We start from the raw sequence: 72,089 nt of genomic DNA, 5'->3' as shown, positions 1-72,089 counted from the left end.
CCATGTCACCACAACACCGCCCACCGTATTACAACATTGTAAACTCCATGCGGTGTTGTGTTGGAGGGGCGCTGGCGGCGGACCAAACGCCATGGACCCAGTTCCCTCCTGGACGACCACTGCAACCGCAAGGTAGGGTGATGGTCCGACAGGGGTGTTGAGTGTTGTGTGTGTGAATGGGTGTGTGTGTGTGTGTGTGTGTGAATGGAGGGGGTAGGGGTTTTTGTGTGCATTTGTGTGTATGTGTGCAGGTGGCTGTGTGCTTGTGTGAATTCCTGTATGCAGGGGGTGGAGGGGATGTTGTGGCCATGTGTGCCTGTGTGTGTGAATGAGTGAGTGTGGATGTGTGTGTGTATTGTATGTAAGTGTGGTGTGTGCGTGCGTGGATCGGGGGCTCAGTACGGGGATCGAGGGCGGGGGCTCAGTACGAGGATCGGGCTGGGGCTTAGTACAGGGATCGGGGGCATCACTGCTTAGGGCGTCGGGTGGTGGTGCCTCCTACATGGAGGGGGGAGTTGGGGAGTCCTGTTGTGGCAACAGGAATTAGTATTCCTGTCACCAGTATCCTTACCACCAGGAATTTCATGGAGGGCTGCTGTCAGGGAATCCCTGGTGGTAAGGATACTCATAATACCGCTAGGTGGACCGCTGGGTCAAAGGTGGCCAACCTTCAGTCAGGCAGTCCCACCCCCTTGGCGGTACAGGTGGTGAACTGGCTGCAATGTAGCCAGTACACTGCCGTGGTCATTATTTGGCGGTCCTGCACCGCCAACTTGTCAGCAGTCTGACTGCAACCGCAGGCATGGCGGGGCAGAGCCGCCAAGGTCATAATGACCACCACTGTTCTGTACACTTCATTGTCAATAAAACTGGGATGAACAGACTGGCTTTGTGGAGGGTGGCGGTGCAGTGTCAGTGACCTGCCCAAAGCATGCTTCATGGCACTGCCATTGGGTCATTTGTTGTGTACGACTCAGACACAAGACACACAAAATTATACTTGGTCCATAGAGCACAACCCTCATACCATGTTGATGGCGGCAGGTCGATTTGTTGTTGAGTTAGGGACATGGGTAGGTGTGTGATATTACCGTCAGTTGCATCCACGGCAGCATAGATTTTGGGCCTCCATCTATCATCATCAGCAGCAGGACATGAAGGATTGGGTCCATGGCAGCACAGGATGTGTTACACTGCCTACAGGTGAGTTCCTGCCTTTTATGACTCCACTTCCGCCAACTAGGACATGGTGGATGGACCACTATAGTCACGTCAGTGGAAGGCAACATCATAATCTGCCCAGTGGAAAAACTGGCACCGACTGCCTCATTGTCCTGTCTCTCAGCCATGCCGATATGCGCTGCCTGATCAGGCCCTAAATCACTTAGGTTAGAGCTAAACGCTACCAGCCCCTCTACATAACTTTAAAAATTAATTATTTGCTTTAATTTTTTTAACCCTATATTTTAATCCTGCATACATCTATACTATATTTTAGGGGTTAATACCCCAACCTCATCTACTATTTATGAAATATAATTTAAAAAATACTTTTTCATGGTAAACCCTTCTCAACCCCCAACTTTTACATAAAATAAATGTAAGCATTATTACTATTGTTCTTGAGGTAAACCCACCACTCCACTCTTTTCTTTCTGAAATTACTCAATACTTAACAAAATACTTACCTATACTTATCAAGTGTGTAAAAGGCAAGAGTAGTAAAGGCATGTATTGTAAAGGCAACTGCATAGTGAAATCTGTGCTTGGCAAACACTGTGGGGGTCATTCTAACCCTGGCGGTCGGTGATAAAGCGGCGGCCAACCCGCCAACAGGCCGGCGGTCCAAAAAATGGAATTCTGACCCTGGCGGGAACCGCCAACACAGCCCGCCACAATAACACTCCGACCGCCACGGCGGGACAGACAAACAGCGCGGCGGTCACCGCCAACAGGCAGGCGGCAGACAATGTACCGCCCACACTATCATAACTCACCAATCCGCCACCTTTTCCGGGGCGGGAGCCCCGCCGATAAAAACACGGCGGAAACAGACTACGAACGGGAAAACGCTCACCAAAACACACTCCACGAGTACGGAGGACAGCATGGAACCTGAATTAAACATCCTACCTGCTCTCGTCTACCTTCTCATCTACCACGAGTATGAACGCCGGCGAAGACGACAACGGTGAGTACTGCACCTACGACACACGGGAGGGGGGAGGAGGAAAGGTTACGGCCACACACATATGCGACCCCCACCCCCCCAAACAATGTACACACCAATGCAGAGCAACAATGCACAGTGACCCCCCCCAAACCCCCCTGAAAAATGCAAAGACATAATTAAATTGTGAAGAAAAATTTATATAAAAAATAGGCTCTGATAAATATAGGTCAACTATGCAAAATATCCATACCAAAATAATACTATATACACTGCCATGGAGAACCGAGGCAATTAGTCCTCTACATTAAAATTAAATAGAACAGTCCGTGGGCCACAGTGTAGTGACACAAGGGCAAAGCCCACACAGGAGACCTGAGCCCTTTGGAAAGAACACTGCAGGGGCATCTGATGAAAAAACTACAGGCACCTCAGGGGGAAGGGAAGGGGGGGCACCACAGCCACATGAGTCCACGACGCCAGATCCACAAAGGGGCCACCATGCCCATTTATGTATCCTGGGGAGTGCAAAGCCACAGTCTCTCAAGTCTCTACAGTGGGTGGCTTGCCCACTGTGCCATCCTGGGGAGTGCAAAGCCACAGTCTCTCAAGTCTCTACAGTGGGTGGCTTGCCCACTGTGCCATCCTGGGGAATGCAAAGCCACAGTCTCTCAAGTCTCTACAGTGGGTGGCTTGCCCACTGTGCCATCCTGGGGAGTGCAAAGCCACAGTCTCTCAAGTCTCTACAGTGGGTGGGCTGCCCACTGTGCCATCCTGGGGAGTGCAAAGCCACAGTCTCTCAAGTCTCTACAGTGGGTGGGCTGCCCACTGTGCCATCCTGGGGAGTGCAAAGCCACAGTCTCACAAGTCTCTACAGTGGGTGGGCTGCCCACTGTGCCATCCTGGGGAGTGCAAAGCCACAGTCTCACAAGTCTCTACAGTGGGTGGCTTGCCCACTGTGCCATCCTGGGGAGTGCAAAGCCACAGTCTCTCAAGTCTCTACAGTGGGTGGCTTGCCCACTGTGCCATCCTGGGGAGTGCAAAGCCACAGTCTCTCAAGTCTCTACAGTGGGTGGGCTGCCCACTGTGCCATCCTGGGGAGTGCAAAGCCACAGTCTCTCAAGTCTCTACAGTGGGTGGGCTGCCCACTGTGCCATCCTGGGGAGTGCAAAGCCACAGTCTCACAAGTCTCTACAGTGGGTGGGCTGCCCACTGTGCCATCCTGGGGAGTGCAAAGCCACAGTCTCTCAAGTCTCTACAGTGGGTGGGCTGCCCACTGTGCCATCCTGGGGAGTGCAAAGCCACAGTCCATCAGGTGGATGACAGTCTCCACTGGTCAAGGAGGAGGCATGGTGGGCACAGTGAACCATAAACAGTGCTTGACAGGAAGGGCACAGCGGAGCGGTGCTTGAGACGGCGGTGCCCAGCGGAGCGGTGCTTGAGACGGCGGTGCCCAGCGGAGCGGTGCTTTACAGGAAGGGCCCAGCGGAGCGGTGCTTGAGACGGCGGTGCCCAGCGGAGCGGTGCTTGACAGGAAGGGCCCAGCGGGGCGGTGCTTGAGACGGCGGTGCCCAGCGGAGCGGTGCTTGACAGGAAGGGCCCAGCGGAGCGGTGCTTGAGACGGCGGTGGCCAGCGGAGCGGTGCTTGACAGGAAGGGCCCAGCGGAGCGGTGCTTGAGACTGCGGTGGCCAGCGGAGCGGTGCTTGAGACGGCGGTGCCCAGCGGAGCGGTGCTTGACAGGAAGGGCCCAGCGGAGTGGTGCTTGAGACTGCGGTGGCCAGCGGAGCGGTGCTTGAGACGGAGGTGCCCAGCGGAGCGGTGCTTGACAGGAAGGGCCCAGCGGAGCGGTGCTTGAGACGGCGGTGCCCAGCGGAGCTTGACAGGAAGGGCCCAGCGGAGCGGTGCTTGAGACGGCGGTGGCCAGCGGAGCGGTGCTTGACAGGAAGGGCCCAGCGGAGCGGTGCTTGAGACTGCGGTGGCCAGCGGAGCGGTGCTTGAGACGGCGGTGCCCAGCGGAGCGGTGCTTGACAGGAAGGGCCCAGCGGAGCGGTGCTTGAGACTGCGGTGGCCAGCGGAGCGGTGCTTGAGACGGCGGTGGCCAGCGGAGCGGTGCTTGAGACGGCGGGGCCCTGTTCAGCGGTGCTCTTCTGCACGGCGGGGCCCTGTTCAGCGGTGCTCTTCTGCACGGTGGGGCCTCTTCAGCGGTGCCTATCTTCACGGCAGGGCCCTGTTCAGCGGTGCTCTTCTGCACGGCGGGCCCTCTTCAGCGGTGCCTATCTTCACGGCAGGGCCCTCTTCAGCGGTGCTCTTCTGCACGGCAGGGCCCTCTTCAGCGGTGCTCTTCTGCACGGCGGGGCCCTCTTCAGCGGTGCTCTTCTGCATGGCGGGGCCCTGTTCAGCGGTGCTCTTCTGCACGGCGGGGCCCTCTTCAGCGGTGCTCTTCTGCACGGCGGGGCCCTCTTCAGCTGTGCTCTTCTGCACGGCGGGGCCCTCTTCAGCTGTGCTCTTCTGCACGGCGGGGCCCTCTTCAGCGGTGCTCTTCTGCACGGCGGGGCCCTGTTCAGCGGTGCTCTTCTGCACGGCGGGGCCCTCTTCAGCGGTGCTCTTCTGCACGGCGGGGCCCTGTTCAGCGGTGCTCTTCTGCACGGCGGGGCCCTCTTCAGCAGTGCACATCCATTAGGTCAAGGGAGCCAGACCTGGGCTGGACTCCCTGCTCAGTCGCCCTCCGACCGTGATGTTTCTGGACCCTTCGGTGACGGAGTCCTGGGCCCTTTGGTGTCCTCCTTTACAGCTGGGATGTGGCATGTGGGGCCCACCTGCTCCGCGCTCCTGCTGGCTGACATCTCCACCCTGCTGCCCTTTCGCTCCTTAGATGGGGCTCTCGGGCCCTTGCCTCCCCTAGATGTTGTGGCTGGTGAAGTGGGCGAACTTTGCTCCTTGGGGGCAGCCGTGTCAGTCCTCGCACGGCGGCCCTTTTGTTTCCTGGTCCTCTTGCCGAGGGGGGGGCTGGATGTGTCCTTGCTGCTGATTGAGGTGTCACTGCTGGCAAAAGGTGGACTCCAGAACCCATGCACAACAGTGACACTCGAAGCTGGGCTGGTGGTGGCTGAGGTGCTCTTGGGACTCTTTGCAGGTGGAGGGGGTAGGTCATCGGAGGGAAAGAGGTTAAGATTAGCCAGGAAAACCTTTTTAGGGCCAAGGTAAAGGGTAGGAGAAGTGGTGATGGGAGTGGAGGAAGAGGATGTGGTTGTAGGAGAGTCAGGTGTGCTGTCATTGGGTGAAGGTGCTGGTGCTGTAGGATGTGGTGAGGTGGATGTCTGTTGGGTGGGTGTCTGCCTGCGTTTGTGTGTCTTGGAAGAGGGGGTGACAGACACAGTAGGAGAGGACACAGGGGACGTGTAAATGGCAGTGGGGGTGGTGACTGCACGCGTGCGGACTGTACAGGAGGGTGTGGTGGTGAGGGAAGCACTGGCTGATGTTGGTGTGCATGCAGGTGTGAGTGGAGACGTCACAGGGAGGGAGGAGGGAGACGGGGAGGAGGGGGACACAGGGGTGGTAGTGACTGTTGGAATGTCTGCATCTGGGTGTTGCTTGGGTGAGTGTTTGTGGGATCTGTGGTGCTTGTGTCTGGATGAGCTGCCCTTGGGTGTTGAGGTGTGTGCAGGCTGGTCAGATGGTGTGGATGAGATAGGCTGAGGAACAGGAGACAGAGACAGGGTGGAGGCAGTCAGAAGAGGGAGGCTGGAAACAGGGACAATGGCTGCCGTCAGTGCTGAGGCCAGAGCAGTGAACGATCGTTGATGGGCAGCCTGACCCGAATGAATGCCCTCCAGGTAGGCATTGCTCCGATGCACCTCCCTTTCTACCCCCTGGATGGCATTCAAAAGGGTAGTCTGCCCAACAATGAGCGTCCTCACAAGGTCAATGAGCTCCGCACTGAGGGCAGCAGGGGTGACAGGGGCAGGGGCTGAGGTGCCTGGGGCGAAGGAGACGCCCGCCTTCCTGGGCGAGCGGGCACGGAGCGTAGGCTGAGGGCCTGCAGGGAGGGCGGGGCTGGTGCGCTGGGTGGCGGCTGTACCTGTAGAGGCGGGGGGCACGGATGTTGCCGCCACTGCTAGGGAGCACCCATCCGAGGACGTGTCTGTGTCGCTGGTCTCACCACCGGTCCCCGTTGTGGTGCTCCCCTCGCCCTCCGGATCACTGGTGCCCTCGGTGTCTGTTCCTGGGCCCACCGGGGCCTTGTGACTTGCAGCTCCCTCGTGCTCCGATGCCAAATCTCCTCCGCCTGATGATGCTAATGCACACATGCACAAGAAGATGAAGAAGAAGGGTGGGGGGAGAAAAAAGAAGACCAGGTTGAGTGCATGCAATGTCAACACTGTTGGCGGAGAGGACAGACACAGGAGCCTCATGCACTAAGCCGCGCATTCGGGGTACACTACTCAGTACTTCTGACTAGGACAACAGGTCAAGAGACGACAAACGCGCACATGTGTGAGGCTGGACCATCAATAGCTGTACTTGTCACCCTACAGAGGTGGGGGCCGGGAGCACAGGGCCATGCCTAATGGAGAGGACTACACTACAGAAAGCGCCCTGGCCTAATGTCACCCACAACCCTCCTCCCCCACCCAGACGCCTCCACTGCGCAGAAAGATAGCAGAATGTGCTGATACTCACCCCCTTGTGTCTGCTGTGATGCTCTCAAGCGCCCATTCAAATCAGGGTAGGACACCGCCAGGATCCGGGACATCAGGGGGGTCAGGGTACGACTGGCACCCCTCCTAGGTTGGGAGGCCATCCCCAGCAGTGACTCGGCGGTCTTCCTGGTCCCGCGGCGGATGTCCTCCCACCTCTTGCGGCAGTGGGTGCCCCGTCTGACGTGGACCCCCAGGGCCCGGACTTCCTTGGCGATGGCACGCCAAATCTCGACTTTCTGATGGGCGCTGACCTATGTGACATGTACAGGGTGGGAAGGAAACATTCATCAATTTACTGCATGTTAGATGTGATTGGCCCCCCCTCCCCAAGCTTGCCATATGGCACATGCTCTCATCTGTCGTGCGTTGCACTCCTCATTCGCCCCCCACCCCACCAACTTACATCCACCCCACTCCACACAGGCATCGCCCATTCCATGTGCACCCGGTGTACTTACCTGTTGGTCTGGAGGACCGTAGAGTAACGCATACTGGGGGAGGACCCCATCCACGAGCTTCTCCAACTCTTCAGACGTGAAGGCAGGGGCCCTTTCCCCAGTCGCAGCAGCCATTGTCACTTCCAGACCGAGGTCACAGCAGCACTTGCAGTATAGGTCCTCTCCTGTGGATGATCAGGTCTCGAGTGATTAAGCAGATAGAAAATGGCGGTCACGCCCGCCGGCGGTGCGTACCGTGGCGGTGCGTACCGCGACTGCCGGCGCACCTCGTCATTGGCTCCTGAAACCCATAGGCTTCAATGTTAACCAATGCGGCTTCGTATAGCGGTCTTCGCCCGCCTACCGCCACGGTGTGCTCCGCCAGCGCATTGACCTCACATCCCATTGTCCCACTTCACAGGTCAGGCAGCCGCCATTTCAAGGGCCCACATGGCATAATTTCTACTGCGTCACACAGGCCTAGGCCTTGCATTGCCACACATACACGCCTTTCAATACATAGATAACCGTGTGCTATGCAAGCTGTGGTGAACGTACCAGTGATTAGCTTGACTCTGTGCTCCATGTTGTCATTCCTAGGCACCGTCCGCTGGGACTTGCGAGGAGAAGGATGAATCCTCGCGTGTACCGACCGCTGGTGGACCTGTCTACAATGGAAGAACGCCACATCATACTACGATACCGACTTGACCGTGCCACTATACATGAACTGTGTGCCCAGCTGGAGCCAGCCCTGATGTCCCCCATCCGCCAACCCACAGGAATTCCCCCTCTGGTGCAGGTGCTGTCAGTCCTCCATTTTCTTGCAAGTGGCTCATTCCAGACAACAGTGGCCATGGCATCTGGAATGTCTCAGCCCATGTTTTCAAAAGTTTTGTCTAGAGTGTTGTCTGCCCTGACGAAACACATGCGGAGTTACATTATATTCCCTGAGGAGGTTGATTTGGCCACTGTGAAGGGTGATTTTTATGCCCTTGGACATATTCCCAACATAATTGGTGCCATTGATGGGACCCATGTGGCCTTAGTCCCCCCAAAAGACGATGAGCAGGTGTACAGAAACAGGAAAAGTTACCATTCTATGAACGTCCAGGTGGTCTGTTTGGCTGACCAGTACATCTCCCATGTGAATGCCAAGTTCCCTGGTTCAGTGCATGACGCGTATGTGATGCGTAATAGCAGCATCCCTCATATGATGGAACAGCTACAGGGACAACGTGTGTGGCTAATAGGTGACTCTGGTTACCCCAACCTGCCTTGGCTATTGACCCCAGTGAGGAATCCCCGGACCAGGGCAGAGGAACGGTACAATGAGGCCTATTGGTGAACTAGGAGGATCATAGAAAGGACCTTTGGCGTCCTGAAGGCCAGGTTTAGGTGCCTGCATATGACAGGGGGATCCCTGATGTACTCACCAAAGAAGGTGTGCCAGATCATCGTGGCCTGCTGTATGCTTCACAATCTGGCATTGCGACGTCAGGTGCCTTTCCTGCAGGAGGATGGTCCAGATGGTGGTGTTGAAGCAGCTGTGGAGCCTGTGGAGAGTGAAGAGGAGGAAGACTCAGAGGACGACACAGACAACAGGGACAGAGTTATCCAACAGTATTTTCAGTAGCACACAGGTAAGAATCACCCACGCCATTTAACTTTTCCTGAAAGCCTCCTGCATCTCAACTTTGTCTATGACCCCCCAGTTCTTTTAAACTGATGTTTGATTTTCCCTTCCCTTTTCAGTGTTGTATGACCCACTGCGTGACTTCTGCTTGGTTAGCCCATGGACTAATGCTTATTGATCTCGGTATGTGTTCAGCACAAAGTTAACAGAACATAATTGATCTGTAATGTGTTATACATTTGTAAATAATACAGCCTGACTCCTGATTGATTTCAGTGCATTGAGTGATTTATTTATTGTGCTAGATAATGGTACATGATATTAACACGGTGATGGGTGGGGGTGGAGTAATGTCCATGGCAGAGTCCAGTTCTCAGTCTCACAGGTGCATTGTCCATATGCCTGTGGAAGGATGGAGCAGGGGCAGTTCAAGGTTGGACAGGGTGGCAATGTGGGACAGTGGGATGACTTCAGGGGGTATCTCATGCTGGCGGGGGTCTTGACATCCTACTCTGTCTTTTTTTTTATCTCAGGCTCCTCTTGGGGGGTGGTTGTTCTTCAGCAGGAGGTGGGGTTCTGGTGGCCTGTCGTTGTGGTGGGGCCTCCTGACCACTAGCGCCGGCGGAGATGGTAGGCTGTTCCTGGTCCGGGCTAGTGACAGGGGCCATGTGTGGTGCCACATGGTCCCGCAACGTGTCTTCTATCCGGTTGAGGGCCTGGACTATGCTCCCCATAGCGGTAGAGATGTTGGTGAGTTGATTGGTGAACCCCATGTACCGTTCCTCCTGCTGTGCCTGGATCTCCTGGAACCTGGCCAGTACCGTCGCCATCGTCTCTTGGGAGTGGTGGTAGGCTGCCATGATGGTGGTGAGGGCCTCTTGGAGAGTGGGTTCCCTGGGCCTCTCCTCCCCCCCTGTCGCACAGCAGCCCTCCGAGTTGCCCGGTTTCCCCCGGCCTCTGTCCCCTGGACGGTGTGCCCACTACCACTGCCCCCAGGTCCCTGTTGTTGTTGGGGTGGTGGGTTAGCCTGGTTGCCCTGTAGTGGCAGACACACCGCTGATTGACCTGTCCTAGAGACAGAGGCATGGGCCCGCTGGGTGGGAGCTGTGCTGTTGTTCCCAGAGGGGGTTGGGTCTGGTGTGGCCTGTGTCTGTGTGTGGGGAACCGACTGTCCAGAGGTCCCCGATGGTCCGGGCTAGTCATCAGGTTCCAGGTCGACAGAGCTGCTGTCATCACTGGGGGCCTCTTCCGGGGGGGGGATGAACATTTCTGGACCCTCCTGGCCGGTGTGTTGGCGTTCGGGTCCTGCATGGGGTAAGCGAGTATGGTTATTGTTTCTGTGTGTGCTATTGCGTGCGATCTATGGGTGCCCTTGTCCCCCAGTGCTGTCATTCCCTTGGGGGAGGTGTTGTGGGGGTGTTTGGGGGGGGGGGGTATGTGCAGTGGTCATGCTTAGGTGATGGGTGTCCATAGTTTGTGGTGGCATGCAGGGGTTGGTGTTGGGTGGGTTGTGCTGGAGAGACATTCACAGGGAGGATGTGTGATGGGGGTTGGGGGTGAGGGTGGGGGTGGGGGTTAGCATGCTGGGGGGGTGAAGTAGTTGAGATTGTATTTACCAGAGTCCATTCCTCCGTGTACTCCAGCGAGGCCATCAGGATGCAGGATGTTTAGTACCTCTTGCTCCCATGCTGTGAATTCGTGTGGAGTGGGTGGGGGTCCCCCGCCAGTCTTCTGCACTGCGATGTTGTGTCGCGAGACCATCGAGCGCACCTTTCCCCGTAAGTCGTTCCAGCGGTTGCGGATGTCGTCTCGATTTCTGGGATGCTGTCCCACCGCGTTGTCCCTGTCCACGATCCGCTGCCATAGCTCCGCCTTCCTGGCTATAGTGGTGTGCTGCACCTGTGAGCCGAAGAGCTGGGGTTCAACTCTTATGATTTCCTCCACCATGACCCGGAGTTCTTGGTCCGAAAACCGTGGGTGCCTTTGGGGTGCCATGGGGTGGTGTGGATGAGGTGTGGGGTGGTGTAAATGGTGATGAGTGTGTTGGTGTGTGGTGCTTTGTGCTTCTATGTGGTGTGTGTGATGGTGTAGTGTGCCTCTGTGTGATGTAGCTCTCTATTCTGTGATGTGTCTCTCTCTCCTTCGTCTCTGATCTTCGGTCGTAGGGGTTTGTGGGTGATGTGGGTGTGTGTTTTATAGTTGATTGGATGTGTGGGAGTGTTGTTTGTATGTGTGTCAGGTGTGTGTATTTCAAATTGTCGAATGTGGCAGTGTTTTGTATATGTGTGTGTATTTTGACCGCGGCGGTGTGTACTGCCAATGGAATACCGCGGTTGAAAGACCGCCGCGTGGATTGGTGGGTCAGAATGGCATGGGCGTGTTTGTGTTGGCGTGGCGGTGGAGGTTTGGTCATCTCCAGTTTTCCGCGGCCCGCTGATGAGGCGGCCTTCCCTGGATGTCGGGTTTTTGGCGGTTTCACAGATGGTGGTCAGAATGACCGTGGCGGTTTGCCGCGGCAGTAGAATGGCGGAGTTCTGACCGGCGGTATAGGCCTTTTACTGCCGAGGTCAGAATGACCCCCAGTGTAGTGAAGGTGGTTCCCCAAATAATGGCCTTGATTGTGGCCTTAGTAATAAAGGTTCACTTGTTGGGAGCTTTATCTTGATTATGGTTCCAGTACCAAGAAGGCTTAAGGCAGAGTATTTGTGATAAAAAAATACCTCACCTATCTAAGCTGTTTATTCCAATGACATTTCTGGTAATCATCTAAAGCAACTCCAGCAAATATAGAGAACAACAAGTGGAGTAATCCCACAACAAAAATATGAGGGTGTAGCATTTTTTCTTTGAATCATAAACAGTAAATTGAAGATGAGACATATTTAAAACATGCAGAAATATCGTACAAATATGTTATTTAGATGTCAAACTTTACATGAGGGCAATTAGTATTGTTTTATATATTATTATGAATTCTACCATACATATTCAACAGTATACACCAATATATACATCAATTTTATGGATACAGATTTGAAGATGCTAAATTTTAATAGCAGTAGAAAACGTGGGCAGAGTACTATCACGATAGTACAAGTCACAATTTTATGAAATGCTGTCAGTTGGTTGCACTCTGTGTTGCAGAAAATGGGTCATCACTGAATACTGCATGTATACTACTGTCTATCTAGAAGGATTACATGTTTTGTTTCTATAATACAACTAGGGGTACACTATACCAAGAGCAAATGCATTTTCCAAAAGGTATTCCCATTACAAACAACAAAATTCAGTTTTAAATGCATAGATCAAAACTTTTGAAAGTCACTGGTTGTAGTGGGTTGACAACACACATGTTCAAAACACACTTTCAGTTTCCTTTGCCACACTTATACTATATTTTGAAATAATATGTTCAAATCCATTGTCTCTAGAAGGGTTTCCTGTTTTAAATAACAGGTTAATGTGCATGCTGTAGTCCTGGAATATGATAGCTGCTTGATTTGTTATATAAATATGATATCTGGTATTTCTGGCCTGGCACATAGTTGGCCCAAAATAAGTTTCAATTTAAATTAAGTGTGAAAACTAGAACTAGAAATCTGAACTGTGGAAAACACATTTATCTTCTTTGGGGTTTACTCTGTTCCAATAAATATTAAGAACTTTGGACTAGAAGTATCAACATTAGGAATTGTGATTTCTAAGTTGCTATCCTGAACTAATGGCAATTTGGAAATCACAATTTCTAATGTATTATATTTTTACTTTTAAAATAACAATTCCCAGTGGGTCGCAAATTGACCTATGTCATGAATGCTAATGAGGTAGGTCTCAATTTACAGCTCACTAGGAATTGCAGTCGTCAAAGGGAAGGCAGCCTGCTTGGGTCAAAATACCACCATGTCTGTGATTGCTTTTAATAAAGCAATCTTTAAAAAACAAATCCTGCCCATGTTTATTAAAGTAAAACAGGATGTGTTTAAAAAAAGAAAAGAAAAGTAGAATTTTCCCTTTTAATAGTAGGCAGTTATTCGTGGGTTCACTGCCTGCTCAATCTTGCAAACAAGTGGTGCCTCTCATTTCAAAATATGCACTGTACAAGAGTAATGTGCTACATGAAAAAGTACAAAAACAACATCCTGGAATTAGCTAACATTATTTTACATTAAACTTCACATTTCATTGGCACCCATCCAAAACTGATAGCAAGGCTCTTATGCTCCCACACTGCTTCCCTGCACAAGGGCCCTGCTAAAGCTTTGTATCACATGATCACAAGCTAGACAGAGCTCTTACACTATCACACTGCTTCACCGCACCAAGAGCACTGCTAAAGCTCTGTATACTGTAACTCTAAAAAAGGCAAGACTTTTATTTCCTCTCTGTACCAGGGCCTTGTAAAAGCTCGGTATCATGATATCACAAGTTCGACAGAGATCTTGCACAAGGTTACTGCTTTGCTGTACTGGTGCGCTGAAGACCTGTATCTTGTAATCTTAACCCACACTTAACCTCAAACTATTTTACTGCACCAGGAGCACTGCTAAACTACACCCAGGTATCCCTCAGTAATAGCCTCTCATTGATTCGGGGCACAAATTATGGTTTATGGAGTACTGTGTGGGTTCTACATCGGCATCTTAGTATCTTTCCCTTGCTGGCTCTCACTTTAGTTGCTGCCCGTCACTTACCCTGGGTACAGACTGCACAGCAATGGCATTTTTAGACACAGGCCTCACCACTTGTCGTACTCTATCCCGTACCCCATTGCCACATAGACAATAATAGCTTATCTGCAACCCATTTGGGAGGCTTGGCTTTCACCATGTCTCACTTTAGTTAATCATCTGTGCCAGTAGAACAACGCGTTGATACTAGCCACTCCAGCAGAAAGTATGGGCCTTGCCTGAGCTCTGATGGCAACTGTTTACAAGTTCATTCTAAGAGGGAGTGTGGGTGCTACTGAAAGGTAGGAAATAGACCACACCACAGAGAATCATCATATTCTGCTGGCAAACACTAGTGACCCCAGAAGGGCAGAGAGTAAATTAGGGTATTCCGTGTATAGCCTGTCAATCAATGCAGCATGACTGTACCCCAGCAGGTGGCTCTATACCTATTCTGACATCTCAAAGACCATGAGCCTGCCTAAAACTCTTGGGCACAAGGGGACAACATGAGTCCTTCAATAGGTAAAGCAGCCCTGCTGCAGGCCAGCGACTCCATCAGTCAGACAGCACAATACGGTGTGCTCATGGTCTGGATGGCAGGCCTCCTATGCCGGGATCCTCACCAAGGGCTGCGGACACTGTGTGCAGCAAACCAATGACTTGGGCATGCAGGTCTGAATCAGGGCACTGCGGGCGCAGTCTGTAGTAAAAACTAGAGCCCAATGGATGCCAAAGAACACTGTAGGAGGTGTGCCATGTGTGCAGTCTCTTTTTTGTGATAAGTGCCAAAGTTCCTCCAGTAGTTTCCAGAAGACACCTCAGGATGAGACACTCATTCACAGTGAACCTCTGGTCCCCACAGCCCCAGCACAGCGGTGGGATCCTTGAGGCCACATCTGCTGGCAGAGTGTAGCAAAGACTAGGATCTCGATCCACAAGGATTCTCCCTGTGTCACTGCTAAGGGGAGGACGCCCAGAGTCACTTAGGTCCACCTGTCGACAGCCCACGTGGCCACCATCTTAGTTCAGCCAAGGCAGGGCTCTGCTTGTGGTGTGCATCAATCCATTTGCTCAGAGTCAAGCAACAGCAGTCTATCACACAAGAGGTTATTTGCCCTTAAGAAGTCCTCCTGCCTTGGGCCAAACTCTGCACCATATAATCAATACACATATTTTTTTACTCACCAAGAGGAGCCATGAGGCAGGAGGGTCTGCTATGAGCCACCAGGGTTGACTTCCTATAAAAGTCAAAGTCAACATGAACCTTGCCAGTCCTGGAGCTTCTCTCATACTGTTTTCAGCATGAGAAAAGCGACAGGATTGGTTTGAGCGGGCTAACCCAGTGCTTCTTTTGAGGTCTGTGACTGCAATCCCTTGGCAGTGTAACACTGTTGTAATTTAGCAGCGATTAGATTAAGCATTAGTAGAAGACATCTTGTATTTAGCAACTATTGTGAACATTTCGCGGAATCCATTTTGTATTCATGGCAGCCATTTTCTCTGCCACATGCTGCCATGTGCTCGCCATGTGCTCTGTCCTACCTTCCTGTCAACTACTCTTGAAAATCTGTCTAGTGACAAGTTATATTTAGCATCTCCCACTTTGCACATGCCCAGTAAGGTCTGCAGCTGTTAGTAATTAGTAACCGACAGTAATGTGTCTGTCGCAGCCAAGTCGGAGTATTTCAGATCCAGACAATTCAGGAAACAAACCAAGACCAGCCCGCTCTTCCTTAGATAACTTTTAATAAGAACTAATAAGACATAATAAGAAATACACGTACATGGAGACTGAGCAGCCTAAATCCATCTCAAACAGTCTGCTCAGGGAAGTAATGCATGATCTTTTATAGCATTAAACCGCAGACACATTAACATATTTCATTGGTTCTTGATATTGACGTATGATTCATTTTTTTCTATATAGCACACATGATGCTCCATATAAGGGTTAGAATCATAGACAAGAAGCTTGCACAATGTCCTCTGAATCAAATGTCTTGTGATACATCTATATGTAGAGAAAGAGGAACCATAAGTGCATACGTTAGTACTTTTAGCAGTGAGGATTTCGCAAGCTAGCATGCAGTGGTGTCTTGTGATGGCCGTCAGTTTAGCAAGCCTTGCAACATAATGCGTTTCAAGCACAATAGACATTTCTTCAAGGCCTAGCTAATTCAACATTGTAAGGTGTTCAACAGAAACAGGCCTGTATTTTCATTGTGTATCACAGGGCCTACTAGGCCCAAATTGGATCCAGGAGGACGTGATTCCACATGTCTACTAGTCCTTGAAAACTGTTAGCCCCTCCTACCTGTCGACTGTGCATTTCCATATGACCTTATATGTATATAAGTCTTGCTTCTATAATTGTACCACGTCCTTTTATCCCCTGTGTGGGTATAAAAGGACCATGCTCTCTTAGTTCAGTGTGCTACTTCAAACATTACCGAAGGGTGCTGTTTGAACTGTAGTACCACCTCATGAGGTTTAATAAACTTTGTCTTTTATTTCAGTTTCTGTGCCAACTTCTTCCTATATCGTCTGAGGACTTTGTGCAGAGAAGGGCGAACCCCTTGCACTAGTAGGCCTTGCTGAGGCTTACTTCGACAAATTGGCGCCCGAACAGGGACTCATCGGCGACTCGGACGCCCGATGGATTGGTCACGACGAAGGATTGGGATCTCGCTGCGTACGATCAATGCCTGAGGAGACCCGAGTCTTGGCAACCACTGCGTTTTTCCCTTCTTTCTGATTTGACCATCCAGGTGGCGCCGGTCCTCGACTGAGATCCTTTTTGTTCATTCGTCGTGCAGTGACCATTTGGTCGATTTTAGAACTTGGCAGTTGGAACCTGGATGCCCTGTGATTGGTAAGAGCCATTTTACGGCACTTGCTGTGGGTTTTGATGCCTTTGTTTCACCACTTACTGTGGCTCTCTTGTTTTGGGTGACTAGACAATTTGTGTCCTTTGAATTGATATATAAATTGCAATTTATATAGGCAGGTAATGAGGAGAATTTTCTCCAATTTAATTTTGATTTGAACGGCACCTTAAGTGCTACTTTGATTATAATACTGCTTATTCTGCACTATTTTAGGCATGCCTGTTTTTAGCGCACTTCGTAGGATGTGTTGGTTTTGTAATGGTACCAATTTGAGACTGGAAGAATCGCCACCGGCACCCCCAGAGGGGACACCCAATAGAGATATGTATGTTAAACATGGTCTTTCTTCTATAATGTACAGCACATTATGGAATAAATACACTCGTGCGGATCCTGCATTACGTTGGCCTATGCATGGGTCATTTGATTTGCGAAAGATTGAGTGTGTGGAACAATGAATGTGTAAGCAAAGGTCTAGGCAAAATATGTTTGACTGTGTACGAATGTGGGAGAAAGAAGTGCGTGAACAAGTGAAGCATGAGCAAGCCTTGCTTGAGAAAGAGCAGCGTAAGAATGTATACGTGAAAGCATTGGAAATGAGAAAGAAAGAAATAAATTACTTAAGGGAGATAGAAGAGAAAGAACGTAAATTACAGGTAACTGGCCCTTACACCGTTCGGCAACCTATCTATTCTATCCTTAATAAACCGCACAATGATTTTTTGTTATTAGTTCGCTCTCCACCTCCATATCTCGTTCATTCTGCCCCTCATGAGTTAGCTGAGGTCTCCGGTAAGGAGCAACAGAAGATACGAGACAGTCGCTCTATGTTGCCTGCTGACTGTGCATCTGAGCTTAGATCTATTGCTCTTAAAGCAATTCGTAGCGTTGTCTCTGCTTCTGAACTTTTAGGATACATGAAAGGGTGGATGGAAAAGGAGCAGCTATATTTTACTGAGGCATTTGGCACAGAAGTTATTGAACTATTTCGGAAATATTCTGATGAGTTAGAGTCTGATGATGTAGCAGCTGATCATAAGCAAATGCGTGATGGTCTTTTTGTTTTCTCCCAGGTGGCTGATGCAATCAGGCGTTTGGTGAAATTATGTGTTGCGGCAGTCCGTTTGCAAGAGGAGAAAAGGACTGTGGACGTAGTTGCACGGACATCTCAGACTGGCGGGGTGCAAGCTTCCATCTTTGGAACAGATGAGACTATGATAGTTCACACGAAACCAATGCGGGAGGCCGCGCCTTTGTATGTTCCTCCTAAAGGATTGGGTACAAGTGATGATAAAACTTCTGTTGATGCTAAGGGTTATTTTATTTATAATTGGGTGTAAACTCCTTGGAATAGGGCAGATGTAATGGCACTTATAACAGCATTACCTGACCCGCTGAAAAATCCAGCCGCCTTTTATGAGGAAGTTGACGGAGCAATTAGTTCTTGTACTATGACTTTGGCTGACATTGATTTTTTTGGGGGATTTATATTACCACCAGATATGTGGAGAACTGTTCGTAAAATTGATGATTGTGTAGTTTTTAGGGCATCATGGAAAGAATTAGAACAGATGGACGGGGATAGGGAACCTACGAAAAAGCCGTATCAGTTGATTCTAGATCTTCCTGCAGCCATATTAGTTAAGTTAAAAATGATTATTCCCCCTAAAAAGATATATTGGACTGTTTTAGCGTCTTGTAAGCAAAAGGCAGATGAATCGGTCTCTGATTTCTTTACACGCTTTGAAGAAGCATTTCATGATTTTAGCGGCCAGTTATTGTCAGATGATATGGGCAGACATTTGTTCATCGATAAATATGTCGCAAATCTGTTACCAGGAATAGCTAGTAGTCTAAAAGCTAGTGAAAGTTCATGGACTACCTCTACTCCAGTTTCTCTTTTGACTATGGCTCAGTATTATGAACGTCAGGAATTAGAAGCAAAAGGTAGCGAGGATAAAAAGATTAAAGAATTAAAGACAAAGGTTATGTTGGCTCAAGCTTATGGTCCGCCTTTTAGAGGTAGTGATAGAGGTGGACGTGGGTCTTATGGTTCTTCTTACACTCGTTCGAATTTGTCTGTTGATCAGTGTGCATATTGTAAGAAATTTGGGCATTGGGCTGCCGATTGTCCAGCACTACGTGTTCAGCACTGTTCACGTGGTCGGGGACAAATGAGAAATCGCTCAGGCTATTCAGGGCCTAGAAGAAGCGCAAATGATCATGCTAGGGTTGATGCTAATGTACGAGGGCAGGATGGGTTTAACACTTTTGATAGACGGAACCAATACCAGATGTCTAACTATGTGCAGCCTGATTTCCAAGATTCTGCTTATGCATAGGATTGCCTAGGGTGGGGTAAGGAATCAGTTGACGTTCCAGTAGATCAGAGGGGTCCCTATGTTACAGCACATGTTTTGGTTTCTACTGATCAGTTTCTGGTTGATACAGGAGCTACTTGTAGCGCCTTGTCTAAACAATTGGTTCCAAGGGCTCCCCTGTCTGGCTTAACCATTACATCGATAGGTTTCGATGGAACACCTTCCCCTAGCCCATTGTCACAACCACTTGCATTCCATGTTGATAAATTTACTGCTCCATGTCCATTTTTGCTTTCTCCAAATACACCAGACAATATTGTGGGTCTTGATATGCTCAAGTATTTCAGGGCTACAATACGATGCTCTCCTGAAGGGGTGCGTGTTATTTTGAATGATAATCATCCTGTGATGGAAAGAGTTTGTCTTGTTAAAGAGGATATTGCATTAGCTTCACTTCCTAGTACTTTGTGGGCTACTTCAGATACTGATGTGGGACAAATAATTATTCCACCGGTACATATTAGTGTCAAGGAGGGAGCTGTATTGCCACGTTTGCCTCAATACAAAATTTCACAGGAGGGCGAAGAAGCACTCACACGAATTGTGCATGATCTTATTGCAGTTGGAGTTGTTGAGGAAGTTCTGTATAATGTTTGTAACAGTCCGATTCTTCCTGTTCTGGAAAAGGATATTGATACTAGGATTTTCCAATTCATTATTGATTTACGAGAAGTGAATAAGATTGTGGTACCACAATATCCTGTGGTATCTGACATCACAACACTTCTTACTTTGGTTCCCCCGTCAGCAACTACGTTCTCTGTGATAGACTTGAAGAATGCTTTCTTTTTGATCCCTATTCATCCTGACAGCCGATATTAGTTTGGTTTTACTTTGAATAAACAATCATTTAGATTTTGCAGAGTTCCTGAAGGCTATACTGAGAGTCCTAGTATTTATAGTCAAGCGTTAAAACGACAACTTGATTCTTTTGTTTTGCCTGAAGGTGTGGCTCTCATACAATATGTAGATGATATTTTGTTGGCAGCTGATACCCCTGAGCAATGTGAAAAGTGCACTTTGTCCTTACTTTCTTTTCTTGCTTCACACCATCATAAAGTGTCACGAAAGAAATTGCAATATTGTAGACCAAAGGTAACCTATTTAGGTCACCTTTTGTCTAAGGAGGGCCGTGCACTGACATCAGATCGTATTCAAGCAATTTTAGACACACCAGTACCCTCTACTCAGAAAGATGTTTGTGTATTCCTTGGTCTTACTTCTTTTTGTAGGCAATGGATATTAGGGTTTTCACACATTGTCAAACCTTTGCTAGCACTTTTGACTAAAGATACTCCAATGCCCCTCCCATGGACAGATGAATATGAGACTGCTTTCCGGCAGCTACGACAAGCCCTTTGTTCAGCACCAGTGTTAGGTACTCCAGATTACACAAAGCCTTTTGCACTTTACGTACATGAGAAAGATGGATGTGCATTGTCAGTTTTAGTACAGACACATGGCGATAAGCAGTGTCCCTGTGCATATTTTTCAGCAGTACTTGATCCTGTCGCTCGAGCGTTGCCTGGGTGTTTTCGTTCAGTTGCGGCAACAGCTGTGTCAATACGTCAGAGTGAAGGGATAGTTTTGTCACATAAGCTGTTGGTATTAGTACCCCATGCGGTTGATGCTCTTTTAAATCAAAGACGCAACATTTAACTAGCGCTCGCCTGACAGGATATGAATTGACATTGCTGGCTCCTCACATTACTCTGAAGAGATGTGCAACACTAAACCCAGCCACTTTGTTGCCATATCCGGTGACTCAGCCTCAGTCACAAGAAACACATGATTGTATATTCCTTACCGAAGAACAGACAAAGAGTCGTATTGATTTGCAAGATACGCCCCTTCCAGATGTAGACGGGGAATTGTTGGTTGATGGGTCTTGATTGAAGTTGCCAGACGGTACGACCTCAGCTGCATATGCAATCACCACAATACACACGGTAGTGGAGACAGCTCGTATACCGCAGAAGTCAGCTCAAGCAGCTGAACTAATAGCTTTGACACAAGCATGTGAGCTTAGTACTGACTTCTGTGTGAACATTTATACAGACAGCCGCTATGCTTTTGGAGTGGCTCATGATTTTGGTTTGCTTTGGAAGGAGAGAGGCTTTCTCACATCCCACGGAATGCAAATAATGCATGGAGAATTAGTGCATAACCTCTTGACTGCATTTACATATCCAAAGAAAATAGCTATTGTGAAATGTAGTGCACACAAGAGAGTGACCAATAAGAGAGGGCAAGGTAATGCACTTGCCGACCGCATAGCACATGAGACTGTGATGCAGCGAAGTACTACTTCTATGTATGTAGTGAAGTCACAAGCTGAACGTTGGCATAATGCTAGACAAGACGTATTACACATACAGAAATCTGCTTCTGTGAAAGAACGTGAGCAATGGTCTGAAGAAGGAGAATTGGATGATGAGGGCCGTTGGCGGAATAAGCAGATGGATAAATGGAAATTGCCTATAGCTTTTGTACAACCTATGGTTCAGATGGCACATGAGATGGCACATGTTGGAGCTTCAACAATAACGAGGTTGCTTATGCAAGTTTGGGAGCATCCTGAAATTTCCAGTACAGCTAAGAGAGTAGTACAGTCTTGTTTGATCTGTTTACAATACAATCCTGGAAAAGGGACACAAACTCCTGCGGGAGGGTTTGCTACACCAACTGCACCTTTCAAAGTTCTACAAATGGATAATATTCAGCTTTAACGCTGCAACAATTTAAAGTATGTCTTGGTGGTGGTATGTGCCTTCAGTAAATGGATAGAGGCGTACCCCACAAAGGATAATACTGACATTACCACAGCGAAGGTGCTTTTGAAAGAATTTTACCCTAGGTTTGGTGTTTGTAGACTTTTATAGAATGATAACAGACCTCATTTTGTTGGGGAAGTTCTTAAGTATGTCCTGAAAGGATTAGGGATCAAACAGAAGTTCCATGCGGTTTTCCACCCACAATCAGCAGGGTTGGTAGAAAGGTACAATGTTACTTTGAAGCTGAAGTTAGCAAAGATACAGGCTTTCACATCTTTAACTTGGCCGGATACATTACCGTTGGCATTATTGTCTATTAGGTCAGTGCCACACTCTTGAACAGGCCTTACCCCCTATGAAATAGTATTTGGAAGGCCAATGAACATTTGGGGAGTTCCTAAGCCAAATTCTGTATATGATGTACCTTGTGTCCTGATGAATTATTATTTGGCACAGTTAACCGACAATTTGGTTTCTATTCATCAACAGGTTCGAGAAGCACTTCCTGATAGATCTACAGATGAAGGCCATGAACTGCGACCTGGTGACCAGGTGATGATTAAGTCCTTTGAAAGATCAAGCACTTTGGAACCAAGGTGGCGATGCCCAGAGCAGGTGCTCCTTGCGACAAGGACAGCAGTTTGAGTGACAAACCGAAAGAATTGGGTCCATAGTACTCACTGCAAGAGAGTGCTACCTACCTTGGTGGAACCTGCTGTGCTGACCGATCATCGAGAGATCTTGACTACGGAGAAAGGGCATGGTATATCACCTGACAAATCTGCAGAGTTCTTCCCGGACTATACGATTTCTGGTGTTGCGATATAATTTGAGACCGAGGAAAGAATCTGCGGTGCCAGAGAAAACTGGTTGAGCTACCACCCTGGGTTAGTGAAACGGAGAGCCAATGTGGCAAGCGGGGGGGATCAGTCATGCATTAGAGTAGTGACACCCGTCTTGGCCCGTGGCGAAGAAATCAGCGGCTGCCCAGGGATAAGAGCTCCAACGATTGTTTTTAATTAATTACTGGAAGGGTCGATTATCACTGTTGCTAAAATGAATAACAAAGTGATCATTAGTACTATGGGGTTTGTTGTTGTTTTGGTGGTTATAGCAATAATCACCTGGTTTGTTGAAAAGAAGGCTCCTGCTCGTGAGTTTTTTGTTGCCACTACTCCAGTACCAGAGGATCACTATTACTTTACGCTTCCCTATCATGTGCAGAAGCACCGTCAATCGTACTTCAATAATACTTTCATTCAGATGTTGCATTATACTCATAATGCTACAAATACTACTAACTGTTGGGTATGTGAAATGATACCTGTGCATCAAAAGAAAGGAGGAACACCTTTCATTCCTGTTCCTTTTTCACACAATGGTTCTTGTCAAGCTTGGTATACGCTTTTGTTTGCATCTGGAAAACTTACAGAGGGCGGACTTATTTTTCGCCTTAATAAAGTATGCTACCAAGACAAAGATGGGTATCCCCAAGCCAAAGGAACTAAATGGGAATGGGAAGAGTATCAACCAGACAATGTTTCAATACCATGTGTCTTCACAAATATAAGAGTCTCTGACAAGAAAGAACAATTTGTGATTTCTGTTACAAAAACTAAAGCAGATTTATGTATACGTAGCATTGGGCGAATTCCAGTGGGGATAAGCGATTGTACCTTGATTTTAACTATTGAGGGTGTAAATAATAGTAGTTTTACAGCTTCACATAATACATATTTTGTTTGTGGTAACTATGGATATTACCAACTACCTGTTTGGTGGTCAGGTGTGTGTTATGTATCTTTTCTATTACTCCCTGTGCTTTTGGCACCTGCATCATATCACCGAGATTTTAAACTGTTCAATGACATCATTAAAAATAGATATAAAAGGACAATAAGTACAAACAAGGTAGACCAAACGGACACTAGCCTGCAACAATATGTTGATTTTAATTTAGGGTTGTTCTCCTTTGTGGGTGCTGCGTTAAATAGTAGGAAAGTGAGACGATTGACTAGGGTTGTGGAAGCTGTTACCAATCAGGCAGCTCTGGCACTTGGGAATATTACCGAGGAGCTCCAAATTGCGAGGATTGTAGCGCTCCAAAATCGTATGGTACTACTAGATGTGATATAAGCTGATCGAGGTGGTGCATGTCGCATTATCGGTAGAAGTTGCTGTGTTTTAATTCCAGATCACTCACCTTCAGTATATGATGCAATATCTAAATTGCATAAAATTGCTGCTGAAATTCACACAGAGACTGGTACTTGGACTTTTTCTGGATGGTTTTGGGCTCTTGTTTCCGCTTGGGGCTGGAAACTACTGACTATCCTGTGTGTAATGATTGCAATATTTTTCACATGCTGTATCTATATTCCGTGTGGTCCAATGTTCTGCTCCATGTGTATTACTGCTTGTATGCCTACCAAAAGAAGTATTACAGAAATGAAAGCACAACACATGTTAGATAAGGAAATACCTGAAATGATGAGCATAAATATACAAGATGAATATTTAGATTATCCCAGAAAGACGAATGTCTTCAGCTAATGCTGAAAGGGTCGTCTGTTGTAATTTAGTAGCGATTAGATTAAGCATTAGCAGAAGACATCTTGTATTTAGCAACTATTGTGAACATTTTGCGGAATCCATTTTGTATTCATGGCAGCCATTTTCTCTGCCACATGCTGCCATGTGCTCGCCATGTGCTCTGTCCTACCTTCCTGTCAACTACTCTTGAAAATCTGTCTAGTGACAATTTATATTTATGTCTCCAGCAGGCCACCATCCCTGAGAGTGTTGCAAGTCTCAAGGGGTTCGCAAATTGCGACCCACCTCATTAATATTAATGAGGTGGGCCTTTGCGACCCCCTTGCGAGTCACAGATGGTGTCAGGGACACCATCCTACATTCCAATTTGCGACTCACAAATTGCGAGTCGCTCTGACTCAAAATTTGCAAGTCGCAAAATGGAATATACCTACATCTGCCCCTCAGTCGTTTCTTGATCGTGTTAAATCTGAGTACCAGTTTCTTCCACTTGAAGAGTGGAATAAATTGACTCCTCAACTACAAAAGCATCAAGATTACTTCTATTATCAAGACACTCTTTTCCTACCTACTAAGAAGGTACAAACCGAGGCATTAAAGATGTGTTGTTATTCTCCTGTAGCTGAGCATCGAGGAGTTAAAAAGACCCACAAACTGCTTTTACGTCCTTTTTGGTGGCCTACCATTAAGAACAATACTGAAACTTCCTTATCAGCATGTCCTGTATGCGCTCAAACTAAAATACCCCGAACCAAACCAGCAGGGTCATTGATGCCCTTACCTGTTCCTTCAGCACATGGTGTACCCTGTCCAAAGATTTCATATATTCTCTACGACCCTCTTCAGGTCATCATGTCATCTTGGTGACTGTGGACTCCTTTACCAAAATGGCGCATTTCACAGCCTTAAAGAAATTGCCCACAGCCCCTGAAATGAGTCGTATATTCATGCAAGATATTTTGTGCCTCCATGGCCTTCCACAAGAGGTTATTTCTGATCGAAGACCACAATATGTGTCAGGTTTTTTAGAGCTTTTTGTGCCTTATTGAACATTGATGAATCACTTTCATCAGGATTTCATCTACAAACCAAAGATCAAACTGAACGTTTGAATCAAGAACTTCAACAATATTCTGTAATGCCACTCAAAGTAACTGGTCAGGCTTCCTTTCTCTTGCTGAATTTTCCTACAAAAATACTATGCATAGCGCAACTGGAGCAACACCTTTTTATTGCACCTATGGTTCCCATCCTAAGGCTTTTTTCACTATTCCTCGTCAATCTCCAACTGTTCCTGCAGTTACCTCATTTGCACGAGGAATCCGCCATATCCAGGGCCTGTTCAATACTTCGCTATTGGCTTCCAAACAGGCTATAAAGAAGAAGGTGGATCGTAAACGTCAGGTGGCACCTTCGCTTCAAACAGGAGACAAAGTATGGCTTTCCTATACATTTCTACCATCTTGTTTTCCTCAAAACAAGTTCAAACCTTGTTTTTATGGTCCTTTTCGGATACTGCAGTTGTTGAATCCTGTGGCTGTTTGACTACGGCTGCCTCACAATTGGAGGGTTCATCCAGTTTTTCATGTTTCACAGTTAAAACCTTTAATTCCTGATCCGTACCACCAATGTTTTCAATGTCCTCCTCCCCTCTCTGTGAATGGCCATCCTGAATATGCGGTGCAAGAGATCTGTGATTCACAATTTTTTCGGAACAAACTGCAGTTTTTGATCCACTGGAAGGATTATCCTCTCAGTGACTGCTCTTGGGAGGATGCTTCTTCAGTCCATGCACCCCGTTTGGTGCCTCTAGTGGGGGACCCCTTCAAGTTCTTCAGCCAAAGGTAAGAAGCCTGGTTGCAGACCGTGATAAGTAGGGGGTGTGGTAGTCCTTTGTGTGAGCGCAGGCTACTGTCCTTTAACATGCAAGTGTCAGGCCCTCCACCCTCCCAGCCCAGGAAGACCCATTCAAAACGCAGATCTATGCAAGTGAGACTGAGTATCCTGTGTTTGGGGTGTGTCTGAGTGAATGCACATGGGAGCTGTCAACTGAACCCAGCCAGACGTGGATTGTAAGGCACAGAAGGATCTAAGTGCAGCGAAATGCTTACTTTCTAAAAGTTGCATTTCTAAAATAGTAATATTAAATCCAATTTCACCCGTCAGCAGGATTTTGTATCACCATTCTGACCATACTAAATATGACCTTCCTACCCCTTTCAGATCAGCAGCTACCACTTAAACAGTATATGAGGGTAGCCCCAATGTTAGCCTATGAAGGGAGCAAGCCTCACAGCAGTGTAAAAACTAAATTAGGAGTTTCACACTACCAGGACGTGTAAATTACACAAGTACATGTCCTGACTTTTGCCTACACAACACTCTGCCCTATGGGTTACTTAGGGCATAATTTAGGGTTGTCTTATATGTAGAAAAAGGGAGTTTTAGGCTTGACAGGTACTTTTAAATGCCAAGTCGAATTGGCAGTGAAACTGCACACACAGGCCTTGCAATGGCAGGTGTGAGACAAGGTTAAGGATCTACTTAAATGGGTGGCACAGTCAGTGCTGCAGGCCCACTAGTAGAATTTAATCTACAGGCCCTGGGCACATATAGTGCACTTTACTAGGGACTTATAAGTAAATTAAATAATCCAATTGGATCCAATGTTGTTATGTTTAAAGGGAGAGAGCATATGCACTTTAGCACTGGTTAGCAATGGTAAAATGCGCAGAGTCTTAAAACCAGCAAAAACAGTATGAAAAAAATGGAGGGAGGCAGGCAAAAAGTTAGGGGTGACCACCCTGAGGCTGTCAGGTCTTAAACATTGTTTTGTATCGTAACATTTGCATAGCCCTTTCTGTAGTGCTCTCCTACCCATAACAAGGGACCAAAGTGCTTTCTCTGTGTTTGAGCAAGTAGCTGCACAGCCAGTGTTAGCATGATTGTTAGAGTGTTGTTTGAAGTGTAATCCAGAGATAATGTGCTTGGAGGTGTACTCCAATCATGTCACAGCAGACTTGTGACAGCACTTATGTGAGAAGATCAATGTGACAGTAATTGAGAGACAGGTTAGTGGTTTGCCTATAAAAACCGGTACTTGTAGTTGCCCGTACCTGGCCGATCATGTTTTCAGAAGCAATAACCATTTATTCCTTTTAAGAACTCTAAAGGTAGCTGATGATCTTTAGGTGTGCCAAAGGGTGTTCTAACACTTTAGCTGCATGTACAGATAAAAACCTCATGCCAATGCAGTTTTTAGTTAAGGAAGGGTCGGTCAAGGCTAGGGCCTTTGGTGGTGGATTTTGAGTTTGGATTGATGGATGACTGGGCCTGAATAAATAATTACCAGTGTGTTATGCAAAGTAAATTGGTGACTTGCTAAAGGAAAATTTTCTAATGGTTAGCCAGTGCAGGGCATGAGAGTCAATTATGTGTGTGAAAAACAAGCACTAACCATTAAGCCCAATTCAGAAACATTTTAAATTAAGCACTTATGTTTCATGTGTATCTATCACTACTTGTGCTTTAGTTCTCTAAAACATAGAATCCCAAATGATTGATGAGGAGTATATGACAGATGCAAATATAGGCATACTCAAAATGCTAATAACAAAATTCACATGACCAGATGTATGCTCATAACTACATGTGTGCAGAAACATATGCACATTGACATCAAATGTCAGAAATATACCTATATATTTTTCCCGTGTTGGGAATTGCATACAGTACATTCATAAGCACCTTCACTGACAGGTTCTCAGCAGTAAAATTGTTTGTGGACGAATGTTGTATGGAGCAATTTCACAATAGAAATTTTGCAATGGAAATTCCACTCACCTAAGATGATTCCACACACGCATCTCTACAATAAATCACAACACATAAAAAGCAGAAGTAGCATGAGTGTATTAGCTAAGCAAGCTCTGGTACAACATGTTATGGACAAGGTCAAAGTGCTGGTGGTGGAGATACACACTTTGGGGAGATAAAGGTGATATGGCTGTATCCATGAAGTGGTTATGCTGACGGAAGGAAACCGAAATGTGGGATCACCTCCTGGAGAAACGGGCACTCACCGTCCTCCGGCTCCAGATGCTTCATGGACAAAGCATTCACAAATTAAATGTCAGACACTCAGTAGCACAGACTGAATATAAAAACATTTTTACATGTCTACAAGTCCCTATTGCTCTCTCTCAAGTTCAATGCATTAGACTGGAATGTATTTTACAAAGCTGCAGCAACACAAGACGTTAGAAGATGCCCCTCCCAAGGTGAGTGCTTTGAGCGCTAACGTAGGGGCTCACCTCTAGTCTCCATTCTGCACACATATACTAAGTTTGTGCACACAGAAGGAAAAAATTTGAAAGACTATAGGTGATGACACCCTAATATACTTTTGTATTACCTGTGTACTACTGGTCAGTGCCTAATGAAACTAGCCCTGATCGAGTAAGTTTTAGGTGGTTGTGCATATGTGCACTAGAAAAATGACTCCACTAACATTGAATAAAACCAGTGGTTGAAGTGCGGTCATCCATTGCAAAATACTGTATGTTGTGGTGGGAAGAATCTATCTATCTATCTATCTATCTATCTATCTATCTATCTATCTATCTATCTATCTATCTATCTATCTATCTATCTATCTATCTATCTATCTATCTATCTATCTATCTATCTATCTATCTATCTATCTGTCTATCTGTCTGTCTATCTGTCTGTCTATCTGTCTATCTATCTATCTATCTATCTATCTATCTATCTATCTATCTATCTATCTATCTATCTATCTATCTATCTATCTATCTATCTGTATATTATGAGGATGCCACTGTATTAAGAAACTATAAATGAAAACAGGACAAGAACCGTAAGACTTCATTATGGTGGAAAACCCTACAAGTGGGAAATTTCTTATCTACTGAAAGTATGATCCCACTCTGTGTTAATGTAAGAGGTACTGTAACTGCATATTACTTCTAGCAGAATGACACACCCAGCTCAGGGTAGTGTCACAGATTATAATTTCTGCCAGTGCTTAAAACATAAATCCTGCAACTGGCTGCATTCTCAACTGTGAAAATCAACTCCGTTTAACAGTTTTATGATGCTGACTAAACATCTCTGGCCCTAACCCAAGTAGAGTCTGGGGGGGGGGAACAGTGACATTCCAGCAAAACACACACCTCTTCAATCACTTTGAATCACCTTGGATACAGAAATATCCTGCTTTTCTGACAGTGGCATCTGCTTCTGATTTTGGCTATTTATAAGACCATGCCAGAAATGATTGTGTATTGAGCGGTTATTTCCCCTAATTATGTTTTATTGTATCTAATGATCTCTTGGGGGGGGGTGGGTTGTATTGTCAGGTGGTATTTCACCTTTGGGTGGTACCTCAGAGATTGCACTTTTTAAGAAATATAGGGGGTCATTCTGACCCCGGCGGTCAGAGACCGCCGGGGCCAGGGTCGGCGGGAGCACCGCCGACAGGCCGGCGGTGCCCCGCAGGGCATTCTGACCGCCGGTTTTCCGCTGCCCTTGTGAATCCCCCATGGCGGCGGAGCGCGCTCCGCCGCCATGGGGATTCTGACACCCCCTACCGCCATCCTGTTCCTGGCGGGTCTCCCGCCAGGAACAGGATGGCGGTAGGGGGTGCCGCGGGGCCCCTGGGGGCCCCTGCAGTGCCCATGCCAATGGCATGGGCACTGCAGGGGCCCCCGTAAGAGGGCCCCACTTTGTATTTCAGTGTCTGCTTTGCAGACACTGAAATACGCGACGGGTGCCACTGCACCCGTCGCACCTTCCCACTCCGCCGGCTCAATTCTGAGCCGGCGTCCTCGTGGGAAGGTTGATTTGCCCTGGGCTGGCGGGCGGCCTTTTGGCGGTCGCCCGCCAGCCCAGGGCAAATCCCAAAATACCCTCAGCGGTCTTTCAACCGCGGAGTGGTATTTTGGTGGGGGAAGTCTGGCGGGCGGCGTCCGCCGCCCGCCAGACTCAGAATCACCCCCATAGTCATCTGTATTAATGTCACTCTTTCTGGGGCAGGCTGTGGAACCCAAAGAATCAGAAATTCTCTGTAGTAGCTGTAACAGGCACCGAGATAAGGAGTTTGATATAGAGAGGAGTGAAGTGTTTCAGGTGAGAAAAGGAATGTGAGGAACAAGCTGAACGCATAAAGTGTCCAAATGCTACAGAGGATTTGAAAGTGCTTCATTTGGGTTTGGCTGATCAGGTTCTGTGGGGACAGGAACTGATGTGTCAGAATGAAAAAGGTTTTAAAAAAGGAGGAACTACAATCAGTTGGAAATGGGGTCTTTGGATAGCAGTCAGGTTACCCCCTGTCCAAGCAGAGACCCTCACTCTAGTCAGGGAAAAAGAGAATCACCCTCAGCTAACCCCCGCTCATCCCCTTGGTAGCTTTGCACGAGCCGTAGGCTTAACTTCAGATTACTAGGAGTAAAGTATTTGTACCAACACACACAGTAACTTAATAAAAACACTACAAAATGACACAACACTGGTTTAGAAAAATAGAAAGTATTTATCTAAACAAAACAAGACCAGAATGACAAAAATCCACAATACACAAGTCAAGTTATCAATTAAAAGTCTTCATGTAATTTAAAACACAAGGCTCATGCTGTTAGCGCGAAAATGTACCTTGAGTGTGTCAAAAATAACCCTGGAAGGGCGAGTGTGCGTCAAAAAGGGATTGCGATGCATCGATTTCACTCACCAGTGAGACCTTGCGTCGATTCTCCTTTAGTCGGGTCGGCGTGCGTCGTTTCTTCTCTCCGCAGGAGAATGATGCATCGATCCGGTCACCACTATTGGGTCCAGGCAGGCCTTGCGTAATTTTTGCATGACCAGCGGTGTTTGCGTCAGAAATTCAGCCGGACGATGGTTCAAAAACCACGCAGCGCGGGTTGTAATCTCACCGGTCTCCGTCAGCGATGCTGCACGTCGTATCTCCAGCCGCAGGTGTTGATCTTCGTTCGTGTTGCAGGCGAGCATCGATTTTCAGCCGCAAAGCTGGTGGCACATCGATTTTTCAGCCGCAGATTGGAGTCGCGTTGATTTTATCCCTGCATGGGGTCTGTGCATGGATTTCTCACTCTTGGGCTGCCAGCTTCTCTTCTCAGGGGCCCAGGAACTGGTTGGGCACCACTTGGCAGAGTAGGAGTCTCTCCAGAGGCTACAGATGCTAGCAGAGAGAAGTCTTTGCCGTCCCTGAGACTTCAAACAACAGGAGGCAGACTCTAAATCAAGCCCTTGGAGATCTTCACAAGAAGAAAGGCAACACAAAGTCCAGTCTTTGTCATCTAGCACAGGCAGAAGCAGCAACTGCAGGATAGCTCCACAAAGCACCGTCACAGGCAGGGTAGCTCCTCAGCTCTTCCCCAGGCAGAGGTTCCTCTTGGTTTCCAGAAGTGTTCAAAAGTCTGTGGTTTTGGGTGCCCTTCTTATACCCATTTTGCCCTTTGAAGTAGGCTTACTTCAAAGAAAAGACTCTCTTGATTGTGAAATCCTGCCTTGCCCAGGCCAGGCCCCAGACACACACCAGGGGGTTGGAGACTGCATTGTGTGAGGGCAGGCACAGCCCTTTCAGGTGTTAGTGACCACTCCTCCCATCCCTCCTAGCACAGATGGCTCATCAGGAAATGCAGACTACACCCCAGCTCCCTTTGTGTCACTGTCTAATGAGAGGTGCAACCAGCCCAACTGTCAAACTGACCCAGACAGGGAATCCACGAACAGGCAGAGTCACAGAAATGGTTTAAGCAAGAAAATGCCCACTTTCTAAAAATGACATTTTCAAACACACAATCTTAAAATCAACTTTACTAAAAGATGTATTTTTAAATTGTGAGCTCAGAGACCCCAAACTCCATGTCTATCCTCTCCCAAAGGGAATCTACACTTTAATCATATTTAAAGGTAGCCCCCATGTTAACCTATGAGAGGGACAGGCCTTGCAACAATGAAAAACAAATTTAGCAATATTTCACTGTCAGGACATATAAAACACATTACTATATGTCCTACCTTAACCATACACTGCACCCTGCCCTTGGGGCTACCTAGGGCCTACCTTACAGGTTCCTTACATGTAAGAAAAGGGAAGGTTTAGGCCTGGTAAGTGGGTACACTTGCCAAGTAGAATTTATAGTTAAAAACTGCACACACAGACTCTGCAGTGGCAGGTCTGAGCCATGTTTACAGAGCTACTAATGTGGGTGGCACAACCAGTGCTGCAGGCTTACTAGTAGCATTTGATTTACAGGCCTTGGGCACCTCCAGTGCACTGTACTAGGGACTTACTAGTAAATCAAATATGTCAATCATGGATGAACCAATTACATACACATTTTGATTAGGAGCACTTGCACTTTAGCACTGGTTAGCAGTGGTAAAGTGCCCAGAGTAACAAAAACAGCAAAAACAGAGTCTAGCACACATCAACAACCTGGGAAACAGGGGGGCATGGCCAAGATGGCGGCTGGAGTGGACCCCTAAAAAAGAGCTCCGCTAACAGCCTACAATTATCCTTTAAATCAAGGATACTAAACACCAAAAACTCGGAGCAGATGTACTAAAGACGCAGGTAGCCCCAGAACCCGGGGGGAACGCAGTGCTTGAGACCTACACTACGAGCGGGCCAAGAACGCAGGGCCTCGATGACAGGATGAGACAAACACGAAACAGAGGCTGAGCTGGGGAGCCGTCCTCGGCCTGCACGTGTTGCTGACGAACCGTGGCCAGCGGCGGCAACCTCTCTACCCAGCGCTGAACCGTGAAGGCTGCAGAAGACAAAAGCATCAAACCAAAGGGAGGTGAGGAGAGCTGCCGCAGCGGGGGCTTATAATTATCCTTTAAATCGAGGATACTAAACACCAAAAACTCGGAGCAGATGTCGTACTTAAGACGCAGGCAGCCCCGGAACCCGAGGGGAACGCAGCGCTTGAGACCTACACCACGAGCGGACCAAGACCACAGGGGCTCGATGATGGGATGAGACAAACACGAAACAGAGGCCGAGCTGGGGAGCCTTCCCCGGCCTGCATGTGTTGCTGACGAACCATGGCCAGAGAGCAGCCGCGCGCCGCAGCACCCACGGCGGGGTCCCCTCAACCCAGTGCTGAACCGTGAAGGCTCCAGAAGACAAAAGCACCAAACCAAAGGGAGGTGAGGAGAGCTGCCGCGGCGGGGGCCTACAATTATCCTTTAAATCGAGGATACTAAACACCAAAAACTCGGAGCAGATGTCGTACTAAAGACGCAGGTAGCCCCAGAGCCCGGGGGAAAGCGGTGCTTGAGACCTACACCACGAGCGGACCAAGAACGCAGGGCCTAGATGACGGGATGAGACAAACACGAAACAGAGGCCGAGCTGGGGAGCCGTCCTCGGCCTGCGCGTGTTGCTGACGAACCGTGGCCAGAAAGCAGCCGCGCGCCACCGCACCCGCAGCGGGGACCCCTCTACCTAGCGCTGAACCGTGAAGGCTCCCGAAGATAAAAGCACCAAACCAAAGGGAGGTGAGGAGAGCTGCCGCGGCGGGGGCCTACAATTATCCTTTAAATCGAGGATACCAAACACCAAAAACTCAGAGCAGATGTCGTACTAAAGACGCAGGTAGCCCCGGAGGCCGAGGGGAACGCAGCGCTTGAGACCTACACCACGAGGGGACCAGGACCGCAGGGGCTCGATGACGGGATGAGACAAACACGAAACTGAGGCCGAGCTGGGGAGCCGTCACCGGCCTGCGCGTGCTGCCGGCGTACCGTGCCCAGAGAGCAGCCACACGCCGCCGCACCCGGGGCGGGGACCCCTCTACCCAGCGCTAAACCGTGAAGGCTCAAGAAGACAAAAGCACCAAACCAAAAGGAGGTGAGGAGAGCTGCCGGCGGGGGCGGAGGGCCGCGGGTGCCATTTTCTGCGGGGTGGCCCCAGCGGACTACTGAGGGACGTAGAAGCGGCCAAACACGATCCCCACTGGAATGTAGATGGGCATACCCCCCCGGATTAGAGCTGCCTAGCGCACGAGCGTCCCCACCTGCCCGACACTGGGAGATTGCCACGATTCCTACCGACCTGCGCTCACGCCATCGGGAGCGAAGCGGACACGGAGCAAGGTCTGCCCCGGAGGTCAGCCCGACTATTAATACGAAACATCGCCTGAGGGGAACAGAAGGGAACCCATGAGCTGACACACTCGAGTCGGAGACCCCAGAGAGATGCACCTCAACACTAAGACACGCCAGCTCGCGGCAAAGGAACACAGGACCCTGGGCAGACTACGTGGGGCTACAGGGTTGAAAATAGGAGTCTATAGGTACCCCCCCAAATGAATCAAACAACGTAGAGGACAGAAGATCACGGGCATCAACGAAACCGGCCTAGTAGGAACACAATAGGGGTGTAGCAATAAAGAGAGTAACTGCGATCCGCAGTGAAGAAGGAAATTGAGATATCACAAAAGGGATCACAAAAACCCGGAAAAGAAACACAAAAACCCAGAACAAGGCACGAGACTTCCTTCACAATAACCAGCACGGTAAAACAACAGGCACCTCATTGCACAATACTCCGAGTGAAAGAGACATCAAGGAAATTGAATATCAATAAACATTACATACCAAACCAAACAATCCCTACCCCGGCGGGCACTGCGAGGGGGCACACAATTAACATTCCCCAGAACCAAAGTCAAATGCAAGGAATATCGGAAACTAATTGCAAGCATATCTGAACCGCAACTGCTAATCAAAGCACAGACGAGAGGCCAAGGCGTAATCCACTACGCAATCACAGCCCCCAAGCAATACAGCCAACAATACTGCCCACCCTCCCAGGCCCACAGATAAAACATGGTTAAACCTAAACCCCCAAGAGGACAATCTGAAACAGGCACCAAGACCCCAACACTAGAGTCAAGCATTGACACCACAGCCATCGCCCTACGTAAAGTGACCAAAACTCTGGCCACGCACTCCATAAAATTTGACAGAGTAGTACAGGCCGTGCTGGAAACCAAAACCTCCCTGGAAGCCAAAATAGATTCAGTAGCAACGGAGGTCAACATCTTAAGAGCTGACCACCGCAAACTGACGGAAAGGGTTACCACTAACGAATCGGCCATTGTAAAGATCCACCCCGACATCGAGGACCTGAAAGCCAAACTTCAACACCAAGAATCCGAAATAATAACGCTGCAAAGACGAGCTGAAGACGCAGAGGGCCGATCACGCCGAAACAACATTAGATTCTTGGGATTCCCGGAACGGATAGAACTCCCAAATGCAGAAACCTTCCTCGAACATTGGCAAAAAAAAACTGCACTAACGCAGAACGCTTCACCTTTACTATCAGTGGAACGAACTCATCGGATACCGGGAGGCCCACCGCGCCCAGGAGCACCTCCTCGACCACTGATAGCGAGATTCTTGAACTACAGAGACAGATATCAGATCCTACGGGAATTCCGGACCTTTGGTCCTGGAAGCATAGAGAACGCACAAGTCACGGCCTATCCTGACTATACAGCAGAAGTTCAGCGCAAGCGCACTACATTCATCAAAGCAAAGCAAATTCCACGAGACAAAAATATACCCTACTCCCTCATGTCCCCGGCTAGATTGCGAGTGGTTGACAGTGAGAGAACCCATATCTTCCTGTCTTCGGAGGATGTATGGACATGGATACATGCAAAAGGTTTCACAGACCACGTTGCCGAATAAACTGAACAAAAAGACTGGCACACTCAACGCTCCCGCAGAGGGAAGAAAATGGCCCCGGGACCCAAATCACACCCATCCAGATCGCAAGCAGAAGCTGAGCAACTACAAGTCATAAAAGACACTAACATGTTCTCGTCCCTACGCTCAACACTCAACAACGAAACCATTGTTACAGGCTCAGACTCACCAAAAAGCAATAACAGTCCCCCGTCGTCGCCTATTTTATCTGGCCTGACTTTTACACCATGCACGGCCGACGATCTCTAAAGGCTAAAAACGTCCTTGTCCCCACATGATGAGACCACAAATGGACACCACCCCGGTCTCAATCAAAGTAATAACACTAATACCACATACCAGATAATGTGACTTTGTCCCGAGAACAGGAAGGCTCACAAAGGAAATGAACCCATCCGAACAGGCCAACTTCGCTGACCACCCCCACATCCATCTCGGCCCTACCCCTTAACCCGAATGGGTTACCGCATGGACATCAACCGAACTACTACCCAAGTTGGCACCAGTTGTGCCCGGTTAAATCCATTACTGGTAAACTATTTTCTCTTTCCTTTCCTCTCTCTTTGTCCTCACCGTAACTGTCACCACCATATTCTGGACTCAGCTGTGCTGGGGGGGAGGGAACGAACGGGGACCAAGGGAAAAAGATGGAGGGTCAAACCAAAACTACTTATAAAAGCGCCATATCCAACATATAAAAACAAAATACAATGGGGTCCTATAACATATTAACATGGAATGTAAGAGGAATGGCGAACATAAATAAGAGTAGTAGAATATATGCGTATCTCAAGCGATACAATACACATACAGCTATACCCCAAGAAACGCACCTCTCCGCTCAAGAATTACACATAATCAACAACAAATGGTCGGGCACAATAAACGGCACTAAAACATCCACATACGCAAAAGGGGTCCTAAACTGGATTGCCTCTGGGATACCGTACCGGATAAATGAAACACAGATAGACACAGACGGCAGATATGTCTACTTGAACAGTGGATTAGACGGCAGACAATTAGCCATAACTGGCATATATGCGCCAAACACAGGCCAGGGGGAGTTCTACAAAGCTACATCTAAATTACTAACACATGACTTATCAAGGCCCATTGTGTGGGGAGGAGATTTCAACAGAGTCCCTGACGTATCGCTAGACAGGTCACACCCCCCTTTGGAGAATACACACAGCAAGAGACTATCCCAGACATTAAAATCCTGGATCTCAGATAGGAGACTACACAGCATTTGGAGAGACCTACATCCCACAACTAAAGAATACTCCTTCTACTCCCCGGTACACCTATTACACACGCATCAACCTAATACTATGTACAGATGAGATCACGCACCTAATCAAAAATGTCTTCTACATGGCTAAGACTCTGTCCGACCACTGCCCACTAATGGCCACACTACAATGGGGCAGACAACATACATGTATCCCCACGTGGCGTCTACAGCCCACATTGCTACAAGACCCCCCCTTCCGCAAAGAAAAAGCAGATAAAATTGATACCTATTTCAAAACCAACACGGGATCAGCATCAACAAGGGTAGTGGAATGGGATGGACATAAGGTAGAGATGAGAGGCATGTGCATGACAAAAGCAAGTGGAATCAAGCGTGCACTGACGGCAGAACTCAGGGAAATTGAGAAAAATAAACACAAAGCAGAGTGCAAAACAGCGATACAAGGCAACGCTGGTAGCGACATACTCACACTTCAAAAGCAATGGAATGAAGTAGAATCCCGACTGAGAAAATTCGACTACCGCCACTACACGAAGTGCCTCCACGCGGAAGGAGACCGCTCTAGTAGAATGCTAGCATGGCTGGTGAAAGGAGAACAAAAACGAGCTCCTGTCAATGCCATTCGTTTAGATACAGGCAAAATAATCAATACACAGACAGAAATAAATAACGCCTTCAGGCACTACTATGGCACCCTGTATAACGCAGGATCTCCTCCACCTCCGGAACAGATAGAAGCCTTCCTCCAGTCTGTTCAGTTAACTCGCTTAACGGCGATTCAAATACAAGAACTAGACAAACCCATAGATATAGATGAAATAAAACAGGCCACACAACAATTAGCCCACAATAAGGCTCCAGGGAGAGATGGACTCCCAATTGAATACTACCAATCTTTCCCAGCCCAGACATTGGCCCCTTATCTAGCAATGATTCAGGAAGCATACGCCATGAGTCGACTATCCGATTCCCTACGAAAGGCAATGATAGTAGTCCTCCACAAGAAAGATCGAGATCCTCTGGATGTCCGCTCATACCGCCCATTATCATTATTGAATACAGACTGTAAAATACTATGGAAAGTACTAGCGAATCGCCTTCTCCCAATCATATCTACCTTAGTTCACCCAAACCAATCTGGGTTCATACCAGGACGGAACACTTTCGTCAATATTAGAAACTTCATACGTCTAATAGCAGAGACACCAGAAACTGACACCACACGAGCGGCAGTATCCCTCGATGTTGAGAAAGCGTTCGACACACTGGGATGGCCATTCTTAATGACCACACTAAAAGAAATGGGATTCGGCAAAGTATTCATACGTTGGATATCAGTCCTGTACGCTGACCCAAAAGCGCGAGTCAGAACAGGAACGACCATCTCTGAGGAATTCTCAATAGGGCGTGGCACCCGGCAAGGCTGCCCCCTGTCACCGCTCCTTTTCGCGCTAGCAATAGAGCCACTCGCAGCCAGACTGCGTACAGAGGCAACACGCTGGGGCATACTAGATGGAGAGAACCACCGCATTATTTCCGTATATGCAGATGACGCATTAATATTCCTCTGCAACTACCCCAAATCCTTACCCGACCTGCTTCAACTACTGAATTTTTTCGGGCAGCTATCTGGAATGCATGTGAACTGGGCAAAATCATGCCTGTTTCCAATGAGACTGCAACCAGACCGTCAAGACAACCCGGACACAATACATGGCTTACAATGGAGAAATATCACTTTTAAATATTTAGGTGTGCATATCTACCACTACAATGCAGATTTAAAAGAAGGAAACTTAGAACGAATGATCAGATCAGTAAAAAGCTCACTGCCCTTATGGTGCTCCTTACTATTATCACCGATAGGTAGAGTCGCAGTGGCTAAGATTATAGTACTCCCCAGACTACTATACTATTTCACTGCACTACCACTAGTACTACCAAAATCACTCTTTGTACAACTAACAAGAATACTGACCGACTTGATATGGGGAGGGAAACGACATCTTGTGGCCCTGGCCAAAGCTTACCTTTCCCTAGAAAGGGGAGGGATGGGTGTCCCACAATTCGAAATGTATTACGCAGCGGCGCAAATACACTGGATTATGAAGTGGCTGGAGGACCCACACGGCCCAGAAATCAGTGCTCTAAGCACAAATATAGGTCACTCGGATATACTAAGATGGCTCCTGGGCCACGATGTCATCCCCCAACACAATAATATATTGCTAAAAACAGCTGAATGCATATAGCGCCGATATGTAGACATAGGAACACGAACTCCGCTATATTCACCCAAAATACCACTACAGGCCACACCAGGAGTAGATAAACTGCGCAGCAGACTAGATTTATCAACCTGGGTCACGAAAGGAGTTAAGACAATAGGGGACCTCTTTTCGGAGGGACAATTCCTCACCTATGAAACGCTAGCTGAAAAGCACAATCTAGGCAGCAGCGAATTTATCACATACGGGGCAATACAGCGGTTGATACGAAACACATGGAGAAGCAGTAATAATGAACCACAAACATCACCAGTCCTACACGACCTACTCCAGAGATTGGGAACACAGTCAGATATCTCTTGGTTATGCAGGACCCTACAAGCCAACCCAGAGGTACCACAATCACAGGCCAAGATCAAAAGGGAAGAGGCAATATGTACACCTCTGAGCACACAAGCATGGACCATGGGTCTCGCAACTACACGCGAGATATCACGCAATGCCCGCTTCCGCTATACACAATTCAACTACCTACACCAAACGTACTTAACACCAGCCAGAATACAATGCATGTTTCCGCAAGCAGGGTCTGACTGTCCAAGGTGCGGTCACTCACCAGCTGATTTCTACCACATGATATGGGATTGCTCACCAATACTACACATATGGCAAGAAGTAACCAAACAGACCGCACTCCTGACCGGGCTGCCCCTATCCCCAACCCCGAGTCCTGCATCCTAGGGATACGCAAAAGACCCAGTAAAGATAAACAGAAACAGAGATGCGCAGACCTGGCGTTCATGATATTAAAACGACTTATTGCGACGCATTGGAAATCGCCGAGTGCTTCCAGTGTACGCCATTGGGCATCGGACTTACTACAATGGGCGGTGGCGGAGATACAAACGCTGCGCGCGCTCTGTGACAGGGGAATAATAGTAAAGGGAGTGGAAACATGGGAAGCATTCATAGAACAACTGGAAGAGAAAGATGATACCCGCCCCCCCTGAACTGCACACACACATTAAATCAAACGGCATGATTATTACCTAATAAGAGCAACAGCACAATTATACCGAAATAGAAAACCTAGCCAGACATGGAAAATGAGCGAAACATGCACAAATACCGTAGCTGCAACACACAGAACTGCACAGACCCCCCATACTCCACACTAACACTCCCTACCGGACAATAGGAGCAATGATCAAATACCTCACCTCTCTCCAACAGTCCCTCTCCCTGTCCTGACTAGCATTCCGACGTCTCAAAGAGCCTCAAATATCTCTTCAAGGTGACCCTTCTTTTCCTTCTCTGTTTTCCCCCTCTAGTCGTTATTGCAATGCAGAAACGAAATGTTTACTCGTACTCGTCTGAAATTTGATAAGGCGATTAACCTACCAAAGTATTAAGATGTACACAGAAATGACTAAAGCCAACAATGTAGCCTACTGCACTATTATGATCATGCTTGTAAACATTGCACTATATATAACAAAAGTTAATTAACAGATCTAAAAAAATAAAAAAAATAAAAAAAACCTGGGAAGCAGAGGCAAAAAGTTAAGGGAGGCCACGCCAAGGATGAAAAGTCTAACACAATCTATTTGAAAACTCTGAGATGAGGTTGTGCACGCAAGTGGTGGTTATGGAGATTATATAATTTAGGCTGACAGAGGGATAGGTAGAGGGTGGAAAGAGGGCAAAGTTGTTGAAATGCCAGCAGCATTTAATGGCATTCATGAACACATTGTTGGTAGGCCAAATCATGGTAAGGGACTTACATCTAGCAATTTACCATTCACTGGAAAGAATATCCAGCATCAATCGGTGGGAGGGGGAGTCATTGGCACTTGAAACAACAGTGGAGATTCAATTGGGATTTATTAGAATGCAGTAAAGTGGTGAAAGTGAATGGGAACAAATTCTCAGGGCTAAAAAGAGTCACTGTACCAACGACAATGAAAATATGCCTGCAGAACACTGGCCAGAACCCTGAAAAATTAGAAGCATTGCAATAGCAGAAGATTATCAATATGTTCCCACATTAATTTTCAGTGCAGCTGTTAAGACTCTTAGCTATCTATCAGCAAATGAAAGAAGAAAGTGCCAAGTCAAGTTTTTATTTTACGATTCGGAATTCTGCAGAGGTCAATATAAATAGACAATAAATAAAATAAAACAAACAAGTACATATTAAGAAGCATAAAAAAACAACTAAACTGCCTTCCCTCTTTGTTACATTAGGAAACAGAATTCATACTGGGGATTTCAGTACAAGTTTAAAAAGTTTAAAAATGTTAAATATTCGAATACAAAATATATAATATGGAGTATTAAACATCAGTTGCAGGACCTCAGAGGTTGTCTGAACAGAACATTTTTTTAAAAGAGGACTTAACATCTTACGCCAACACAACAACAATGCAGGACCAACAAATAAGGAGGATTCAGGTCCTGGACCCCATTTTGATAGAGATTACATACATTTGACGGCCCGTGCTATTTAGATATTAAACTACTTAATGGAATATAAGAAAGTGCGTTTAAGCCTTTATTACGAGTAGCCATTGAGGCAGGTAACAGCAGTTACTAGCCCCATATGAGAACTGCGAAAACAACGCAGACTATTAACTTTATCCCAAAGATTTTAGGAGCTAAATATCACTGAAATCTCTAGGTGGAAGTCCGCCCCAAAATAAAGATTTGCTGAGGGTACTGGACCCAGAATTAATGATTCCTCTAGCAATTCCTCTTCCGATTCCTATGTCAGTTCTTCAGTTCTTATTGGAGCCTCATGGTCCAACTTGTAAGGGGCCAGATTTTTCTCGCCCTTGCACTCCCAGTATCGGTAAGTCCACGGGGAGGAGAAAATCGATCCATTCGCGAGGACACTCATATTAATGGCCTTTCTGTTATTTGTGCCATTGCTAACTTCAACTAGTCATGTTATTTACTATGAATGTGAAGAGACCGCAATTTCACAGAACCAACAATCATATAATATCCATGATAATCTTACAGAAACTACAGTTTTATAGCCCAACGAATCCAAAAAGAACAATGGGCTTGATACTCCCTTAAATATAAATTCGACAGAGTAATTAGGTTATCTCCGACGTTGGTCCTGGTGATGAGAATCAAGAAGAATTTGCTTTGTCATAAACAATACATCTGTTAGAGATTCATGTCTGTACTATTTGTTGGTTGGACAATTGCCATTCATTTGCTTCACAGCTATGCTACTAATAGATCTTATGACTGAGATTGTCCCACAAACAGATGAGATTTTCTTGATTTCCAATAACAGGCCCCATTTATATGTTTTCTTTGCCCTTGTAGTTATTTATTAAGTGGGTGTCGATTGCTTTGTAAAAGTACTAAATAACATTGAATTGAGAAGAAATGTATCCTTTGACATTTTGACTCGCAATTCTGATTGAAAGCTGCCAAGAACAAAAAGCGTCCTTTCCTAAGTGGCTATACTCAGAGAAGGCCATGTTAACTAAGGCCTGTTCTACCCCTGTAGGTGACCACCAGAGAAATTTAGATAGGTGATTTACTTGTCTTTTTCTGTTCTGTCTAAGGAGTGGGCTGGATACATCCATTTGCATTGGTTATGTAATACACATGCATGTGCTAAGCAGTCCTTTTATGTAGTGAGGTGTATCCCTGTCCCTGTCCTTTCTGTATCAGATCAAGAATGCAAAGCACTCTCTCAGGTCATGATTTGTTCAAATTATGTTCAAATCACCCCTACCAAGAGTCATATTCTATTGCCACCTGTTTTCATTTCGAATCCTCCTTCTTTTTTTTTTATTACATGCAAACACGCACACATACTTTTTTATTAACTCCCCCTCTTTCTTTTTCTTTCATGTCCGTTATCTTTCCTTTTTCTCCCTCAGTTTATCTCTGCTACACACAACTGAGTCTGTCTGCACATGGAATGTGCATTGATTGCAATAAATCATCTCGGCAGACTAAGTGGAGAGAGATGCCAAGGAGGTTTAGGTGTGCAAGGGCTAAACACCCACACAATCCATGCCAGTGAAAAACCCTCTAGAGGCAAACTAATGGCTCCTTAAATATATCATTGTCTCAGGATGTAGTAGCATGAGCCAAAGCCAGGAATTGTTCCCGGAAAAGTGAAAGTGAAGTTCTACTCAAGATGATGAAACAGCAAAATAGATTCATGTTTTACCATTAACATAGTTAGAACAGAACATGATTAAGAAAAATAGAGAGAATTGTCTTTGGACGGTTGTGCTTTGATGATAAATTCGTTTAATGTAATAAAACAAATTGTTCAAACATAACCGAAAAAGCATTTTGAAAACCAATCCACCTTGCTACTAGCTGAACAATTTAAATGATAATGAAAGAACAATTCATCACCAGAAATAATTCTTTAACAAAGGTTTCCACTCGAAGGCTCTGTATTCGAAGTACAGTTGAAATATTTACCAGAGGACATCAGTCGACAACAATGAGATGTCATTCATTCTATTAGTGATGTTGCAACCGTTTAAATCATTATATTGCACTCTGACTAGAGATAGGAAAGCTTTGTAATTTTGAAAAAAGGCCCTACAGTTTTTTAAGTTAATTTAGGGAAGAAAAGGATGTCTAATTTATCCTGTAGACAAATAGGTAAATACTTTCGAAAGTGTTTTCTCTCTGTTACACAACAACCAAATCGCACCAATCTCCATATTCATAGGTCATCTAGAGGTTATATACATTAGACCAACAGATCATAGTTCCGGGTAGAAGAAACCCCAGAACCATCAGGTAAGTAGGGAACTGGTCCAGCTTCTGTAGGCAAGCGCATTTTGACATGCATACAGGCACAATGGAGTGCATGGTTCTTATTCTTCATTTCAGGAATCAGAAAGAGGCTTCAGGATCCAGAACTACCAAATCAGTGCCCGTCACTGACCACTACATGGCAAGAATCTGAATTCTCATTGCTGCAATTTGTAAACATTATTTGCAGCAGTATAAGGTGCTGTAAAACAATCAAATCTTCTTGAGTGACCACTTACTTTTTAAAGCTGCTGTCACTGACATTGGCAGTCTGTGAACTATTACACTGCCACTCAGCATCACAGTGTGTGTTCTTCCCCTAAAACGGGATGTAATTTTAGTTATACTTATAAAATGGCTCGTCTAACCTTCCACTAAGGTCACTGTACAACATCAGAAATTAAAGTCACATGTGTATCGTAGTGTATATTTACATTACCCACATGTATGACTAAGATGTTTGGCTCAGTAACATCATTGGCTGACTACAGATTTAAAACACTACAGTAACATGTCACAGAAAAATGTTGTGTTATATACAACAACCTTCTTTTTCACATTACCTCAGTCACCTCTAAGTATAACCTATAAGCCTGTTGGGTTGGATGGATAATATATCAAATTCCCTAATGTTAAATATTAAAGAAACATATATCATACAGTGCACAGCTGCCAAAAGCTCCTTGTGGCTGGTTAGGCAATGACGCATTTTTCTACAACAAGGCTATTCTATTTTTATAATTGTGTGTGGGAAAACACCAAAACATTTCAGAAAAGTACAATTCTGGCTAACTAAATGGATACAAATTAAATCTTATCAACATCTCCTCAGGACATTACTGATCTGATAGGAACATTTGAAGCAAGAAGAATTTGCCTGACCTTCTTGATAGACTCCTAATCTCCACATGCATACGGTGTTATGGCTGCACCTCTTCTGACATGGTCTTTCCGGGGCTGATATGGAATCTGCATTGCTTCTGTTTCTGACGGCTCTGCTTGCCTGAAAAGCATTCTCTCATTGTCTGTTTCCCCAACATGTGGTCTTTTATATCTGGCAGCAGCTTCTCATGTAGCTTAGAAGAGAGTTTAGCTTTGTGTTTGCTTGCTGGTGGTCAGTGTTCCTAAGCAAGCCTGCCTCCTGCGGTGCACAGGGCAGGAGCCAGGGAGGAGGTATTCCAGAAGGCATTACTCATCACTTGGTGCTCCACACTAGGTTTTTAAATGTCTGCTCACAATGAAAGACAGCATTTCAGTAATTTAATGAAGAATGTTTTCAATTTAACAGGGAGAAATTGTACTTCCTGTTCCGATGCATCATTTCATGTTCTTCCAGGTAGTTAAGGCTGCAGTTACATTCAAGTACTGTCTTATAATGCATTTGAATTTTCTTCATTGGTTTCACATCAGTTCTTGCTTCAGTATGATCTTGCACTTCAGCCCTGTTTCAGGTCTGTTGTGATGGTCCTCTTTCAGTCAATCTCCTTCAGTTTCTTCAGTCATCTATTTACTACCGTTGGCAAGATTGTTTATTCCCTGCAGCTTTTTCCTCTTATTTATTGTGCGACTTTAAAACAGAAATCTGATCCACCTCTTCTGCAATTCTGTAATGGAACAAGGTGGCTATTACAGGCCTTCACCCTTATCTCAAATCTGCCAGAAAATGTTGACTGAGAAGTCTCAGCATTAAGCCTTTCACATCCACTATCCAAAAATCAGCTGGCTGGTGTCCCAGCATTGCGAAAGGGACATCAACATATCCTGTGTGGACAAACCAGCCTACCAATGGAATGTGGGCTGCATTTGACTGGGTGGGAGCACTGGCTGGAGAGATACCAGGAGCCTAAATGCCGCCCTGAGCACCTTGAAGTTCTATGAGTTACCATGAGTGACTTTTCCTGCATCAAAGTCATTTTTCTGATTACTAGAAGACTGTTAGACTTTTCATCCTTGGCGTGGTCTCCCATAACTTTTTGTCTCTGTTCCCCAGGTTGTTGATGTGTGCTGGAATCTGAATTTACTGTTTTTGTTACTCTGGGTACTTTACCACTGCTAACCAGTGCTAAAGTGCAAGTGCTCCTTTACAAAATGTGTATGTAATTGGCTTATCCCTGACTGGCATATTTGATTTATTAGTAAGTCCCTAGTAAAGTGCACTGGAGGTGCCAGGGCCTGTAAATCAAATGCTACTAGTGGGCCTGCAGCACTGGTTGTGCCACCCACATAAGTAGCTCTGTAATCATGTCTCAGACCTGCCACTGCAGTGTCTGTGTGTGCAGTTTTAACTGTAAATTAGACTTGGCAAGTGTACCCACTTGCCAGGCCTAAACCTTCCCTTTTCTTACATGTCAGACACCCCCAAGGTAAGCCCTAGGTAGCCCCAAGGGCAGGGTGCAGTGTATGGTTAAGGTAGGGCATATAGTAATGTGTTTTATATGTCCTGACAGTGAAATATTGCTAAATTCTTTTTTTGACTGTTGCAAGGCCTGTTCCTCTCATAGGTTAACATAGGGGCTACCTTTAAATCTGATTAAAGTGTAGATTCCCTTTGGGAGCGGATGGACATGTGGAGTTTGGGGTCTCTGAGCTCAAAATTTAAAAATACATCTTTTAGTAAAGTTGATTTTAAGATTGTGTGTTTGAAAATGCCACTTTTAGAAGGTGAGCATTTTCTTGCTTATACCATTTCTGTGACTCTGCCTGTTTGTGGATTCCCTGTCTGGCTCAGTTTGACAGTTGGGCTGGTTGCACCTCACACTAGACAGTGACACAAAGGGAACTGGGGTGCAGCCTGCATATCCTGATGAGCCATCTGTGCTAGGAGGGAAGGGAGGAGTGGTCACTCACACCTGAAAGGGCTGTGCCTGCCCTCACACAATCCAGTCTCCAACCCCCTGGTGAGTGTCTGGGGCCTGGCCTGGGTAAGGCAGGATTTCACATTCAAAAGAGACTTTACTTTGAAGTAGGCCTAATTCAAAGGATAAAATGGGTATAAGAAGGGCACCCAAAACCACAGGCTTGAGAAACACTTCTGGAAACAAGAGGAACCTCTGCCTGGAGAAGAGCTGAGGAAGAAGAGCTGCCCTGCCTGTGACTGTGCTTTGTGGAGATATTCTGCAGTTGCTGCTTCTGCCAGAGTAAGAGGGCAAAGACTGGACTTTGTGTGCCTTCCATCTTGAGAAGAAATCTCCAAGGACTTGAATTAGAGCTTGCCGCCTGTTGTTTGAAGTCTCAGGGACAGAAAAGACTTCACTCTGCCAGCACCTGGTTTCTCTGGAGAGACTCCTACTTTGCCCTGTGGTGCCCATCCAATTCCTGGAACCCTGAAAGGAGAAGCTGGCAGCCTAAAGACAAGGAAATCCACGCACAGAGCGCTGTGCGGGGGGAAAAGATCGACTCAACTCCGATCTGGGGCTTAAGAAACGATGTGCCGCCGGCTCCGCAGCTGAGAATCGACGCTCGCAGGAAACGTGACCGAAGAATCAATGCACGGAGCAGGAGAAACGACGCGCAGCATCGCTAACGGAGGCTGGGAGATCGCAACACTCGCTACTGGGTTTTTGGATCATCGTGCGGCTGGATTTCCGACTCAAGTGCCGCTGGGTGTGTAAAAACAATGCAAGGCCTGCGCGGTCCCGAGAGTGCTGACCGGATAGATGCATCGCTCTCCTGCAGAGAGAAGAAATGACGCGCCCGACCCGGCGAAAGGAGAAATGACGCAAGGCCCCGCTCGTGAGTGGACTATTCAACCCATCGCAAGGCCTTTTTTGACGTGCACTCGCCCGTGCAGGGTTATTTTTGACGACCAAAGGTACTTTTTCACGCTAACAGTGTTAGTGTGTGTTTAAAACTACATAAAGACTCTTTGTGCATTTTTATTGATAAATTGTATTGTGGATTTTTGTTGTTTTGGTCTCTTTTTGTTTAGATGAGTATTCCCTATTTTTCTAAACCTGTGTTGTGTCATTTTGTGGTGTTTTCATTAAGTTACTGTGTGTGTTGGTACATATACTTTACACCTAGCACCCTGAAGTTAAGCCTACCGCTCTGCCAAGCTACCAAGGGGGCAAGCAGGGGTTAGCTGATGGTGATTCACTTTTACCCTCACTAGAGTGAGGGTCCTTGCTTGAACAGGGGGTAACCTGACTGTCAACCAAAGACCCAATTTCTAACAATGACCAAGAAGGAACAGCACAACTTAGCTAACTACTGATTGCCGGTTGGTCCCTCCTTTCTCATGGTGCTCATGGTTATCATGTATCCAACCCTGCGAAACCATTGTGGGCTACAACCTTTCGCCTCATTGCACTGAAGAAAATCAAGGAATCAGTAAAGTAACTAAGGGTCTGACATTGATTTTGGCAAATGGGATACACCACCACATATCCTGACCACCATATCATAAGTGCCATAGGACTTTATTTACTTGTAGTACGATGGATGGGATATCAATCACGTTTGTGACAGAGTTTCCCATTTGCTAAACTAAATCAGGCCCTAAGACTGAATGTAGGACTTGCTTTCTTTTAGTAGTGAAGCAACAATAGGGGATTCACAGTCTAAGGCTTTAGCAGAATCTCAATAGCAGCATATATGACTTTCGGACCCCTCACTGCCCCGTTAGAAGAAATTGAGAATCAAAAAAGCAGCAAAATCTCAAGACAAATCTTTGGACCAATGTGGCCAGCAAGCTTTATCCAACCCCTGACTCCATCATTGTTGTCTTGAAACCAAGTATAGGTCTAAGTCTGCCATGAAATGTAGATTTTCCTAGTAATTTATGACGGAAAGTCTTAATTTTATTAAAGACATGGAGGCGAATATTATGCGTTCTTTTCTTACTTTATTTCCAATAGCAGCAGTCAAGAAACTACAGCTCCCAAGAGGGTTAGTAACAGACTAACCAATGGGAGAAAAACAAGAAGTAATGATGGACCAATCAGCTGAGGCCATAACCATAGAGTGTACACTTGACTGCAAACAGTCCTCTTTTCTTGAACGAGCAAGTCAGAAAGAATCATAAAACAAAGGGTAAATGAGTCCCACAATCGCCAAAGCCAAGGAAACGGAACAAACTTGTTGAACCACAGCAATAAACCGAGAGTACGATGGAAAAGATAGATGATCTTGAGAAGGTTGTGATGTCACATCTCGTGGGTTGTTCTCGAAAGAGGCGATGATGGATCCAGCAGCGTTATCCGGAAGCTGGAGGCAATGCAGGAGTCGCTGGGAGGGAAAGAGAAAGTACATATTAAAAAGTACAGTGGTGGGATAATATTCGCCTCCGTGTCTTTAATAAAATTAAGACTTTCCGTCATAAATTACTAGGAAAATCTACATTTTATGACTAGACCGGAGGCTCTATTATGCGAGTTTAAAGCTTATCAATAACTACTGAAGAAGCAGTTCTAACAGGTTTACAGTAGAAAGTTTTGAAAACATTATCATTAGACCAATCTACCGACCTGAGAATGTCCTCCAAACTAGATCCCAAAGCAAACGCTTTAGAGGCCATGGCCCCCCTGGAGGAGTGGGCTCCAAAAACAGATGTGTCAATTCCCGCTAAGGACATAATCAATTTGACCCAACGAGCCAGGGTTGCGGAAGTCACCGGATTGTGAGGTTTGCGAAAGGAAATCAACAGTTGATTAGAGGAGGACGTTCTCAGGTTAACAGTTCTTTTTTCGTATTCTTTTAAACAAAGACCCACACATAATTTTGGTTTATCGGGGAAAAAAGGATAGAATACCGAATGTAAATTAGTTTTGGTGCGTTTGGCAATGTGAAATAAAACACCTGAAGGTAGAAACTGGCGAGCGGACACATCTAGGGACTTGACATCAGAAACTCATTTGATAGAAATTAGGCATAGAAGCATAGTGAGTTTGGTAGACAGCATTTTTAAGGAAAGACTTGGATTGTCTGGCCAAGAAAGTAGAAGATTCAGAACCAATGAAACATCCCAAACATGGGAGTATTTGGCAGTAGGAGGTTTCAAGAGTTTGACTCCTTTTAAAAGGTGACAAATTAAGGGGTGGATCCCGATAGGTTTGCCATCGATATTAGAATGGTTCATAGAAATAGCGGATCTGTAAAGATTGATTGTACGATATGATTTACCCAGACCCGCCTGGGCCGCTAGAAAATTAATAATTAGGTTTAGATCTGTTGAAAAGGGATCGGCACATTTTCCCACACACCAGCTTGACCAAAGAGACCAAGCTGATCTGTAGGCTCGCCTTGTGCCAGGCGCCCATGCATTGTTGATGAGCTCTGAAGCTTCTGACGAAATAGGGAAGGACCGCTGGGTAGGCCAGAAATGTACCAGGCTGATAGGACTAATGATTTGTTGAGAATCAGATTGTGGGGCCGTCCGAGAGGGTCTAGGAGGAGAGACGGAAATGAGGGGAGTAAGATTGGAAAATCTACAGTGAGTTCGAGGAGAGGTGGAAACCAAACTTGAGATTGCCAAAAGGGGACTATCAGGACAAGGGACGTCTTTTGACGCCTGACTTGATTTAATACTCTGTTGATTAGAATAAAAGGAGGGAAGGCGTAATTGAGGGTTCTGGACCAATCCTGGAGAAAGGCGTCTGTGGCTAAGGCCAGCGGATCCGGGCGCCAACTGAAGAAACGAGGAAGTTGAGAGTTGAGTCTGGATGCAAAGAGATCTACCTGAAAGGGGCCCAATTTTCTTTCTATTTGGCGAAAGACAGAGTGGTGTAATTTCCAATCGCTGGAATCCGAGATGGGGCGGGAATGCCAGTCTGCATTGGAGTTCAAAGAGCCTGGGAGATACTCGGCAAGAAGGGAAAATTTGAGGGACAGACAAAACTCCCAGAGGCTCTTGGCCAGAAGAGCAAGGGGTCTGGACCCGGTGCCTCCCAGATGGTTTATGCAACGAACCGCGGATATGTTGTCCATGCGGAGCAGAATGGAGCAACTTGCTCTGTTTTTCGTAAAACTTCTGATCGCAAAGGAGCCTGCAAGAAGCTCTAAACAATTTATGTGCAATCTGGACTCCTCTGCGGACCATATACCGCCAGTTGATATCGAGCCACAACGGGCGCCCCAACCCGTGAGACTTGCATCTGATTCTAACACAAGATCGGGCACAGAAGGGAAGATGGATCTGCCGTTCCAAGCCTCTAAGTGGGATATCCACCATTGGATTTCGAGTTGGGATTCTTGGTCTAGAGACACGAGGTCGGAGAAGGCCAAACCTCGACGAAGATGTAGAATCTTGAGACGCTGGAGGGCACGGTAATGAAGGGGTCCTGGGAAGATGGCCTGGATGGAAGAAGAAAGAAGGCCGACGACTCTTGCTAGAGTTCTGAGGGAGATAGAGTCTTTTTGGAGAGTTAAAACCAACTCTTTTTTGATTGCGGAAACTTTGGCACGGGGCAGGAACAGAGATGCCGAAACCGAATCTATTTGGAAGCCTAGAAACTCTATTTGTTGCGAAGGAACCACCACCGATTTTTCATGATTTATGAGGAAACCGAGCTCTGCAAGGAGAGTAGATGTTATCTGCAGTTGTGTCAGAAGAGAGGATTTGCTTTGATGCATAATTAGTATATCGTCGAGGTAGATAATGAGTCTGAAGCCCAGAGATCGAAGGTAGGATACAACCGGTCTTAAGAGTTTCGTGAAACACCACGGAGCCGACGATAGGCCGAAAGGAAGGGAGGAAAAATGATACGTTTTTGAATTCCAGAGAAATTGTAAATATTTTCTGTGAGAAGGATGGATCGGAATGGTCAGGTATGCATCTTGTAGGTCTAGTCTGACTAGCCAATCGCCTTGGAGTAAAATATCCCTGAGATGGATAATAGTCTCCATCTTGAAGTGTCGATAGACCACGAACTGATTGAAGGATTTTAGATTGATTACTGGTCTTCGTTTTTTGTTCTTTTTGTGGACGAGAAAGATAGAGCTGATGAAACCGGAAGAGTCCGGGATGCAACCTTGGATGGCATCTTTTTCTAACAGGGATTGGATTTCCGAAGAAATTAGAGATGACATTTCGAGAGAGAACCTTGGAAGAGGAGGGAGACCTGATTGGTAAGGAGGAGAAAGAAGTTCGATGCGATAACCCTGGATAGTGGAAAGCACCCATGGGTCTGAAGAAATTGACTTCCACTTTTGAAGGAAGAATCGAAGGCGACCTCCCACGGGAGGGCCAGAACGTTGGCTTACCTTGGGTATTGGACGATCTGGAGAGGCGCTGGCCGCGATTGCGGAAACCCCTTGGTCTTTGAGGGTAGAAGTGGGGTTTAAACTCTTGGTTGTAGTAATAGGGGGGGTTGGAATATCCTCTGGAGCCTTGGTTTCTATATGGGCGGCCGGTAAAGCGACTCCTACCTCTACCGGCCCGGGAAAAAACACGCTGGTTGAAAACCTTCTTTAGAGATTGTTGGGCTTTATCAATAGACGAAAAAGTGGAAACAAAATGACTAAGGTCCTTGATGAACGAATCTCCGAAGAGTTTACCATCGGCCTGAATGCCGGGATCTCTGGTAGCCAGATTAGCCAGTTTAGGGTCCATTCTGAGAAGGAGACCCTTACGTCTCTCGTGGATGATGGCTGAGTTAGCATTGCCCAAAAGGCAAAAGGCTCTTTGGGTCCAAAGAGAAAGGTCCAAAGGATCAATAGGGGAGTCCTCCAATCTGGCCGATTCGGCTAAGTCAAGTATTCCTGCTAGAGGACCGACCACGTCGAGGAGTTTATCTTGGCACATGGTCCAGGCTTTGTCTACCCCTTTACGGGGATCTTTGCCATATATTTCGTAAAAAATGTGATGAGGGACTCATCAATGGCTGGGGTTACGGTAATGTTGGAGTCCAAAGATGGTCTAGGACATTCAGATTTTAGTTTGGAGCATGTCTGTTTGTCCAAAGGAAGGTGCAGACGTGAAGAAATATATTCAGCTACGTGGTCCAAAGGGAACCACTCCGTGGAATTAGGATGGTGAATGAGGGACGGGTCGAACATGGGAACATCCTCTGCGTCAACGACACTGGTCGAGGGGTCACTAGAAGCAAATTTGATACGTTTGGGGGGAGGAGAAGAAGGGGAAAACGTATCATCGGGATTATCTGACAGAGATAAGTCGTCCATGTCCTCATCATCTGTGTCCAATACCTTTGAAATAACAATCTTTTTAGGCGCTGGAATATGTTTCGTTTTTGATTTACATTTTAGATGTGAGGTCGACTTTTTGGCAGAATTCCCCTCCTTAGAAGGAGGCCTGTGAGGAACCAAATCCTCAGTCTGGTGTGAGGCAAGCTCACTCTCTGTATGTGCGCCTTTTGTTATTTTAAAAGAAGAATTTATTTCCCGTTTTCTGCCTTCCCCCGCAGAATGGGCCATAGGATAGGGCACCAAGGACATTACTGAACTCTCAATGTTTTTAGACATTGTAGCCATAGATGCTTTTAAGGCATTTTTTACTGAGGATTGTATAAATTTGTTTAAATCCTGCTTAAAGGATTCCTCGTTCTCCTCAGAGTCAGAACTTAAAGCTGAAGTATCAGGATTCATAATGTTCTGTAAACAGGGACGATGACTGAGCAGAAAGCAGTTGAAAATACTTGGTTAGAGTCTTGGGAAGCTAGGGGTTAAGGAGAGAGCAACACGCTCTCTGGTGTATGCCAAGGCTCCTCCCCTAGGGCGGAACCGTGAGGGAGGGTCGGAGATTCCAAGCAACGCGTCCGTCGGGAGAAGGAGGAGGTCGGACTGACAGGAATTTGTGAGGAGCCGGCGCTCTGAGACAGCTGCTTTGGACGCCGCCGAGTGCGCAGGTACAGAAATGCCTCGTCTGTCAGACGCACGTTTCGGAATTGCGCTGACAGAACGAGACGAACACGGGCTGTTAGAACACGCAGCGGTTAACGCGCGCGCTAGGGGAAAAACGGCAGCCCGAAGGAGGGAGGGGGAAGGGGGGAGCGGGAATAGAAAAATTACGCGAAGCGGCAAAGAAGGCGACCACCTTATACCTAAACAGAATAATACTTTCGAAAAACGATATTCTTACTGAAACATCTAAATAAGCAAATAAGTAGACGGAAGACCAAAAGAGTGTACTTATCTTGACTGCGAGCAGCAAGAAAAGAGGACTGTTTGCAGTCAAGTGTACACTCTATGGTTATGGCCTCAGCTGATTGGTCCATCATTACTTCTTGTTTTTCTCCCATTGGTTAGTCTGTTACTAACCCTCTTGGGAGCTGTAGTTTCTTGACTGCTGCTATTGGAAATAAAGTAAGAAAAGAACGCATAATAGAGCCTCCGGTCTTGTCATAAAATTGACTTTGATTGGTGCTTTGCTGTCTCTGAACTCTTTTTGCCCTAAACCTTTTAGAAAATCTATCTCTGTTTCCCTTAATCCTAATTCCACCAGTTGTTATAATTTGCATTTTATATTTTCTTGATTTTTTAGATATTTACTGTGTTGATAACTGTATCTTTGTTTGTAACTCCTTAAATTTAACATGCATTACTATGTGGAACTGCCTTTTGCTTGCACCAAGGCCACCAGAAATTAGGCGGATTTATAATTAAACTTTGTTTTGCCGAACACGATTGTGTTTTATTAAGGTATTGGGGTCACTCCTCACCAATTAATAGTCTGCTATGGTGTCACCCCTTCCCAAAATATTAACCCCTTTTCAAAAATGTGTCCTTAGACAAGCCCACACATTCATTTAGAAAAAACCCAAAGTCTCACATGTGGCTTTCTGTCTGCGGTCTTGTCATGATACTTGTTCTTCATAGAGAGTCACCTAACGAGGCAGAACAGAGAGCCTACCCACATGCTGCACTTTGGGAGCAGCAGGTCTGCCTTGAACACAGAGTGTGTCCACCAGGACATTGCCAAAGGGGTGAAAGTACAGTGATGCCTTTCGATGGGCATCAAGACAGGCAAGGATATCTGATTTGCAATGGCGGCAGAGGCACTGACTGTGATTTAGGTATCATTTAATAAGCTTGTACATAGCAAAGACTTGAAAAGATGTCTTTCAAAGTAAATACAAAATGTATCATACTCACCAAATGTTACATGCATTTTCCAATTGCGTATTGAGCTATCACCAGAGCGTTAGTAATGGGAACGTCAATTCATGATTGCTTAACTGACACTGACCTGTAGGCATCAGTTATAACTCGATGTGTTAAACGCTCCGCACATTTTCAGATAACATGGAAATCAAAGAGATATATACTTTATTACCTGTCGATTTTAAAGCCAGCACATTGTTATTCGGGGCGTTGCCATTTCCCATGCACTAGCCTATATAGAATATGTCCATTGATAATTAAGACAAATTATCTTAGTCTCACACACTGTCTAATGTGGAGCCAATGAAACATTCTCCTGTTCTAAAAGAAGCAGTTTAGGCTGCCTCGAGTACATAAATCTCTGACCTCAGTGGACCTCAGATTCAGGGTAAGGGAAAAACAGATACTTTGTTGGCTGACAACAAAGCAGATGGCATTTCTAACAAAAGCCGTAAAATGAATGAAACCGTAAAAGCTATCCTTGAAATAATTCCACAGTGTGGCTTGCATCTCCTAACATTCCTGGAATGATAGACCTATCTGTGAGTGTTTCTAAGTGCTACGGTCCTCAGAAGGAAGCTTCTGAAACCTGGTATGTTCTATATTTGACCAGAAAAACTATATCCTCTCGAATTCTGAAGGATTTTTTTTTCCTTCTGCTAGGTTTGGACTGGATGCGTATCTTGATCTGCAGCCGATCTTGCTGAAATCTCTTTTGTGAGCAGGGTGTGATATAGTGCTGCTGAAAGTGCTCCTAGGAAGAGCTGAAAGCTGTTACCCCATAGACTGAAACCTTATCCAACCTTCTCGGAACTGGTGTTGCTGTAACATGTTCACCTTGAACACCGAACATGCAATATCGGTGTGGGTCAGAATATCGAGGACAAAATATCGAAAAGAAAATTCGACAGGTAATTCTAATTTGTTAGCTCATTTTTCAGCTCTTTAGCTCCATTATTTCTCTGTAGCTTTACATTTTTCCCCAAATGTTTTGTGAATAGTTTATGCTAGTTGTTACTGTTTTCATATAACTGTTCTAATACCCCTGTTTTGCATTTGCCACCCATTCATGGCCTTTTCCCTGAGCTTTTCTTTCTGCATTCCCACTGCGTAGTTTTACTCAGCCCTCAACATTTTCATCGGTCTGTTTGCCTTCAAAGTTTGATCCAACTTGCTTTAGTTGTCTATATGTACCAACAATTTTTAGCCTGCATTGGCAATTGTAAAGGTCTAGTTTAGAGTTTGCGATAATAGAAAGTGCCCACATTTCTGTAAGTGTAAAACCCGTCCTATTTTTCGTGTTTAATAATTATCGAATCATAGCCTTAATGCTTCATCGAAGAGATTCGCTAACAGATTCCCTAGAGAACCTGTTTCCCTCCCTTTAACGTGGCTTGTTTATAATGATGAAGGCGCGTTGCAGCATTATACCATATTGTGCCTTAATGTAATACTGCGTTGGTTTTGCTAACACCATCAACTTTCTGTCGAAGTAAGCTTCTACTATATCATCCCCCTGTGTTTTAGTCCTACTGTTAGAAATGGGGTCTTTGGTTGACAGTCAGGTTACCCCCTGTTCAAGCAAGGACCCTCACTCTAGTCAGGGTAAAAGAGAATCACCCTCAGCTAACCCCTGCTTACCCCCTTAGTAGCTTGGCAGAGCAGTAGGCTTAACTTCAGAGTGCTAGGTGTAAAGTATTTGTAAGAACACACACAGTAACTTAATGAAAACACTACAAAATGACACAACACCAGTTTAGAAAAATAGTAAATATTTATCTAAACAAAACAAGACCAAAATGACAAAAATTCAACATACACAAGTCAAGTTATGAATTTTTAAAGATTAAACTCAAAAATAGCGCTTAGAAACAAAACTGCTTCGATGAGGTGTTAACACGGCGTTGTGACGGAGTTGTTCCCAACAAGCCGACACCAGCGGCACCAGACACAGAGTCGCGTAGACCCCCAAGTACAGTACCTTTGGTGAAGAGTGAAAACAAGCCGATGCGTGAAGTCGGGGATCGCGGTGTCTGTGCGAAACATTGAATCCGCGCACTTCAAGCGGCGTCGGTCACGTCGTGGTGCGGCAAATTCCACGGAGTCGCGGACTTCAGTGAGGCTGCAGTGGCGTTGGGCCTGCGAAGAGCCACGCGTTCCAGTGAAGGTCACGGCATCGGGTGCAGGCGGTGTCACCGAATTCAGCAGCGGCGTCGGTCCGAAGTCGATTTCCTTGGATTTCCACCAGTTTTCCTTTAAAGGGCCCAGGGACTGGATAGTGCACCACTTGTCAGAGCAGGAGGCTCTCCAGAGACTCCATGTGCTGGCAGAGAGAAGTCTTTTCTGTCCCTGAGACTTCAAACAACAGGAGGCAAGCTCTAAATCAAGCCCTTGGAGATTTCTTCACAAGATGGAAGGCACACAAAGTCCAGTCTTTGCCCTCTTACTCTGGCAGAAGCAGCACTGCAGGAAAGCTCCACAAAGCACAGTCACAGGCAGGGCAGCACTTCTTCCTAAGGAGGACAGCTCTTCTCCAGGTAGAGGTTCCTCTTGGTTCCAGAAGTGTTTCTCAAGTCTGTGGTTTTGGGTGCCCTTCTTATACCCAGTTTCTCCTTTGAAGTAGGCCTACTTCAAAGTAAAGTCTCTTTGGAATGTGAAATCCTGCCTTGCCCAGGCCAGGCCCCAGACACTCACCAGGGGGTTGGAGATTGCATTGTGTGAGGGCAGGCACAGCCCTTTCAGGTGCGAGTGACCACTCCTCCACTCCCTCCTAGCACAGATGGCTCATCAGGATATGCAGGCTACACCCCAGCTCCTGTTGTGTCACTGTCTAGTGTGAGGTGCAACCAGCCCACCTGTCAAACTGACCCAGACAGGGAATCCACAAACAGGCAGAGTCACAGAAATGGTATAAGCAAGAAAATGCTCACTTTCTAAAAGTGCCATTTTCAAGCGCACAATCTTAAAATCAACTTTACTAAAAGATGTATTTTTAAATTGTGAGCTTAGACACCCCAAACTCCACATGTCCATCCGCTCCCAAAGGGAATCTACACTTTAATCAGATTTAAACGTAGCCCCCATGTTAACCTATGAGAGGGACAGGCCTTGCAACAGTGAAAAACGAATTTAGCAATATTTCACTGTCAGGACATATAAAACACATTACTATATGTCCTACCTTAACCATACACTGCACCCTGCCCTTGGGGCTACCTAGGGCCTACCTTAGGGGTGTTTGACATGTAAGAAAAGGGAAGGTTTAGGCCTGGCAAGTGGGTACACTTGCCCAGTCGAATTTACAGGTAAAACTGCACACACAGACACTACAATTGCAGGTCTGAGTCATGACTACAGAGCTACTTATGTGGGTGGCACAACCAGTGCTGCAGGCCCACTAGTAGCATTTGATTTACAGGCCCTGACACCTCTAGTGCACTTTACTAGGGACTTACTAGTAAATCAAATATGGCAATCACGGATAAACCAATCACATACACATTTTGTAAAGGAGCACTTGCACTTTAGCACTGGTTAGCAGTGGTAAAGTGCCCAGAGTAACAAAAACAGCAAAATCAGAGTCCAGCACACATCAACAACCTGGGGAACAGAGGCAAAAAGTTAAGGGAGACCACGCCAAGGGTGAAACGTCTAACACCTACTCTATGCTTTCCTGTCCTTCTGAGTGAGCCAAACAGAGGGCCAGATTTACTAACCTTTCACAAACCACAGTGCACCGAGGCAACATGCTGCGCTGCGTTGCAAGACAGGGAGAGAAAAGAAATTCATCATATCGACTATGATATGGCGCACTTCTGCTCTCTGATATCGTTGGTGCACTTCAGGCAAGCCTAATGCCAAAGCAGGCACCTTTGCACCATGGTACTAGAGTGTCCGCTTTACTGGAAGAATTATTTTTCTGCAGGAAGGAATACCTTCCTGCCTAAAAACTGGCCCTTGAAGCATTTTCCTTTTTCCATGCATGCTGCAGAATGTAGCACAAGTGGGAGAAATACAGAGGAAAAAATAAATTTTCTCCTCGTTACACCATTCTCTGGGAGGTGTAGCTATTTTACGCAATCTCAGATTTACAAACCTTTGTAAATCTGGGATTGCATTGGAATTCATTGGGTGAAATTAATGGGAACACCCATGCCTGACCCATGGAACACCTCCCAGAACGAAATGTACAGTATTGCAGCACAAGCCATTGCATTGCGTTACATTTCATTACGAAGCCACAAGGAGGTACAAAGTGACCCTTGTATGGCTTTGTAAAATATCTAGTAGCATTTTGTGCCGTAGGTTTGCATGGCACTTGTGTGAGTACTCTTTGCATGCACAGTGCCATGGTGGCTATGCCACTGATCCTTTTGACTACTTTTTTCAGCTCCTGCTATTCACGTCAAGGAAAGCCGCTTGGGGTCATCATGCCCCTCTCACCTTACCATATTATTTGAGCATATAAAAAACACTACTGCTGGTAAGATCGCATCATTTTTATAGGTTATATAATTACCTCTTTATTTTGTTGCCTGTTCCACAATTTGAGATGCATACATTTGAAACAACCAATTATTTGCAATAACGACCGCCTCGGTAATCAGTAATTCTTAAATCCTTAATGCAGCAGCTCAAGGTGAATGACTCTCTCCTATGTCACCCCCTGCACTTAGGTAGGACCCCTGTTTACTCCAAAGCATAATCTTCACTTTGCAGCCAGTCATCCCTGCTGCTTATCTGAAATAAGCTGTGTGTGGATGTCATGAATATTTAAGACTCTCTCACACAGGAAGTTTATTTTGCACATAACATAAAAGCCAATCTGGAACCTTGTTAGTTCTGTTTTAATTTGTGCAAGGAAAATATGCATTTTCATAAACACGCACTCATTCGCAGGATTCTTTGAAAGTAGTATTTAAACAAAGAAGCATAACATAACGTAGTAAAATAAATTAGCCACTGTCTGTCCCAAGGACAAATGAAAGGATGCAGCAAATTGATAACGTAAAATGGCATATGAGTCTTCCCTTAGTTTAGTATCCATGCCATTTCCCAAGGTACCACTTTATCATAGTACAGCAGGCTGCTCAAAACTGTCAGGTTTGACTAGACAGACAGAAGTCACAGTTTTTGAAAACAAACACAGCTCAAAAATGACGAACAAGAGGCCAGGAAAATATTAACATTGTAGACGAGTTTTTTTTCTGTACTTACAATTTGCACCACTAATTAAATTTTTGCTTTTATTAAGAAAATGTTTACACTGACAAAGCAAAAGATCAACCATCTCATTACAGAGGTGTCAATACTCTCTAGAGAAATATCTGACACAATTGGTGTCGCCTAACAGCATTTACAAAAATATAATTCCACTCGGTGTAGATTTTCAATTATTAACTCCAATGGGGTGATCATTTTTTAAACACTATTTAGGACAGAATATTTATGTCATACAATATTCCAACTACAATATTACGAACCGCACCCAGAGGTATGTAGGATTCTTATGTTACAGACTGCAAAATGTACTTTGCCCTCAAAGGTTCAAATAGGGTCATGAATGTTTATGTCATTTAAATGCGTCCAATTGCTTGCAGGGGCGGAAAGGCCCAGAAATACCAGCTCTCTTTGAATTTACAGTTGTAATATCAATAAACAAATGACAAGTCAAAACATAATTAAATAAAAACACATATACAAAGGAATGATAATATATGCATGTCAAGTGTAGGGCAAGATGTAATTTAATGACGTGATATATTCCCTGAAATAAACAAGGTTAAAGTGATGTTATAGTTAAGTTTTAGGGCTCGGGCGGGTGGGGTCAGGTAGTTTTAAGGGCTGGGGCCTGGTTTAAGGGCTCAGGGCAAGGGGCTGTTTTCAGGGTCAGTTTTAAGACTCAGGGCAGGGGGGTTGGGGTTGGGATAGTTTTTAGCAAGGGGCAGGGTTTTAGGCCTCAGGGCAGGGGGAGGGGAAGGGGTAGTTTTAAGGGCAGGGTGGGATCGGTTTTAGGGCTCAGGTTGAGAGGGGGGAGCAGTTTTAAGGGCTGGGGCAGGGTGGATTTCAGGGCTGGGGCATCGGGGCGCAGGGCAAAGGCCTGCAGTGTGCAATTTCCCATGCATATTCCTTTACCAATCATGCTTTTGCAACGAAATTCATTGATAAGGCATGCGTGGTAAAGGCATGGGTGGTAAAGACGTGGTCGTGGTTCAGACCGCGTTGTTTAGGCATACGTGGTTCAGGCATATGTGGTTGTATTATACAACCATGGTGCACCATTTACAAACAACAAAATCTGGGGTGCAAATATTGTTAAACAAGGTAGAGGCTGCATGCACCTCATGTAGGTTGCAGAGGCATGTTTCACAGTAGGTTGTAGCTTAACACCAAAATCTGTAAAAATAATTCTGGGAGATAAGCCAAAAGTTCTGTAGACAATAGATTATCCACCAAAGGATGTTTGGGCACACATTATTTAGTTTTTAAAGCAGTGCTAGAGACAATTGTAACGTGGATGTTTAAAAATTGTGAATGTTTATTTCCATAACTTTCCTGAAGATTTTGATGCATTGCAAAATGACATACATCAATAACGTAGAATGTAGGGGTGACCTACTTAAAGGAGGTTTATCTCACACTGGGTTTGTAAGCATGGATGCCATTATGCTCATTTGATCAATGTGTGTAGTGTATTTTATCAGTTTAGAGGCAGAGGGTTCTCTACAGGAACAGGCACAAGCTGTCTTATTAGCAGCAATGCATACCTGTCAAACTCTTGCCTTTAAATTGTGGGTCCTCTGAAGTCTTTAAAAGGGTAATCCTGTAGTGTGGGTGGGTATATGTATCCTTTGCGCGTTCGCTTCAGGCGTTAGGCCTTTGTGCACTTTGCCCTGGGTGTATTTTATTCCTTTGATTGCAGCATTGAGCCCTTGTGCACTTTGCTCTAAATGCATTTTATTCAGCTTCGTACTGTTATTTTTTACATAGCCAGTTCTACAGTCTTGTTTTATTTTTGATATCACACTGTTTAGCCTACTTCTGCTCTGGAGTTCTCAATAACACATTCTTGCTCACTCTGGGCTCCAGTCAAGGATACAGTCTGGTACATTGCCGATAGACGTGGTAGGAGTTTAGTCTTTGAATACATTCTTGCGTAGGGACATTTTGTGATCACACTGACATGTTAGTTATAAAAACACTTCCTTGTCCTAATACACGCAAGAGGGAGATTCCGACCAGGGATCCACAACTAGATGCTGACTGCCCTGTTGCAGATTCTGAACCAGATCGCAGGCCTTTGCTCAGGTATGTGGGTTGATGTCTTCCCAGGGAATCTGAAAGGCAAGTTTAGAGCTTAACATGCTGTGCTCGAAATAGAACTTACTGAGAGAGAGTAGAATCTATTAACACCATGATAGCATTATTTCTATGTTTCACTCTCATAGTTACTATTTCAATCCTACTGTGTTGTATGGTTCTTGTTATTGCGGCTCATGCCTTAATATCTAAAATACAGTCGTTTTATTAAAAAAAATATAAAACTTAAACTGCCTCTGTCATTTGTATATGAGATCATACCGTAAATGAGAGAGCTGGTTGGGACCTGAGTAACCACGACTTCCCTGAGAAGTTCTATAGATGTCATGCGCTCGGCTGCCCAATCATCCCTTCCCCTTGGGAGAGATGAGGCACTGCTAGTTAGCCGGAGCAAAACCGGATTGAAGGTGACAGAGGTCCTTCTAAGTGGGTAAGACTCAGTCCTCCCACACCAGGAAAGACCCTGCTACCTAGAAATCCAGTAGTCTCATTTAGGATAATGAGAGCCCACGCGACAATCCCATTAAGGAGAATAAAGTCTACGGTCTTTTGGGGAGGGCACTCAAAGATTAAAAAGGGAGTGACTGCATTAAAGGCATTTTGTTTTCTCTGTGGGTGAAAATCAGTAAAAAGAGGGTAACATCTCCAGATGTGGGTGAGTTGACAGATACGCTATGTCTCCTTCATTTTGCAAAAGGTTATGTCTATAATCACTTTATTGGTGATAGAAAATTGTATACAAGTGTAGCTTATTAGCATATTAGCTTACTTGAAGTCCACAAAACCAGTAGCACATTGTCACAAACATTGGATGATTTTGTCAATGATGTCATCAATGAAGCCATTTGAGATGTCATCAGTTATGTCATCAATGATGTCACTTAACATGTAATAAGTGATGTAATGTCAGCGTCCCAAAGCAGTGCATTAAGTGTAAGTTATAGTTAGTTGGCTAAACTAGCACAATTCATTGTTCAGTTATTTTGAAATTTTTAAACATTAGTTCTTATCTCATTTGAACCCCTAAATATAACACTTTAACCTTTAATTTTTCAGGGAATTTCAGTTTTTTAACATAGGTTGAGCTCTTCCTACCTAACTAACTAACTATAATGTCAATTTAACCTTTGGCATTTTTCAGAAAATTACTATGTTTCTTTGATCATATTCAAAGCTGAGCATACACCCACACCCCTTGGGTTATCGACAGCCAGCACCTCTGAATGCCCATCCTCCTCCACGCCCTTTACACAATTCCACAGGTGCACAGCCCTGCTGTGCATGGCCTTTAGCCATACACTTTGGGGGCTTGGCACATAAGGCCTGCCTTCCTGCTTTGTCTGTGCACAGTGGGGAGCTAGCTGCAGGTTCTGTCTTCTGGCCAGACCATTCACCAAACCCCCTGGGTACCCAAGCCCCTGCTGCTCATGGCCTTTGGCCATGTGTTGTGAGAGCTTTGGCCACAGGACCTGCTCCCTGCACCCCTTACAGCTGCCCATTGACTGCTGCATTTGGCCAGCTGCTGTGCAGTGCATGGGGCTGTCCACAGAGACTGGCCTCCATCCAGGCCCTACACCCATCTCCTCATGGGTGTCCAAGCCCTTATAGTTGCCCACAGGTTGTAGGACCTGCTCCCTGCACTCCTCAAAGCTGCCCTCCGACTGCTGCATTTGGCCTTCTGCAGTGCAGTGCAAGGGGCTGGCCACGGAGCCTGGCCTCCATCCAGGCTCTGCACTCAACTCCTCATTGGTGCCCAGCACCCTATAGTTGCCCAATCCCCCAATTGCACACATCTTTTAGCTGTGCACGGCACACAATTTACAGCTGTGTGCAGCAATGGTTTGGCCTTGTTTCCAACCCAATTTAGGCATCTAACCCACATAGCACATAGCCAATGGCCTGCACAATGGCAGTTGGCATATGGGTTGTATTTAAAAAAAATGCTTTTTGATACACTGATACCAGTTCTGCAGTACTATAGGGGGAGCTTTGCTGGGTGGTTCAGTACTGGGAACTAGCACTTTAGTATCCATAATATATATTTATTCGTTTTAACCTAAAGGGGGGGTTCCTTTAGGACCCCAGAACATATGGCCCTGGTGGTCATGGTGAGCCCTCCCTACCCCCTTATGTGCCTTTTTCATAATTTTTTCTGGACTCAGGGACTAATGGCCTGATTACGAGTTTGGCGCATGGGAAGACCCGTCCTCCAAACGTCCAACAGGAAGGCTGCCAACATAATCGCTACATCCCCACTGGACCCATTACAATTTTCCTGCTGGGCTGACGGGTGGAAACAAAAGTTTCGACCTGTCAGCCCAGCAGGAAAGTGGCTGCAGCATTGTCGCCAGCTTGTTATCAAGCCAGCTGCAATGCTGCTGCCTCAGGGGGTCACCAGCTGCCTCGCAATGCTCACTGTCTGCTGTGCAGACAGTGAGCATTGCGAGGGTGCTGGGCAGGGGTAGCCCTGCACAACCATGCCAAGTGCATGGACAGTGCAGGGGCCCTCCAGTGGCCAACTGCACCTGTTCTCATCCAGCCTTTTCATGGCAGTGAAACCACCATGAAAAGACTGGCGGAGTACCAGTTTGTAATCAGCACGGTGGCACTGACTTCAGAGCCACACTGGCTGATTCTGACCTCTGCCACCATCAGCCTATTGGGATCAAAGATCACGACGGAGACCACAGTAGGTTGGTGGGGCTGCTCGACAGCCACCGTGAGCGTGGCGGTCCGAGGACTGCCACACTCGTAATCAGGCCCATAGTGTCTGAGTCCTGGAATGGTGACTGCAAAATTTCCTTCAGCGTTGTAATACTGGTCCTGTAGCTCCTTTACAGTACATTGTACTGACATCACCAACTGGATCAAAAGGCCCCTCATTCAATCACAAGGGTCTATTTTTTAAACATTTTGGAACCACAGGAGTCCCACTCATCTATAATTTTTCCTAGGAGTAACCACTTCTTTCCCAACCTAAGCCCCTTTTTAAAACTCTAGTTTACCAAAATTGTCTCAACATATTTACATCAAAGAACAAAAAGCACACTTTCTAAGCAAAATTCAACCTGTTTATCAAATTTTGTGTAATTCTATTCAGATATGTATTTATGCACTGGAAAGTACAGTCTCCTGTGCGACTTAATATGGGAAATCGCAATACTGGGATCCCATCTTTTTCTTGCCACCCGCTTGGTGGATTAATATATGAAGGGATAAAAGTGGATGAACTTTTCTTGTCTAAGTTTCCTATAGATTTGGCAAACATCACCAAAAAGATTATAGAAACAAAAAAACCTTTCATATGGAAACTGATTTAAATGTAATGAGTAAGTCTGTAGACCATGGCTAGACATGGGTATATCATGTCTTAAGGCATCAGCCCATTCATCACGCATATTTATAAAAGGAGACCCTATAGACATCAACAGTTATTGTATTTTTTAAGAAGACAAGATTAAAGTATCAGACATGGGCAATAGTCAAGTAAAAATTATGTATACAACTGTTCAAAGGTGCGGGTTATCACATGGTGCAAGTGAAGGAGAGACTATTTCCCAGCTAAAATGATAAAGTGAGAAGAACGGTGGTAGACAGAAAATGCAAGTAAAACATATTACCAGTACATTCTGTAATACTTTTGTCAAGTTATGATCCATATGCTCAAAAAGGAAAAAGTTAATTTGGGAAAATGTTCGTGCACCTGCAGTTGTCAATGGCTTTTTGACACCTGAAAAAAACACTAGGTCACCATCAGTAGGAGAGAAGTTAAATAGCGCATAATTGATCCTATGTCAATGCCAAGTCAATAAGTATCCAAATATTGCTACATGAAATATTAATAGTGAAAATGTACCAGAAATAATTAATCATATGGTCTCATGGCAAATGAGTAATTATGTAGAAGTACCCAAGTTTCCACACTGTTGGAAAAAACATGTCTAATGGTAGACTTATTGGCTTTGGTGTAGGGAGCCAATTTAAAACTCGGGATAAAACGGCTGTAGTTACGGATCCTGGAGGAGAATGTGGAGGAATAAGAAAAACATGAACACAGTGGTGGTTGATTGCAAATTAAATTGGAGGGGCTCAAAACACATACACAAAAAACTGCACACATAACTTACACACCAATATAAATATAAAAAAAAAACTTACCTTGCTCGATGTTCTGCAGCACGCCCTGTACTTCTGCAGCACATCCTCAGAGCACGAAGCACACTGCCAACTCCCTCATTCAATCAAGGCACTGTTTTCATGCTGTTAAGCAGCATGAAAAAAGTGTCTTGATTGGCTGGGGCGGGCCGGCTTCATGTTCCAAAAGGCACTGTATGCCAGTGCCTGCTCTCCAATCTGCCTGTCTTGGATATATATATATATATATATATATATATATATATATATATATATAAAACCAAGTTAGTTAAGACCATGTGTTTTCATAGAAAAAGTGTTTTTTGACTTGCCTATTTCTTTGGCACCATTATACAAATCTTCACAAGATTTTCCCAAAAAAGTGTCCTGGTGGTTTTTGTTACGCACAGAAAGTTTTGGGGTGATCCGTCAAGCGAGGCCAATAAAAAGGGCTGAGGGGGTCAAAAAAGTTGTATAGACTATAGCCGAACCGCTGGATAGAATTACAGAAAATTTGGTAGAAAGCTAGCTTTCGGTACACAGATTATATTTTGGCTTATTTGGTGTAAATCTTTTCAGTAGTTTTTGAGATATTAAAGGAAATCAAAATTTGTATATATCTGGCCACAATTACTTAGCAAATAATGACAAGCTCGTGCAGGGAAATGCACAGCTCTGACTGGCTGTCAGTACTTCAAACCAGGAGGTGTTGACAGCCATTTTGGGACTCGGCTTCAGCCCATAAGGATTAGTCTGGTGGCTTTAACAGGCACATTTCGATTTTGATCCACAAGGAGGTGTGGCTGGGGGCGGGGGATCCTTCTGTCATTGTCATGGGCATTCCCATAACATCTTTGTGCAGGTTACCCTGTGTGATACCCCACCCACGCAAACTGACTATAACTATTAGCCTTGTGGCTTTCATGGGCATACTTCTATTTTGAGCCACAGGCATTACCCTTCAGTTGTATAGATGGCTTGGTGTACTATCATCATTGATTGCTGATTACATTCCCCTCACATGGCTTGTGTTGTTGTTCTCTGCTGCCACACATGATCTCACAGCAATGTGAGCAGCTTTTGAGACATTATGCTACATTATGCTACCTCAACAGGGTTTTGGTTCATATGTGGTGTTGTGCCTTTGTAATTAATTGGGTCTCTTCTGCCACCAATGACTCAAAATACATCATGAGCAGTCTTTTGAGACCTTTGTACACTCTGTTTGACAACAATTATGAATATTTTACTGATACTTCCTCATCATTGGGAAGGTACTACTTATGTGAGATTATGGATTACTTAGTGCCTCATTACGAGGCTGCCAGTATTGAGACCACCAGCCTTGCTGTGGCAGTCAGGATCGCTTCTTATGTGGCGGTCTGACCACCACATTACGACAGACCACCAGGGTACTGCCATCTCCACCGAGATGGATAATCCTGACGGGCTGATGGTGGCGAAGGTCAGAATCAGCCAAGGCGGTTCTTTGTGCAGCGCTTCCCTGCTGATTATGACCTGGTTCTCCACCAGCCTTTTCAAAGGCTGGCAGAGAACAGGTGCAGAGGGCCACGGTGGGAGCCCTGCACTGCCCAAGCACTTGGCATGGGCAGTGCAGAGGTCTCCCTGCCCAACACCCTCACAATGCTCACTGTCTGCTGTGACAGACAACATTGGTTTCTTCCCGCTAGCCCAGCAGAAAAGTTGTAATGGGTATGGCGGGAAGGTAGCCAGCATGGCAGCAACCTCCTCATCTGAAGTAATGATGTTTGCTTCCATAGAGACAGGTGACACTTTCTCCTAGAACACCGATGGTCTGAAAAAGGTTTACTTGTTAATATTTTTTTCCTCTGATATAGCTTGAATTAGATAGATCTGTCCGTCCTTTCACATTTACCAACATAATCAGTGTCAAGGATTTGTCATGTTGTTTCATTCTTTGCATAAATAACCTGTTGCATACTACCTTAGCTATCCCTACTATACAGTGTGTGGCTACAGAGGACATCGTCCCCGCTGAGGCCAGAGAGCCTAAGTTCATAGCATAAAGAATAGCATAAGGAATAGACCCCTAGAAGTTTAATATTTTTTGCATGTGCGCTGTATTTATGCATGTTTGCATGCCCACTTACTTTACTTGTGTAGTGTGGCATAATTTGCAGTGTCTTGTGTTTTTTTCACCAACACATACTTGTCTCTGCATGCTTTTCAGGAGCGCTACTAGCACCTCTTGCTTTTGTTATCTTTAAGTATTAATTGGATTCACGCAGATCCAATTCCATTCTGCTTTTAGGTACAAGTGTACACAGTTCCAGGTAGGATTCACCTGGATGCCTTTTTCCTGATTGTGTGATTTGGCCAGTCGATTAGGGATCCTTGGCCCAGACCAGATAGGTTACCATAGGGGCAGAATCATGTTGGTTTAAATAATGGTTTAAGTCATTTCTCTTTTTGACCATCCCAACACAGTTTTTAGTTATACCTGTGGTCCCAAAAATTGAATTTGATAGGACTGGGTACCACACGTTATTTTTAGTTCTTTCTGGAGCCCACCATTTGTCCTGTATAACTTTACATAATAACACCCTCCTTCCTTTCCATCCTACAGGAGGTCAAGTCTGCCCTAGTGGCATTGTCCTACCAGGGTAGGGAGAGGTGCCAAGGATGAAGTATGACATGACTAGTGTGTGAGGCTTCTTCTCCCTAAAGGATTGCTTTTCTCACCTGACCTAAAAAGACCAGTAAGTTATCCATGTAAGACTGACACACATACCTCTAAGTAGTGGATGTAGTTTTGTTGGGTAGTTTGAATGTGACTGTACCATTTTGTGCTGCTGCAGATATTTTGCTACAATATTTTGGTACTACAGTTTTTAAAACTTGATGTTCTGTCACACTTTACCTGCAGAAATACATCTACGAGTATTTGTGATCGATCGATATGGGATGGCAATGTGATCCCTCCTGTTAAACTAAAAAACTAAAGTCCTATACGTTCCCATCCTCCAATGTGCATACTCTTTTTACCCACACAATTCTATTTCCAGCTAATGTTTTGAATTCCATCTCATGAGCTACAAAGCTCTTCATCGATACAGTGTTGTAGATGGCCTTCAGTTAATTAACATATACAGGAGCCATTCAAGAATCCGATTCGATACAGCCTAAAGACTTATAGTTTTCTGATGGACATCCCAGACAATTCTAAATCACCATTACACAACGTTGTACATTTTAGGCATTGTACAATATTATAGTAGACAAAATATTTCCTGAAAAAATAATATGTCCTAAATATTATTTACAAAAATATTACCTAATTGAAGGTAATAACAGAAAATCTGCACCAAATGAGACAGTAGTTAATAATGATATTTAGGCCAAAATATTTTTGGGCAATGATATTTTCACAAACAATCAGATTTTGCAACACTCACTATATTCAACTTTCCTAAGTACACCCCCATCTTCTCCAACCTACAACAAGCCAACTGATATAAGTATTCACATCTATAAACATCTTGGTCTATACCTATCGCAAGGCACATGCTCTCACTACATATCGAACTAAAACCTGATATCAGTCATTCACAACCTTCTGACAATGACAAAACCACCCAGGTCATACTTCAAAATTCTGTGCCATACACCTGTTAGGTCCACTACTTGTGATACCACCATATTTCTCCAAGAGTTCAAACACCCACTTAAAAGACATTTGCTGCATATAAAAGTTCCAAATGGATAGATACTGACTCCAATATAAATATGTGCATAGTATGCCTATTATTTGACTGAAATGTTCCCTTAACTAGTAACCTGCTTCATTCCTTTGATGAGTGTTTGTCTTTTCCAATCGTATTCCACCATTGGTATATTTCACCGCTACGTACGATGTAAGGAACTTGTCATTCATTACCTATGTACTGCCATGATTGCTCTGTACACCATGAGAATGTGGATTATTAGTTTAAATGGATGATAGTCCACCACAAGTAATAATGACAATATTCTTGTAAGGTCCAGTAATGATTTCAGTATTTTAAACCAGAGCTCAACCCCTGATAGTTATTTCACAGAGCAGACATGCTAAAAATAAGAAAAGTGTCATTAAGAAGTACCAAAACAGTTAAAAAGTTAAAGATACAACACAATAAAAATCCCACTCCAGTTTTCAAAAAGAGAGGATATGGTAATAAATAAAATGACACCAGATCAACAAACATCAAATAGAGGGAACCAGAGATATGAATTTGTAACATTTAAATAAAAAATAGCACCAAAAGGTGCAAAGAGCTAACCATGGCCAACTTGTTGTGACATACCTGGCAAATGGAACGTTTCAGGACAAACACAATTGAGCTTGAGTTGGATACAAGGACCAGGTTCACTTAGGAGGACCATTTACCTCCAGAGGTCAACAGCCTTCAGTTGAAGCAGGCAGTGGACTGATGTTGAGAGAAAGTGTTAGGTGGTGCTGGGTTCCGGAATCAGAGTTGAGTGTCTGTGACCATTGGCTTTAGGCAGGAGAAGTTCAACTTTCACTCCCTGGAGGTCTTCAGTATCAAGAGGGCCTCCTTTGACAGCATCACTAATACAACTGCTGCTGGGAACAGATCAAGGCTTCGGAGTTCACAGATTCCAGCTCGAGAGAAGAATGTAGCAGAAGCTATGGCTAAGGCAGTCCCACTAGCGATGCACCCTTGGCAGATTGGGTGGCAAGACCTAGTCCCTCACCAGTTTTCCAGGCCAAAAGTTAGCTTAAAATCTCTAAGTCACCTAGTTTTAAGGTTACATAGAAGGAGTACACTCTGACTCCAACCAAGGGTTCAAGGACCCCAGGAAATATATCAGGGGGTCAGGACTATCTCCAATAGAAACCAGCAGCAAGGTTCAGGGCAGGTCAATTTGAAAGTGGACAGCTGGGCTCTTCTAGAAAGTGGGATTCTTGCAGCTTTTTTTGTCCCTGTGGCTTAACAGGAGGTCAGCCATCTGACGCTTTATGCTCCTGTGCCCACCTTTGACACTAGGGAAATGAGCACCCCCTCCTCCATGGCTACTCAAATCAATTCTGGGGTCAGCTCTTCTTCCACAGGGATTGGTGCCTGGCTGGTTAGAAGGACAAAAGTTGGGGCAAGCTAAGCTAAACTATTTAGTACAAATCAGTGTTTACCAATTAATTGGTTTTGCAATAAATGTTTTAAAAAGTCCAGGAATTAACTTTTCAGCTGGTTCCTAGGTGGAGCTACCATTATTACATTTAGTATTGCCTCCAAATGCTTCCCTGTGGAACTGATAAC

Source organism: Pleurodeles waltl, chromosome 9 (genome assembly GCF_031143425.1).
Source record: "Pleurodeles waltl isolate 20211129_DDA chromosome 9, aPleWal1.hap1.20221129, whole genome shotgun sequence".
Classification (NCBI taxonomy): domain Eukaryota; kingdom Metazoa; phylum Chordata; class Amphibia; order Caudata; family Salamandridae; genus Pleurodeles; species Pleurodeles waltl.
The sequence above is the reverse complement of the archived record's forward strand: the minus strand, read 5'-3'. Positions refer to the sequence as shown.